This window comes from Sceloporus occidentalis, unplaced genomic scaffold (genome assembly GCF_023333645.1).
Source record: "Sceloporus occidentalis isolate IW3139 unplaced genomic scaffold, rSceOcc1.0.p SCAF_139, whole genome shotgun sequence".
Taxonomy (NCBI): domain Eukaryota; kingdom Metazoa; phylum Chordata; class Lepidosauria; order Squamata; family Phrynosomatidae; genus Sceloporus; species Sceloporus occidentalis.
The window spans coordinates 765397-837485 of record NW_028317119.1 but is presented as its reverse complement, the minus strand read 5'-3'; the positions used below and the strand labels follow the sequence as shown (position 1 = coordinate 837485).

Below are 72089 nucleotides of genomic sequence, written 5' to 3'. Positions count from 1 at the left end.
CGTTTTTTGGTTTTCTGGACATTATAGGACACAAGTTGGAAAATGCCAGTATATTGGGTTGTAGGGTGTTTTGCTTGGCCTTTTCTATATGTGATGCATTTTAGCAGTCTGGATGCGCCAGTACGCCCATAGGGGATTAAAGGGGTTAACATTACTGAGATAATAACAATTCACAAACATCCTTCTCAAGGAGTTTACAGCAATTTTCAATAGAGTTGTATTACAAATAGAGTGGTAAAGAATGAAAGCTAATTTTAACTATAGAACAATAGGAAGAAAGAAAGATGCACATTGTTACTTGAATACTTCATGAGTGATTTCCATTAACATCCTTCTAGACGAGATGCTGCAAGTCATACTCTAACAAAGAAGTTGTTATTTTAACCAATTTGGGATTATTTTTAAAGAGACAATAGAAGAAAGCGGGCTTACCAACATCTCTGTCATGTCGTAAAACATTGCTTTGCCAGGAGTGTCACAGAGAAAGAGTTCCTATAGGGGAAAATTGTAATATGATATACCTTACATATCAGCAGCACAGACCAATTTATTTTTATTGATAATACTGAATCCACAGGTTAAGGAAAAGAAGAGTTTAAGTTTCACTTGATACACCCCTGAACACTGTTTTAAAGGGAAAATTGGTAACAGAAAAAAAGGACTAGTATTAATTTCCCGGGATTTAAAAATAAGCAGGTATTGCAGCAAAGCATCCGAGAAGAGCAAGCAGGGTGTCGGGTTATATAGCTAGATGCATTAGATGCATTAATTGCAGGAAGACAGCCACGGTTCTGCCGCTTTACAGATCTCTGGTCAGACATCACCTATTGTGTACAGCTCTAGAGACTCCATTTCCAAAAGGATATTGACATAGGGTTCAGAGGGTGGCTACCAAAATAGTGAATGGTTTGCAGGATAAAAAATATCAGGAAAGATTAAGGGGTCTCATATGCACAGCCTGGAGGAGGAAAGAGAAATGGGATATGTGATAGAAACATTTAAATACTTACAGTGATTTAACAAAGTACAGGAGGGAAGTTTATTTCAAAAGGAGGGGAAATGTTAGAACAAGAAGTCATCAACTAGACGTTCAGAGGCTAGATGTAACATAAGGAAACTTTACTGAGAGGGTTATAGATAAATGGAACCCAGCAGAAGTGGTGGAGGCTAATAAAGTAATGGAAGTTAAACATGCATGTAATAGGCATAATGCTATCTTGAATCTATGGCAAGACCAAGGGCTGATTAAGGTCTTTACATCAGGAAAAATGGGCAGACTAAATGGGCTGAATTGCACAATTCTACATTTCAGGCATGTTCATTTTCAAGAAGCAAACTCCCTGTAATGCCAGGAGGGATATTTTCACAGAGAAATGCTGCATGGTTACTCGAGAGTCAGGATCGAGGTGGAAACAGTGCAGGTTATCTACACATGCATAGCCATTGGGAGTTCACACACATGCACACTGCCAGGTGAAACACAACGCAGCTTAATTTTTGTCAAGGAACAAAAGAAAACAGTTTCCAGTACTCAGAAGCATGCATGGGCTTCAGTATTTTGTAAGAAAAGAAAGACGGCAATTTTTACGCTATTACTCCTTTCCATAGTAAAAAAAAGTAATAATTTAGGGTTTAGTTGCATGGATATAAATAAAACCACTGGGACAAATACAAGGAAATAATTGGATGGTAGCTGGTTGGTTTATTCCCGCTTCCCTTTTCTAGAAGCACCAATCAATAACAAACTAATACCTGGCTAACTCACACATCAAAATACTTAGCCAGGACAGAAGCTGATGACTGTTTTATCAGAAGGCAACGAGAAAAAGTGAGATCAGAGCAGGGGAAAACTATTCATCCTGGCAATTTGTCCATTACATTTGTTTTTAATGCGTTTGTATAACTCGTACTGTGCTTATACTTGAATAAAATTACAAGTAGTTTGGTTTAAATAAATTACCCTTTTCTGATTGCACAATTTTGTAGTTTTTTTTTTTACTACCAGGCTGCTACAGCTTCCTTCTTGGAAAAGAAAGAGTGGGCATCCTCCGTAATCATTTTTAAGAAATCAATCACTTACCACACTGTCACCTGTATCTGGAATAAGGACAGTTTTCATCACAACATCCATGCTTGTGGTCTGCAGGAGACGGGTGATAAGGTCAGCTGCTGGCCAAGCCATAAGGATGTGGCAAAGGTATGCAAAATTGACATGGAAGCTTAACAGTAGAGGGGCCTTCATAAAGTCAATGACATCTGAAATTATTTTGAAGCAAGCGCTACACATCTAAAACATTACACAAACATCACAGTGAGAAATATCTGACTACTTTATGGGGAAAATTTTAGTTTAGTCTAAAAATCCATTATGAATGCCATTTACATTGTTTTCCTTTCGTATCATGTTTTACTTCCACTGTAATATGTTATGGACAAACGTCATAGGATTCTAGATAACAACATAGCCCTGGGCTCCTAGTCGGTATGCCTGGTACTTGCGTATCAGGCCCAGCCACCTCCCCTGCTTGGCTACAGGGGGATGCTAAGGCAAGTACCGCAGGCACACAGCACCCGGAAGGCATTGGCAGACAACTTGCACACAATGCAGACAGGTCTGAGGAAATAAGAGGGCGAGGGCGTATGTTTATGTGTCTGCTATAGTTTTAGAGTCGGTCTGTATGTATATGTAGAGCTGGAGTCAGAGTTTGTGTAATGGACTGTAGCATCAGTTTATATGTATGCATAGTGTCAGAGTCAGTCTTTTGTAAATATATATGAATAGTGTGTGTACAGTGCTAGAGTCAGTGTGTATTGGTGTATGTTGTTGGATAGTGTGTGCATGTGTATAAGAGTGTGGCGTTAATGTGCATGAGCGTATGGTGTGTGTGTTGCTCTGTGACTGTATGTCAGCATAGAGTATGTGTGTATTAGTGTATGGTGTTAGCATGCATGTGCATTAGTGTCTGTTACTGTATGGTGTATGCTAGTTACAATTTATTTAGCTATTAATATTTATCAATTTATTAGTAGCTTGATTTACTAATAGTTTAATGTATTGATTTATCAGTTTATTAAATAGATTGGTATCACTAATTTATAAATCCTTTATTAAAGGGAATATCATTAATATCTATTTGACACATATTACATGTATTGATCAATACTAGATATATATCAAGGGAAAATATGATGGTGGAGCATTGCCTTAGAAGACAGAAGGGAGAGGGGAGATATGACCAAAACTTTAAATATATTAAAATAAAAACTTAATTGGGGAGGGGTGGGGGGTTGACTAGCTCCTACATTTTTTGGCTGGCTCCTAAATCTAAACCAAAATTTGTCAACCCCTGACATAGCCCATGAACATGTCGTATTATATCACTGATACAGAAGAAGATGGGTCACATACCATGGTGTAACTTTTCAAGAAATGACTGCCATTGTTCCGGAACAGCTGTATCAGCGCGCTCTTTCCTACAGACGAGTCACCTATGAACATACAGAACAGGATTGAACACAATTTAATCATTCAGTATAATAAATGTGTCTTTCCTTCTACTCTGTAATGATATAGTTAATGATTAAAAAAGCAAACAGCCTTTTTGAGTACCCTAATCCCTTTCAAAAATTATTCAAATATATATTCTATAGTGGGTAAAATTCCTCTCGTTCCTCCCAATGCTCCTCTTTCTTTTACTGATGTTTCAATATATTCAAGTAAATCACAGTATTATAGCCCTAAAATTACAAGAATCTGTTCATTAACAGCAGAAGGTTCATAAATTGAATATGTTAAATACATTCTTCTTCTTCTAAATGTCTCTCTCGGTTACATAAATAGCTATTATCAGATATCTATCGGTCCAGCAATGCCGTACAGAATACACGTACATTTGGCATGCAAGTCACGTATGGTGACTTTGAACAGAAGCTGAAAATTCATTGGCTTCCTACAACTTCCTCAACTATCAACTTTATGTTCTCAAATGACCTAGTCTGAATACCTAAATTTACAAAATCTTAAACCTCCTCAGCTGTTACAACTGTTTTTTTTGTTCTCTAAGTGATTTTAGCCTGCATGGTAATTAATGTCTACCATATACATACAGTATGTATCTGTCATATATTAAATAGATATAAAGCCATTAAGGGGCACAGTAAAATAAAGTAAAAAAACAAACCAAATTCAATAGCAAAGGAAATCACATCAAAATTAAGCATTCACTTCCTGGATGACTACTAGATATTCAGTCTCCAGTGAAAAATAAGCCTCTTTCAGCTCTCTCTTTCTCAATGATGATTTGTTGTTCCTTAATACAGAGCAATACACTCTTTGGGGGTCTGCAATTATGGAGAGTCATTTGACTGCACTCTTGTCTGTTTAAAGGCACTCAGAGCTCACACACTCAAGACATGCAATTTCTTTACCAGCGTAATCACGTACCCTGTGGCGTGGCATTGTGCTCTTTATTCACAACATGATAATGTGTATAATCAGAGAGCTGCTACACAACGTGGCTTCATTCTCGGCCACTTTAGACCAATGAGTAGTTGTGATTTTGTGTCACCTAAAACAGAATGCCCTGACTATCACAGAGCTTCGAGCTCTGCCGTCATTCTCCTTAGGTGCACGGGATCATGTGGATTTAGAAAATTCCAGCTTTCAACTGCAAAATACATGTTTATGATGCAGGTTATGGAGTTAAGCGCGAAGGGGTGAGGGAGTAATAGAAATCATTCAAAGAAACTATAGAAACACCGCTATCCACCGCACTTCAAGTAATGTAATATTTTATTATGATTACAATGATAGCGCATTGAATATTCAGTTATGTGCTTAAGTATATATACATCTCCCAAAGCAAAAAGTAAATGAAACTAATGAAGAAATTTGATCTCTGTATTTTCTCATTTGTGGAAAATGTATTAGGCCTAAGTCTGGATGAAAGTTTAAGAGAGTTGGCATCTTCTACTGTCACTCAAAATGATTCTGTGTATTCATGTCTTGTAAGAGACATCCAGCCTCAGTATTTCTTTTTAAGACGTAGAAGATGCCATCTCTCTTATGTCTACAGCTCTGATATGGGATTGAGAAGTCCTTGAAGAGCACGCCTTTAGGACATTATTGTCCTTTTCTCTCACATATTGTGTATTTTATAGATTAGTTTAGATGAACATTTAACTCATAGGCTTGTGCATTATTGTACAGCGCTACGGAATTTGATGGCGCTATATAAAACAATAATAATAATTGGTGAACAAAACATAATAAGCTAGAAGTCACTTAATTTTTTGCATATAGTATAACATAATATTACACTATGGAAATATACTAACAATTTGGAATCTTTAATTCCAGGAGCCCTTCTGCTACTATTGGTCAAGTGCTGTCATTGTTAAACCCTTAAGGACAAAACAGTTTTTTGTACCCTTTATGACAATGACAAAGTTATATATATTTTCACGACAAAAAGGACTTTCTTTTGATACCATTATTTTAATCACATCATATAATTTACTATAAAAACCATATAAAATATGGTGAAATTGTTTTGTGATTTTTATGAGAAAAACTGCTAACTAGATTCTAATTTTTGTCCTGTGTTTAGAAATACCCCATGTTTCTATTTTTTTTGCAAGTTAAAGGGCAATAAGTATAAGCAGTATATTGCCATTTCAAAACCATTTTTTCAAAACTGGTCATTCTGCCCCCATGTGCTATTTGGGGCATCAGTTCAATTTACCTCCATCAAACCATATATGTTTGAAAACTTGACACTCCAGGGTAATTCAGATGTTAGTAGTTTAACTCTTTCAATGCATTAATTCTACTACCAGCCTTTGTTAAACTTTGTTGTAGTAATAGTGATACTCATGGGTATCAGGTTGTTTGGGGCTAAAAGGCCATGTTTTTTTTGGAATTTTGACATCTGGACAATCTTTGAAACCTGCCAATTCAATTTTCCTTATCTAATCACACATTTTTGAAAACAAGACACTACATAGATATTTCAAATGCCAGTGTTTTAACTCTGTGTGAGTATTTTTCTGAAGATATAGTGCTAATTTTAGGACTTGCTCATAAAAATAAACTAAACAAATTGTGAAGGTTAGACTACTGCACCTCTTGTTGGGTGTTCCCAGTCTGTAGTGGTCAGCGCCAGGTAAAAGTGGTCCAAGGAAGGAAAAGCGGAGAACTGGTGAAAGGGTCATGGGCGTCAAAGGCTCATTAAGGCACGTGGGGGGCGAAGGCTAGTCCATGTGGTCAAATCCAACATGCAAGCTACTGTAGCTCAATGCTGCAAAAGTTAATACTGGTTCTCATAAAAAGATGTCAGAACACATGGTGCATTGCAGTTTGTTGCGTATGGGCTGCGTAGCCGCAAACCAGCCAGTGTGCCCATGCTGACCCTTGTCCACTGCAAAAGCACCTACAAATGGCACGTGAGCAAAATAACCGGACCACGGAGCAATAGAAGAAGGTGGGTGGCCTGGTCTGATGAATCGTGTTTTCTTTTACATCATGTGGATGGCCGAGTGCGTGTCACTTACCTGGAGAGCACATGGCTCAAGGATGTATTCATGGAGGCCCCACCTCGCAACTTACAGGACCGAAAGGATCAGGTGCCAGATACCCCAGTACACCCTGATCAGTCTAGTGAAGTTGATCCCTAAACGGGTCAGGACTGTTTTGGTGGCAAAAGGGGGACCTAAACAATATTAGGTAGGTGGCTATAAAGTCATGGCAGATCGGTATATCTATATATATAAAAATATTATATATATTTGGCCATTTTTTAAATTTGTTGGAACTGGATGGATTCCCCTGATGGTGACATTAGTGGCCATATTTTTTATGCTTTGTAACAATTTTTTTTGCGTTGTTTTATTTATTTTACTAATAACATTGTGATTAGTAAGTTGGGCTCCATTGACTTTAACGGTTGAATGCAGTACCTGTATTTAACCTGCACGGTGAGCTCATAGATCTCTGGAGGGCCTGAATCTTAAGAGAGGCAAAATCCCTCATAATGGCACTTGTGACTTGCTCTCCTGAGGTTCTTTGATCTCCTCCTAACTTCTTTTAAACAGGTGGCCAGAGACATATTTAATATGGCGCACATTGATGCACATATTTAATATGGCGCACATTGGCAGGGCCTCTGCTGCAGATTATGGCATTGCTGAATGCCTTGACGTCAAGGCATTACAGCAACACCGTTTGGGAGAAGAAAGCGATCGTAGCCAGGCAATGGAATATTTTTTATGCCATTACAGGCACTTCCATTGTAGTCAAGGGGTTAAAGGAGCTATTAGAAGAAAAACAACAAAATTGTCTCAATCCCCATTACTGACGTCATTCCAGCCCATGTCATCCATTTTATACTTTCTGTTGGAATACCAAGAGAAGAACAAAGAAAAAATACACAGACTGGAGTACTAGGGATGTGAAAAGGGTGATTTTACTGGTGAATCAAATTTTTCATAGATTTTTTACTCATGGCTATAATAAAACTATCAACTGAAATAGTCACTGTGAGCCTTTCAAAGCGACAGTCAAATGTTCTGGACACCTCTACTATAGAAGAATCAAATTAAAGTACTTACCTGACTAAGTAAAGCACTTACCTGACACCAGACAGTAGGAGAAGCCCTGCTGCGAAACACCTTCTTCCTCAATGACCTGACATTTCTTGATAGACAGCTTCAAGCAGCCAATCAGTGGCAGGATGGTGCGCCCATTAAGATCAATGAGAAGATTTTACACATGTGCATTGAGGACTTAATCTCAATGCACATGGGTATTTAGCAGAGGCACCTATGGTGCTAACTAAAGGGGAGTACATCATTTGGCTAAATGCCCGAAGGGAGGATATGGGAGGATTCTTCAGAATCACTTTGTGGATTTGCAAAAGTACCACACAAAAATTTAAAGGGACCACACAACTATCTTATGCAGTAAATTGCATTTGATGGCTGGAGTGTCCATTTAAGATTTGCATTTTTTGCTTCCAGTAGCTCTGCAAGACCTGGCCCATGGATGGCTGATAAAAATGTTGAAATATATAGGCACTAAATTGTTCCATAATAACAGAAATTCTGAAATGGAGAAAATATACTGCAAGACATATTTGTACATGCTAAGATTCACAAAACCCAATCCAATGAACAAAGACAAACTTCCTTCATAGCCAGGGAAACCTGTCTCATTTAAACCTAATTGAAAAGCCTGTTGGCTACCATGAAGGCTAAACCTAGAAAAATGAACTGGTCAAAGTAATTCTTAACCCTTTATGACCAATGACTTTCCAGGAAGGTCACAAAAGAGATCATTTGTAAATGGTATGCAGCCAGGCAAACTTGTACTAACGTCCCGCTATCCAGCAGTGTCTAAACTGTAGCACATAATTGTTGGCTGCATCCCAGTGAGTTTACGCATGACAACCATTATTGTGCAGATCTGATGCATGTTCAGGAAGACTATTTAAACCTGCCTATGACTCAGAGTAGGTAAATTGCCATTTTAGCTGGTTCCTATTACTTGCCCTTTATATTCCCATTAATGACATAATACTGATTGTTCATGATAGCGTGATATACGACTTTGATTATTTGAGAACACGACCTTGGCCTGATTTATAATTTATGCAAGAACCCTGTATTCATTTACTACTTTACCAAGGCTTTTGCTCGCTGATCTGGATGTACTAGTGTTGAATTTTGAAATTGTTCTGTATTACAGGTATTCAATGCTCTAGAGATAAGTGATTGTCTAATCAAAACTGCACTAGTCAGCCACCTCATGGCTGTATATCTGCATAAAATCTTGTTAATCCCTCAAAAAGACCCAAATACCATCCAGAATGTCATCACCCCGCATAACATTAATTTCTCCTTTGTAGATTGCCAGTTTTTTTCTGCTCACTATCTCATACCCAAATATCATACCTTCAAACAAATGCTTTTAAGTCATTACCATTTGCAAACAAAATCTTTACCATTTCTTGCCCCATGTACAGCATATCATACGGCTACCCACACTATATTCCATTCTCGCTCTCACAGCCTTTTCACTTTTCCCTAAGCTTATCAAATTTTAGCAACTACCTGACCACGTACGTTTGATAGTAAGAGTAGAAGTTGTTGATTAGAGATGTGCAATCACCATCTTCCTTCATGAAACACCTGGCTAACACAAATAATTTCTAAATCGTCATAGGTCTTTTCTACGGTGATCTCTGCCCTTCACATTTTGAGGGTAAGGCCTTCCAACTTTAATATAGGGCTGGATTGGCATTGACAGTTTAAGGTCAGGGGCCGGCTGATGACGTAGGTGCTATCAACGTCTGCAAATACTGTGCTGTGAGTGCGTCCCACTGAATCCATACAATAACAATAAGTGTATATACATATCATAGAGTCTTTATACTTCTACAACAGAAGGCGCATTGAAAACCCCACCCCCAAAAAAGTTTATTTTAACTTTACTGGCACTTTAAACCCCACCAAATGTATATACCACTTCCTGTTCCCTATATGATTATTGTGCCCTGTTAACATTTCTCTAACCGTCCTTAGATTGCGGATTGGGTCACAGGGCATTTGCAAGTATTGAATGAGGAGATTGGAAGGAACTTTCCGGTCCTGCCCCAGGCCTCTGAGCTGAACTAATCACCCTAGTCCAGGAGCGTCCAACATGCGGCCCGCAAGCCAAATGCGGCCCGCCGGACTTCGAGGTGTGGCCCGCTTGAGCAGGGCCGGACTGGCCCCCGGAAGATTTTCCAGTGAGCTGGCCTGTCCGTGGGCCGGCACACAGAGATGCCATTGCGGCTGCGAGTTGTAAATCGGCCGCGTGGCCGCCTCCTCTGGTCGCTTAATGATTTTGAAACAGCCGGTGTGCAGACACCGTGCCGCCCAGTGCCTTAGTGAGGCTCTTCACCCTGCCCCTTTGAAGATGCGATGTGACGCTCAAAGGGGCGGGCTTACGTGGAAGAGTTCCTCGTGACGGGGAGAAGAGCATGTCGGAGGAGAGCAGTCTACAGGGGAAGGAAGCCAGCAAAAAAGTATATAAAAAAAAAAAAAAAAAGGTGGATTGGTGGAAGAGGACCCATATACAAAGGGGGTCTGCCTTGGGTCAACATTTAAATAATATCAAAAGGGGGTGGCTGAGGGATATAAACACACACCAGGGTGGTTGGGGCATCACATAAATCAATACAAAAAGGGGGGTGGTGGGTGGCTGTTTACAATACACATGGGTATGGGGGGCATTACATTAACCAGTACAAATGGGGTGGTGGCATTACATAAACATCAATACACAAGGATGTGGGGGCGTAAATGCACAAAGGGAGCTGGCTGGGGACACAAATACACATGGAGCAATACACAAGGGTGTGGGGGGACTACAGTAATACCAAAGGGGAGCCTGGCTGGGGCATTAATACATAAGGGGCAAACAAACAACAAAGCAGTGTGGAAAGCATTTTTTATGCTTTGTGTAGCTTAACCCATCCTGATGCAGGTGTGTGTGTTTGGTTGTCTGTGTGGCAGAGCCTGTCCTGGTGTGCGTGTCTGGGTGTCGGTGTGGCAGAGCCTGTCCTGCTGTGTGTGTTTGGGTGTCGGGGTGGCACAGCCTTTCCTGGTGTGTGTTTTTTGGTGTCGGTGTGGCAGAACCTGTCCTGGTATGTGTGTGTGTTCAGGTGTCAGTGTGGCAGAGCCCGTCCTGGTGTGTATTTGGTCATCTGTTTCCTGGCACTTTACATTCTGTAGGAATAAATTGAACTATTTAATTATACTTAAACACCCTCCTGAATTTGTAGTCACTTCAGAGGACAAAACTTTCTAGGCCCAGAAATCAGTGAGAGGAAAAGTAAAGGTTTCGTGTTATTTACTCTATTTCAATCTGCGTATTTTATCAAAAAGAATCAGTGGTACTAAATTGTGGCTTCAGGCATCCCGTGTTTTATTACTTTTTTTTTAGTGTACTGATGGACTCCCAATCCCATCACATACGATTCCCATCACTATCTTATACTATCTGCCTCGCACTGATGTAATCTTTATCCAGTACGCATCAATGCCGAGGAGTAAAGATTCCATCTATTTTATTTCCATAAAAAGACCACCAAAATTCTCAGCACCAGGCCCATGATGTTCTAAATCACAGCCTGCTCGAGCCTTGTGCAGTTTTATTTGGCTAAACTTGTTTTAAATGGTTTGTGGACTGATTTTGTTTTGCTGTTTAAGTAATTTAGTATTGATAGAATGACATATAAAAGTTGATCAAAAAAACTTTGTCCACTGCTTTTTTCTTTATTGCTAAATTAACCCTGTATTAAAATGCTTTATAAACCTAAAAGGTCATATTTTCTCTCTGTAAAAAATAAGTGCGGCCCACGCACACATACTTTTCTGATGAAGTGGCCCACTGCAGAAAAAACTTGGATTAGTCCATTAGTAAAAAGCACAAACCATAGGTAGGTTTAATTAATGCACTTGGTTATAATAAAAGTTGTGACAGCAAGTTTGATACTGCAGTAGGATACTATACTGTATCTTACTACATGTAAGCTACAGTAGCATTTCACCACATACTGTGGAATTTGTTTCTGCTACATGATTAAAGAAAATAACTAGGATAAAATAGGATTTTTGCTAAACCCCTTCAGGACATAGACTGTACATGTACAGGCTCACAATGCATTGTCATCAATGGGTTTAAGGACAACCCTTTGTACTTCTTAAGGGGGTTAAGTTGTAAAACAGCATTTCAGCTTCCAAAATTATGTTCCATGTTAGTGTGTAAGTCTGGTAAACTGCAATAAGTACTTTTGTATAACTGACTGATAGGCAGAAATGCAATTTTATCAACAATTAAGGGGAATGCTGGGCCAAAAGCAGGAGCCATGTAGCCATGACAACTAAAGTTTTACTGTTGGAAATGAACTAATTCTATTAATTTATATGGATCTGTATGAATTCATACATCCTTAAAAGGCACAAAATAACAGCTCACGAGTATTTATAAATATTACACAATTAGCATCATTACAAATAAGTTTCTTGCATTATTATTGTCTGCATAGGTGGCTCTGTCAAAAGGACAACAGTATAAACCACATTTACAATGTTGGAAAAGGAGAATAATTAGGGATGCACCGATATATCAGTGGACGAAAAGTGCATTATCAGCAAAATGGTGAAATAAAAAAAAAAAAGGCAGAAAATAACGGTCCGCAAGGGCCAGGCAGCTTTCCTGTGCGTTGGTCGCACAGTGTGCGAGCAGTGTCTCTTGTACAGTCCAGGAGAAGCAGGAACTCAGCGGAATGCACGTCACATGACTCTGCTCCGTTCTTTCTTCCCCTGGGGGCGGAACAAGAGAAGCGAGCAACACAGAGGGAAGCAGCAGTCTGCGAGTGAGAGATCTGCAGTTCAGGTAAGGGGGTGGGGGAGGGTGTATGATCAACTATGCGTGATAAAGGGAATGAATATGAGTATATAAATGAGCGAATGAATGTTTGTGAATGAATGTGTGCGTGTGATAGCATGGGTGTGTAAGTGTGTGTGTGGAGGGGGTAGCATGGCATCGGGAGGCTCTAATCACACTCCTATCATGCCCAGGTTCTAGCATGTACTGGCTATCTGGGCATGATGGGAGTGTGATCACTGTTAGCAATCATATATAATATTGTTATTGATTTTATATATTTGTCCAATTTTGGTACCTTTATTAAAAGTAGGTAACACACCAAAATTGGACAGAAAAAATCAATAACAATATTAATTATATGATCATTAACAGCAATCACACTTCTGTCATGCCCAGGCAACCAGTACATGCTAGAACCTAGGCATGATAGGAGTGTGACAGCATGATAGGAGTGTGATTGCTAACAGCAAAGTCAGCCAGAACATGCTGGCATTTGGGTATGCCAGGGCATGATATGAGTGTAATTGCTGTTAACAATTATATATATATATATATATTAATATTATCGATTTTTTTTTGTCCAATTTTGGTGTGTTACCTACTTTTAATAAAAGTGTTATAATTTTTGTTTTTTTAATGGAAGGGGGGTCATTTTCAGCCAAGAGAATTCTGAATTTTTGGTTTTGGTCCAGAATTTTCATTTCGGTGCATCCCAGAATAATCATTTTGAATTACGGGTAGATCAGACAAGCCAGGGCCTATCTTAGTGCCAGCAAAGTAAGGGAACAATAACCTCAGAAAACACCTTGAATGCATTGGAGAAATGCACAAGAGAGCTATACCCACACCAGCATCCTAAATGCCAATGAAGAAGACATGGTTGGTACATGGTTGTGACAATGGGGCTTTCTGCCTGCGGTGCTATTTGGCCAACCACTGGCCCTGACCACCATTAATATGGTTTGTTTTATTTTTTTAAGACATTTTATTTTCATAATACTGTAAAAGCAGTACATGGCATAATAGTAGTGTCCCAATTCACAATTTAGTCTCCCACTTCCCCGACAATCAGCTTTAGGGTGTCTCTCCATGGGGACACAGGGGAGAAACCTGGCTTTCCCCAGTGTCCTACTGGGGGAAGAATTAACATAAAAATACATATAAACCATAAATAATAAATTTACCGTCTCTATATAGCATGTAACCAGCATCACTTTGACACTTCCTTCCCAAAGTAGCTAAACAGTACTGTAAGACTAGTCTACAGGGAGGGTCTTTTGGCCACTCACCTGCCACTATGCACTTGGCAGACAGCTTCACCATGACGTCCCAAGCTCCTCTCAAAGAATACAGGCACAAGTAAACTTCTAGCCAACTGATAGTGTGTCCTGATACAGCCAAAGCTTATGAAGTCAACAGTGCTTGTACAGTTCCCACGCAGATGTTCACAACGAATGGTTCCTACATGCCCTCCTTAGCAGATACTACCCACTAAGCCATACACGACATATACTGCCTATGGGGTACACGCTTCAGTGCATATTACTCCTAATTTCAGTTTGCTCGGTAACGGTGTACGCAAGCGTTGCTAAGGACCCTTATCTTCGGTTGATAACGGCTTCCGGATAACGCACAATTCCCCTAGAAACGATTCTCTTTGTTTCCATGACAACCAGAGAATGTTACCAGCGGATTCCACGGCTACCACTATTCATTGGTCAAGCCGTCTGTCAGTTAACAAAATCAAGGCTATAATTGGTTCATTGCTAAACTCTACTTATTTTACATCCGGAACGTTTACCTAACGGGCTATGTAGAGTTTTGATTGGCTAATTAAGACGTATCCTTCTATCAACACCAACTTCATTGGCTGTGAATTTATATACCGGTTTGCTGAGAATAAATTTCACTGTACGTTGGTTGACGCGTTTCAGTCAGTGGAGTTCAAAACACAAGAGCTGTAATCAATTTATTTTTTAATGTACGAATCATGAGATATGGCACATGTCTCATAAACTGAATAAAGCTGGGTAAGAGTTCTCAGATACATGGGCGTAAGGAACCTAGGTTTCGCAAATGTCGCAGTTGACTTATTATATTTTATACCTTACAACTGGTTTGAGGGGAACTCTGCCCAGGTACCTCTTTTCAGGGACATACCACTCTAGCCCAAATCCTATCATTTTTACTTGCTCCCCAATATCGCTATTTTCAAGAAGCTCATAAATATTTGCTATATGTATATCCAAAGTTTTGAATCCTGAGCGATCGCTTTAATATGCACCTAAACAGCTTATATATATATATATATATATATATATATATATATATTTATATATATACCTGGGAACTCTCCGGGTTTGCCCAGAGATTGCCGGGTGAAGCACCGCTTCTCCGGGTGAAGACGCGAATCCTTCGGGTGTCTGGGTCTTGACACGCCCCGCTCCCCGTCCATTTTCCATTTATATGGGGATGTTTCCCGCTGACATCGGTGGGAATGCCCCTGACGTCGGTGGGAATGCCCCTGACGTCAGCGGAAATCCTGCTGTCAACTGGACTGCCCACTGATGTCAGGGGAACCCCCACCGATGTGGGGAGTTCTGGTCGCGTCCCGCAAGGGAAGGCTCTGGGTAGCCCAGAAGTTCCCAGGTATGTATGTATGTATGTATGTATATATATATATATATATATATATATATATATATAAAGTGTATTATTCCTCTAAATGCATCATTCCAGTCGGGAAACACCTTTCAATGAGTAAAACATTCCCATAAAAAGAAAAGGCCCGCTCCCTAGCCACACCCTTTAAAACATCTGCACTCCTCTGGCTTTTTCAAATGTATAGAGGTATGGTAGGAGTTATATCATAGTGTGCTGCTGACATAAAAAATCACAACACTCATTTTTTAACCACTGTAGAAACTACAGGGCCCTAGTGTGAATATTGCCCCTTAGCCCCCCAACTTCACCAGGCAACATGTCCCACAGTGCAATCTTGCTCCCAAACAGCTTGTGAGTACATCCTTTGCACTCAAAGATATTGTGAGTGCCACCTTTTCCTTAAGCAGCTTATCAGGGCCCCCAAATAGCCTGCCTGTGCCATCTTTGCTCCACCTTATCAGTGCCCCCAAACAGCTTATGTATGCCATTTTTTGCCCCAAACAGCATGTCTGTGCCATCATTGCCCTTTGCCCCATCTCCAACATACACTATGGCACACATATGTAAACATACACAAATTTACACATGCTAACACACAGACTTATACATAGGCATGCATGCTCACATCCACTTATACATAGACATGCATGCTCACAAGCACTTATACATAGACATGCATGCTCACATGCACCTTCTAATACAGTCTATCGTGGCTGTGCTAAGTCAATACAGCCTTCATAGTAAAAAAATCAGCCAGTTGGGGAGATAAAAGATCTTCCTCAAAGTCTCAGATGAGGACAGCGTGGAAGGTAAATACATCTCTGGCCCCCCGGGTACCTTCCCGCAGTACTTCCCAGTAGAGGACTGTATTGGGATGTGGGTCCTGGGCAACGCCAAGGCAGCCTTGCAGGAGTGCAAGGGAGAGCCTAAATGCATTAAGTTGTGGCCATGTGATTGGCTGATTAGCTACTTGTATTAAGCAATTGAACAGGTGTACCTAATAAAGTGACCAGTGAGTGTATATGTTACATATATTTCTTCTATTAAAAGGGTTGGCTATGGAGATTCATAGTGTGGTTTTTAGTATTTTTTATAACCGTTTGAGTGTCATTATGTCAATTATGGCAATGTAGCCCTGATTATACACTCGGTGCATTTAGCCACATGCACATTTGTTTATTCATTATTGTTTCATTTCATTCATTTATTTTTAGCTTTATGAATTAAAACATATATATTATTTAATTTATATCTTGGTAACAGTGTTCTGTGTGTGCACACGTGGAGTCTCATTAGGACCCCCTGCAACATTTGCTGAGCCAGCAGTGGAACTGACCGGTGGTAAGTATTTCACATGGCAGATGTTTTTCGCTGTGGAGAAAGGGGCAAATGAATTTGCTGAGATTCTGCAAATAATTTAAACGGAGAACTCACCAATCATATGCATTAAACTGCATATGATGGCTGAAGTGTCCCGTTCATTTTACATCAGATCACCTCTTCCGTAGAATATAAAAGGAACCTGAAAGGGATCCAGGGCTGTATGTGTGTAAAAGAGCTTGTGTTGTTACAGGAAACCTTTCTATCCTAGAAGGAGCCTGTCTCAAGGCTTTCAGGGGGCTTGTGGTGTTATACGAAAGCTAGAAGAGGGAGGATGTTACAATAATCTGTATAGAAATAGCAGAAGATGTATAGATAAATGCAATTGTGTAAACATTCATTCTCCTTGTAAATGCCTTACCCAGCTCCAGGAATAACTGGATAATAACCTAGAGGTCATTTAAAAGTCTTGTAAAGCCCTGCACCTAGCCACACACTGCTAACAAAATCCCCTACTCTTTGGCATTTTAAATGTTGGACGGTATGGTCGCGCAACATAGTTCTGTTACAGGAAAGACAGTTTAACTAATCAAACCTAAGAACATCACCTAATAATATGATGAATTGCTAATGTGTTTTTTTTACAGCAAAATTCATTGTTTTTGGCCCTTTGGGTAAGGATGTTGTCAGGAGGATAATGTGCAGCATCAAGGACTGGTCACAATTCTGCAATGCTTACCATGCTAAACAAGTCTAAAGAATAATGCATGCTGCACAGGCTTAAACCACCTCAGAGCTGGATGACCTCTGCACTGGCAATCAGTGTCAAGGACAATATCTTCCAATCCAAACCAATATGAACTAATTAAAGTAATTCCCCTGCCTCCCTACCATGGAGTGACGCATACTGGGCAGGGGAGCCACAGTGACATGGTTCCACGCACCCCCTATAATCAGCTGTTCCCTAAGCTGCAAAAAAGGGAAATAGCGTGAAACTCAGCAAATGTAATGAAAGGTGCTACACTATAGTCTGGCACACAGATGGTTAAGAAAAAATATACCCTTATGGTATATGAAAGCTACAAATGTGGTGGGACCCAGAATGACAGCTATTCAAAGTGCACCTTGATGGTAATGCTTCTTGACAGCTGAACCAGATTTGTTCCACAGTAAGGTCTGGTTACCATTCTTTAGAGTCAATGTTTAGAATTAACCAAAATCCAATAAGGGCGCGCAGTTGAGAAAATGTGAGTGATTATTCAAGTGCAAAATATCTTCTTATGTCATAAACAGTAATCACTGCTTATCTATCACTTTTATGTATAAAGACACTCCAGACAGCCATCATTATACATGGGTGAGACAATGTCAACTTGTCCTAATTGATGGTTCATTGCTAACATACATGATTCTGGTGGAATTAGCTGATTGACTTAGCTCACACGGCTTGAACCAAGCTGCACTGAGACGAGTAGATGAGAGTAGTGCACGAACAGCAAATCTTGAAATGACAACGCAGACTGGCTTGCTGCCTAGGATATAATCTTGTTTGTATGCACAGGATAATGTGCAGACATACACCCTTAGGTAACAATGAGAGAGACGGAGAGCTTTATATTACCAATATTTGAACATATTGCTCCATCATCTACGAAAACGAACCAACAATTCCAACAAGCACAAAGCTTAAAAAATAAAATAAATATTCCAGTGTATATTTTAAGGTTTGCAGATTCCCCCTGTCAGCTGTGAATGTATATTGACAATATATACTGTTTAACTGGTTAAATGCATCATGCATTTTTAAAGCTATCCCCAGATAAAAAGCCCCCAGAGCTCAAGGCATCCCAGCGTATTAAAGATACTTGAAAATTCTCTCCCTATGTTTAAGGCAATGGATTAAATGTGACATTAATACCTTTCTACATACACTACCTCTTCAGTGTTCATGATTATGAATGCAAATGGTGAAAATGCCAAGTGAGCTTCATTGTCTTAAAAGAAATATGGAAAGATTAATGCAAATTAAGATGATTTATAAGGAATGCGAACATTGACAAAGCATCGATTATGCATGGCAGCAATGTTTTTTAACGCACCCGTGCAACCCGGATTTTGTGTAATCATTGTCATGTAATAAAGATTCCTCTCTAAATATTCTTGCTGCAGTATCCCCCTTGCCAGTACAATACCCATGTTATGTGTGCTCATCTCTTGGCTTTGGTCTTGTTTGGCCCTGTCCTGTATGTTTGACTCACACGCCTTTATATCTAATGTATCTCTAATGGGCAACTGTATTTATTGTATCCTCTTCTTGTTTCTTACTCCCAATCCAGCTCTGTAACCTATGTACCGCACTTTCACCTTACTCATTTTCACCAGAATCTTATACCTCATCCATTTCTCCTTCCGGATACCTAGCAACCGTAATTCACAGTAAATTCCCATTAACACCCCTTCTTTTTTTATAGCACCTTTATTTCTCATAATACCCTTCCTCCTACTCCTCCTCCTTTCTGGTTCCTCATCACTTCACTAATGAGTATTACTGGCCAGAGCCAGAACTGAAACATCAGCAAAATAGCATTGGTGTGTTGAGGCAAGCTGATGGGGGAAGAGAGCATTTGATACTGGTGGGTTAGGATCGGTAGGGAAGGTTCCTGATTGTGTATATAGGCCGGACAGAAAACATGGAGAAGGTTTGAGAAAGCATGGCCCTTGTCCACCATATGTTAAGAAAGCTTTGTGACCCTATTGTTTTTGCTTTCTCCATTTCCTCAGTAGTTAACTACATATCTGCAAAGCAGATGTCATTACACAGTGCGATCACAAGAGGGCAGTGCTGTATCAAGTTACATCTACTTAATTTCAATGTATGGCGCTGACACTATTGGATTTGCAATATAATTTATTACATGCTGTATGCCTACTGCATTTTAACTCATGTGAGGCATAATTAGAAATTCTACCCCTTACCAAAGACTCACCATTCAATGGAATAAACACCCGTATCGAATTAAATGGGTCGCGTGCAGAGAAATTCATAGGATAAAGGAAATGTCAGTTTCGCTGAATATAAATGTATTACCTAGGAAATTACAAAATATGCACCACTTACATACTATACTTACATAATTGTGATGTGATCGCATTGGTGGGTACATATAATGTATGTGGTGATTACATTCTGAATATATTCCGTAGTGCATTTATATCTTTGCACCATATTTCATCTGCAGTTCAGTTGCTCCTGAGTGTTTTTTTCAGTTTTATCTCAGTGTTTCATTAGATGTTGGCAGGTAGAAGGGCTTGTCAGATGGTCATAAAATGGCGAAGAATATGAAGAAGGCGTGTTTGGGTACAGAGTCATATCTGCGTGCTGCCATAGCCACCCTCTACTACCTCCACAGTCACGGCCCTTAATGCTAAAAACTGATGTCATATCAAGCATGCCCCCTAACTGTCCCGATTTACTGCTCCCTAATAACTATGCGCAGTGCATGTGTATATGTGTGTGTGTTAGGGCAGTGTATGTGTATATGTGTGTTCATGAGCAGGTGTGTGTGTTTATGGGCAGGTCTGTGTAAAGGCAGTGTGTATGGGCAGTGTATGTGTATATGTGTGTTTATGGGCAGGTCTGTTTAAAGGCAGTGTGTACGGGCAGTCGTGTGTAAGGCCAGTGTATGTGTATATGTGTGTGTTTATGTACAGTGTTTGTGTAAAAGCAGTGTGTAAGGGTCCTGGGATTCCTGGGAGTGAACATTAGGACAATCATACATATTGCAGCCCCTTTGGGTAAATTGAATGGTAATAAGAATTGATATGATATGAATCCTAAACTGGTACAGTGACCATGGCTTCAGTGACATGGTACAGTTTAATTATTGGTTCAGTACAAACATACATTACATTCTTACAATCTGGGGCAAGAAGTGCCAGTAAGTCTTTCTGGCTGGTACTGGTTAGGTCCCTTAAGAAGAGAAAGAATGCTTTTATTGGATAGATAAGCTTGATTTCTTAATGTATTGGTTGGTGAAATGCATTGTGTGTCAACTATGGAGGAGCATAAACTGTTAATCAATAGACAATGTTTGAGTTTGGTAAGGTATAGAGCGAGATTTCTACCAATAACACCAGTGACTGGTCCAGGACTGAGCCCAGAGTGTTTCAGTAAACCTCTGGACTCTTCAGATATGCATAAAGCATAGCTTTACAACAGGAGTACTCAATAGCAAAGAGGTAAGTAGAAGCATAGTAAGGAGGGTTCACATGGATTAGAGATAGCAACCCCCCCCCCACAGTAATCTTACATTGAGAGCTTCCCAGTATAGCAGGGGTGTCCAAGTTTTTTCTGCAGTGGGCCACTTCATCAGAATTGAATACGTGCGCGGGCCGCACTCATTTTTCACTGTGAGAAAATATGGCCTTAATAATAAAATATGCAGATTAAAATAAAGTAAATGACACAAAACCTTTACTTTTCCTCTCACTGACTTCTGGGCCTAGAAAGTTTTGTGACTACAAATTCAGGATTCAGGATAATTAAAAATGAAATAGTTCTATTTATTCTAGGGATGCACCAAAATGATACAATAATACATAAGGGAGGCAGCTAGCCAGGTTTCAGCATGTACTGGCTGACTTGGCATGATAGGAGTGTGATTGCTAACAGCAATCATAGTCCCATCATGCCTAGGTTCCAGCACTTACACATCCATGCTATCACACACACACTCATTCATTCATATACTCATTCATTCACAGATTAATTCCCTCAATCATGCATACTCATTCAAACATCCTCCCCCACCCCCTTTACTTGCACTGCAGCTCTCTCGATGCCGCTCACAGACTTCAGCAGGGTGCGCGGCCTCACTCTGTGTTCTCTTGTACTGCACAGAGGAAGCAGGACTGGAGCAGGGTCCTGCTTCCTCTGTGCAGTACAAAAGACCCTCCCACAGCAGGGCTCTTGTGATCCCGGTTGCCCTGGCTGCCGATCTCACGCGGGCCGCACATCGAGGCCGCATGTTGGACGCCCCTGCAGTATAGCATAATATACAGTAGTGTAGGTTAGCATTGACCAAAAAATAGATTCCTCTAATTTTCTTACAAAAACTTTTATTTGAAACCTGGAGGCTGTTGTCAGTCACTTGAGTAACTTTCTATGTGCTTATTCTTTAAACCGATAGATTCTCATTAGTCACATTATCCGTCTGGGTGATTAAGACTGAGCCATTGTATTGTGTAATACTGATAAGGGTATTTTTCTAGTAGGTAGCGCTAACACATTAAAGTAGCTAATAAGCAACTACCTGAACATTATGCAAAGACTGGAACTGTTTAAAAAAAAAACCACACATTTCATTGAAAACATATTTTTTTATTACATTTTTATAATACATGTTTCATCTAAAAATAAAAAATAAATGTTCCCCTTTAACATCTGATAGCAAGCCAAATGAACATTGTCTGGACTTGTACTATTGCAAGAAGGCTTGGCTATACAAGTACCAAAGTACCTTCATAGTAATTCTCAAACAGTTTTAAGATTTGTGTAGACGCGTATTTCTGTCTTTAGAGACATTTCTGTAGGTTATGGTGGCATCCCCATATTACAGAGAAACAGCTTGTGAGCAGAAGTCAGAGAAGACTTTATTAGGGGCACAGGGTGTTGGATAATGTTTTATTTTCTTATAACCTTATTTCTACTATTAATATATTGCCAGACTGCAGGCATTTGATGATTGATATCAAGAAATGTGATTGCAGAGGGTGTCGTGTTACCTGGCACAAGACCACTATTAGATGCTCTATGTCTGCCAAAAGACTCTGCAGAGTGAGTCTGGTTAAGTCAGAACAAGGATATCTAGCAGACTAGATTCTGCTTTATCAATAAATTTAAACTATCGTCAAAACTGAAGAGATCAGATTCTGTACGCAATAAAATACATTGTTTCTAAGATGGATGATTTGGTTCATGTAATCCATCTCTCAGAGACAAATAAGTCAATTTATAATGTCAGATTGACTATGGAGGGGCTAACCATGTGATCTATCAGTGATATGAATTTCTATAACTTGGTATTTTGTGACAGAAAAATAAGTTAACAGTGAAAAATGCTGGAAGTGCACTACAGTTATTCTTTCTCTTCGCTTCAATATGCTATTCAAAATTGTAATAAAATTGGCAAGGGAGTTAAATTAAGTTTCATATGTCTGTTATTAAGTACCATTCCAAACAACTTACAAAAAAATGTTGTATCATAGGATGCTGGTCCTTTGACTATTTACTACAATGTGTGTTGGTGTAAGGGAAGTTGAAGTACCTTAATGCATAGGCACCCCACGGGAACCTAGGATCAAACTAACTGTTTGCACCCTGCATATTGTAATAAGTGCTGACAATGAGTACTGTGAAATGTGTCAAATGAGCCTTATCTCAGGAACAATGTTATTCACAATGTGATTACACAGTGCATCACAGTTTGTTGCAGATGTGGGGTCCATTCAGGGTACCATGCTGACCCCTGTCCACTGCCAAAAGCACCTACAATGGGCATGTGAGCATACAAACTGGACCATGGAGCAATAGAAGAAGGTGGCTTGGTCTGATGAATCATGTTTTCATTAACATCACGTGGATATCTGGGTGCGTGTGCGCAGGGCCGGCCTTAGAGGTGTGCGACCAGTGCGACCGCAACAATAATAATGTATGGAAACGTAGCATTGCAGGTATAGAACAACAGAACACACAAACCCAGCATTGCAGGTATAGATCAACTGGAAATAGCACGTAAAGTCAGCACTGAAGGTATAGATTAAATAAACAACACATGGAAACAGCACCACAGGTATTGATCAACTGAATAAGACATACAAACCCTGTATTTGCAGGTATACATAAATAATGTATGGATCAACAGAATGACACACAAACCCGGCTTTTCAGGTATAGCTCTATTGGAATTCACATAAAAACTCAGCATTAAGGGTATAGATAAAACCCCCTAAATTACAGGCATAGATCACAGGTTGCACACCCCAAAGCCAGCCCTGGCATCCCCACTGCCCACATAGAACCTGACCAGCAGCCAGATTATACCTATAGGGATTGCCATCTTTGTCCCTAAACAGCCCAGCATGAGTCAACTTTGTCCCTAAACAGCCCTGCCTGTGCCATCTTTGTCCAATAAACACCCTGCCTGTGCCAGCTTTGCCTTTCCACAAATCAATTATACATCTATGATACACATAAACACTTTTACAGTCACTCACCAATTCACACTTTCATTCACATAATCACTTATTCTCTTACTCATTCACACAAATCATTTACACATATTCATTAATGCATTCTCACAAATTCATTCAGTGTCTCACTCATGCACATAATTCATCCACATTAATTGTTTCATTCTCTCACCCATTCACACAATGCATCCACACATTAATTCATTCTCTCACTCATTCTCACTCTTTATTTGAATATTTTTACTACCCCCTTTCTCACTCTATACCCCCTCTCCCCTTCTCACTATCTACCCCCCCCCTTTGTAGTTCACTTACCTTGTAGAGGTCCTGCGGTGGGAGCGCAGGACCTAGAGGCCTTGCGGAGGAGACTGAGGGGCACTGAGCAGTTGCTGAAAACTTATTCCTGAGCGACCTCTTGGCGCCCCTCTTTCTGCCCTGCGTTAAAAAAAAAGGACGGCGTTTCAATTGTCCCAGATTGAGGCTGCTCAGGACCCAGGACTGCCCAGGGTAAACAGTCCAGCTGTCTGCCTGGTGCCTTTCCCCTTGCGTCCTGCTATAAAATGTCCGGATGTACAGAAAACAGGGTTCCCCATGTCTCTAATGGGGCAACCCCAAATCCCGTATAGTCCTGGAAGCCTTTTATAATTGCCTCCCTCGTACCAAAATATCATATTGATTGGAGGCCTTTTTGATGGAGCAAAAGCCACTCAAAGTTTTAGTGGACTGCAGCCGATTTGCGGTCTGTCCGATAGCTGGACTGGTGCTAGGGTCCCACAAGGGCCTTCTTTACGCCAGTGTCTAAGAGCAGGGCATTCCTTACTGGTACACAAGTATACCCCCCTAATGGCAGCCCTGGCTGCAGCTGCTCAACTCGTCTTCACGCACCTAATCAGTGGAAGAAAAGCTCTCTTATTGAAATAAATCAGATCACTTTACGTGCTTGGGGGGGTCTCGTTAGACACCCTCATGCAGTTACTTGAACCTGGAGCTGACTGACATTAAGTATATCATGTGTCAGGTTTAAGCTGCATGGAAAATTGCTGGAGGTGAGGAAAGGGGCAAATGTGTACAGGGGAATTCTACAGAATCCACCTATGCATTTCAAAGATCGACATCACAAGAAAATGTGAACCTTTGGTTACCATATGGATTAAAGTGCATAAAGTAACTCGCATAGGTGTGATTTATAGACCCCCAGGACAAGTAGAAGAACTAGATAATCTACTAGTGGAGGAAATAGCTAGAATGACAGTGAAAGGGGATGTTATAATCATGGGTGACTTTAATCTCCCTGATGTAAACTGGAAAACGAAAGTAGCTGGTTGTACCAGGAGTGCGGATATTCTAAACTCCTTACTGGGATTATTTTTAAAACAGGTAGTTGAGGAACCAACTCGTAAGGAGGCCATATTGGATTTAGTGTTCACAAGAGATTTGTTAACAGATATTTCTGTAGGTGAAAGTTTGGGATCTAGTGATCATCAGTCTGTGTGGTTTAATATACGAACAGTGACACCACACAAAAACAAAAGTTTTAGATTTTAGAAAAGCTGACTGGCACAATTTAAATGGCGTTCAGGAGAAATGGGATTTTGTAAAAGCTGTTTTATTGAAGATAACAGAAAATTGTATTAGGCTGGTCAGTAAGAGTAAAAAATTTAAGAAACCGCTGTGGTACTCTGCAGAAGTGGCCAAAATCGTGAAAGACAAGAAGTTAGCCTTTAGTAGATACAAAAATACCCAAAGTGAGGAAGATAGACAGATCTATAAAATTAGGCAGAAAGAGGCAAAGAAAGTTATAAGATCTGCAAAATCAAATGCAGAAGAACAAATTGCCCTCTCAGTAAAAAATGGAGATAAAACATTTTTTAGATATATAAATGAGAAAAGGAAAGTTAAACAAGCATTAGTTAGACTAAAAACAAAGGGAATATATGTAGAAGAGGATAAAGGTTTAGCTGACTGCCTCAATGAATATTTCTGTTCAGTTTTTACAAATGAAAATGATGGAATGGGACCTCAGCTGGGAAAAAAGACTGAATCATTTGAAATATGTGAGTTTATCGAGGCGGAGGTTCTACTTCAGTTGTCTAAGGTAAAGACAAATAAGTCGATGGGGCCTGATGGGATACACCCCAAGTTATTAAAAGAGCCTGGGGGTGTACTAGCAAAACCGTTAACTGATATATTTAACGAATCATTGGTAACGGGAGTTGTCCCTGGGGATTGGAAAGTAGCGAATGTTGTGCCCATTCACAAAAAAGGCAGTAGGGAGGAGTCGGGCAACTACAGGCCATTTAGTCTTACATCTGTAGTAGGGAAATTAATGGAAATGTTAAAGGAAAGGATTGTTGAACATCTGAAGTCACATGGGTTTCAAGATCAAAAACAACATGGGTTTTCCTCAGGAAGATCTTGCCAATCTTATTGATCTTTTGGATTGGGTGACTAAAGTAATTGATCAAGTTGGTGCAGTAGACATTGCGTATCTGGATTTCAGTAAGGCCTTTGACACTGTCCCACATAGAAGACTTATATATAAACTGCAATCTCTGGGTTTAGATCCCAATGTTGTTGAATGGATTAGGGAGGAGCTGAGTGACAGACAACAGAGGGTTGTAGTGAATGGCATATATTCAGAACAAGGTCTTGTTACCAGTGGGATACCTCAGGGATCTGTACTTGGACCCATTCTCTTTAATATTTTTATTAGTGATATTGCAGATGGACTTGATGGAAAGGTATATTTATTTGCTGACGACACAAAAATTTGCAACAGGGTTGATGTTCCTGGAGGAAGAAGCAAAATGGCAAATGATCTAGGAAAACTGGAAAAATGGTCAGAGCTGTGGCAATTGGCATTTAATGTAGATAAATGCAAAGTAATGCACCTGGGGCATAAAAACCCAAGGGCAGAGTATAGAATATTTGATACTGTCCTAACCTCAACGGGTGAGAAAAGGGATTTAGGGGTAATTATTTCTGAGGATTTAAAGGTAGGCAGACAATGCAGTAGAGCAGCAGGTAATGCTAGCAGAATGCTTGGTTGTATAGGGAGAGGTATTAGCTGTAGATAGAGGGAAGAGCTCATGCTGTTGTACAGATCACTGGTGAGACCTCACTTGGAGCATTGTGTACAGTACTGGAGACCGTATCTCCACAAGGATATAGAAATGTTGGAGAAAGTGCAGAGAAGGGCTACTAAAATGGTTTATGGATTACAAGATAAACCTTACCAGGACAGGTTAAAGGATCTTAACCTATATAGCCTGGAAAAAAGATGGGACAGGGGGGATATGATAGAAACATTTAAATACTAAAAGGGAATCAACAAGGTAAAGGAAGAGAGTTTATTTAAAAGGAGAAATACTACCACAACAAGAGGACACAAGCATAAACTAGAGGGGCAAAGGTTTAATGGTAACATCAGAAAATATTACTTTACGGAAAGGGTAGTGGACGCATGGAATAGCCTCCCAGCAGAAGTGGTAGATGTTAATACAGTAAAGTCATTTAAGCAAGCATGGGATAGGCATAAGGCCAAGCTAGATATAGGATAAGGGCAAGTACTAAAGGAAAGTACTCAGAGGTTGGGCAGACTGGATGGGCCTACTGGTTCTTATCTGCCGTCACTTTCTATGTTTCTGTGATGACTGGAGTGTCCTTTTTTAATATAGTCATAGAATATTTGAATGATTACATTAAAAGTGTCTGATGATAGTGTCACTTACTGAGTTTTTAGAAATGGTTATGCGGATACAGTATGTAAGGATTTATTCTGCACTTCTTGTGTTTCTGCACTCCTTACATTCATTTAGAGCATTCATGCAATTCAGAAAAATTACATATGGCAATTGAGTATTAAAGGTTTATGCAGAACACACAATGTAATTATTATAGTCTACTGACTACAAGCAAGAAAAAATACGAAACAAGGCAATTTTCCAGGATCAGCTTCTATTAAAATAGTGTGACACATCCATTAATTTTGTTCTTGAGAACTGTGCCGCACTGGAGAGTTGCTCATTGAATCTGATGTAAGTATGCGTGCGACGTAGAATCATCACAGCACAGAGTAAAATATAAATATTACAGTAAAACAAACTAAATATGGAATTGTCAATAGCAGCTACACCAGGTTCTAATATTCTAAGGCCATTCATTCTGCTCTCAAATGGTATTAGTAGTTTATATATTAAAGATCATTTGTATGCCACGAATAAAGCTTTAAAAAATGGGAAAATGTACCTAATAAATTGCATGTCTGTTTTTCATTAAGCTGTGGCAAACATAGGTAATTCTCAACCTCAGAAAGTAATGGATGCAAAACAAGGCACCATTAATATTAAAGTGACAGCTGTATTTGAATGAAAGAACTTTTCTTTTATTTCAGTGAAAACTATGCTTAAGGACTGCACCTGGGGTGGGTACAATGGTCAGCTACCATAGACCCATACAAAGTGGGTACTGGGCAGATTATTCTGTGTCGTTGCACACAATGGAAGTAAGTTATATCTTGCCCTCAGAGTCAAAAAATCTTCAGACACCTGTATAGGGATTTTTGAACTGGTACAGTGAAAACCATTCTAACTACAATTTAGTAAGCTTTGGAATTTATATTAGGTTTTACTGGTCTTCCACAGTGCTCGGATCAACAATGGTAAGTAAACTTTGTAGTTTATGTCCGAAAATGATTTAGATTCTGCTTCATCATTGAAAATACATTGTCTCCACATAGTTTCTTTGTTTCCTTTATCCTCTTGTAGCTTTCCTGAAACACCACAAGCTCTCTGCAAGCCACCATCTTGAGCCAAGCTAATGCTATACACCAATACACACTCACACTAATGCACAAAAACTAAATACACAGACTGACTCTGAAACTTTGACTCTAATACTACAGTACATACACATATATACACAAGTATGCACACACACTGCTCCCACACCTTATCTTTCTGGGCCCTGTCTCTCTTGCAGCTTGTACTCTCTGTATGAGCTGCCCCACAGCTTCATTTCTATGATGCAACTTATGTGACGTCATGGGCATTTCAGTACGTTTAACCCAGGGTACCGTGCACTGTGGCGCCGGTCTCAATGCACCCTTGTGGCCCTACCTCTATGGCCTCAGGTGAGAGCAGGGAGGTCGGGTCTTCCTGCCTGGTCATGCCTGGTACACCAGCACTGGGCGTGCCCACCTGATGGCGGCCCAGGCAGCATGCATCATATATGTGCATTTAGCATTACTAATGACGGGTGAACAACTATATGTTAATTGGGACAGTCTGACCACCCACAGACCCCTGAGATATAGCTTAGTGGTACCATATTTCAGGAAGAATTAGTGTAAACCAGTTGTGTGTCTAATGGAGAATTGTGAAAAGGAACATACGTGGAGTATAAATTCCAAATAAGGGGATTAAGCCTTCAAATCAATAAAATCACGATTAATTCCTATAATATTTGAAAAAAGAGAGACCAGCCATGAAGAAAACAACATCATATCTTTGTTTCCCAGGTGTATTTGCCATTTATTGAGCTGTAATATGATTATTTCCAGCATGGAGATCTAGGAGGCAGGGACCAGAGGTGTAGTATAAAATGGGAGCAATAAATAGATTGGTGTCCAAGGAGGGAGGTGATATGCACAGTCGGGACCCAAAGCTCGATTGACTTAGCATTCAGCCACCAGGGTTGTGAACTCTGCGAAAACAAATTGAGATATCAGTCAGAGAAAATATTCATAATTTATAAACATTATACTATGTCTACCCAGATCAAAATGCAGTTTCATTACTTCCATTGTCTTGTCTATCACAGAGTTACTGGTTGATGTAGTAATACCAAATGTCCAGAAAATTACACATTTAGCAAACAAAAAATTAAATCTCATTAAGAAATGACTGTGCACATTACGAATTTATGGTGGCTCAAGCAGGTTTGACAAAATCAATTTGTAATGGTCATGATTTATCAAGAGTGCCTGTTAATATTATGTAGATTTGTCACAAGGTGGTAACTGAGTTTGCACATATTTCTCTTAAAGCATCCACTGTATGTCCATATTCAATGCCTGTGTAGAATATGCGTGTCCATATAAAGTAGCTAGTGCCCTCCAAAAATAATTTATCTTTTCCATATTCAAGAGATCTGTGTCCTTGTGGATGATAGGAAAGAGATGGTCCATGTTTTCCTTTTTTGTTGAGCTAACCTTGTGGTTCTAATATGCTGACACTCTTATAAATCTACCTACCATCCACACCGATTTTGCCATCTCCATCTTTGTCACCGGCAGCAAGGAGGATCTTGGTTTCATTGTCAGACAGAGCTCGGCCTTCTGAGGTGAAGCCTTTCAATACGAGCCTGTGGGAGACATTAATCATTTTCCATAGTGGTTCCTTGTACATTCGGTTTATTATAAATAATATTAAATTCTACAAAAACAGTACCATCATAATATGCTTCATGTACTCTCAAGTGGGCGATCATGAGTGCTCTATAACATAAGGCTATTTTCTATGGTTCAACCTTTGACCTCAAGCTACCACATACACAGTGTATTGTGTTCCCAACATTTTATCTGCATTTTAAAAAAAAATCTTTCTGTAAGGCCGCTGTACTTTAGCGCTTTTATACCACAATGTTGCTATTATTGTAATGTAATTTGAGCACCTCCAGTTCCCTTTTATTGCACATTCTGCCATAATGCGAAATATGTTTGGCTTGTATCATGATTCAATTGATGCCCGCATTAAATGTGTGCTGACGTCTCCCAAATTATGCTACCTTATGTAGCATGGTAGGGTCATTATATGTTCATAAATGAATTACTATAATTTTGTTTATGGCTGTTGTATTGTGAGTCTCTTAGGATTGGGTAAATTCATAAACTCACTTTAGTTCATCCTCCTCTATGAATCCACTCCGATCTTGGTCCAGAATGTGGAAAACCTTTTTCACTTCTTCTGTACTTTTGCCCTTCAGACCCACTAACTCAAAGAATTTCTTGTGGTTAAATGAGTCAACAGCTAAACGAGGACACACAGAAACATTAAGACAAAGGTTAAGATATGTTAGCAGGTGATTGTTACCATTGTGAAAGAAGATAATGTTCTAAGAATGGAGATTTTAATACAAAATTCCAAGTATATGGAATCAGACTATAAAGGATCAAATTAATCATGGGGAAAACTTTCCTGATGATTGGTGGTTAAGAAAACATCATTAGTAACTTGTATTTCTCACTAAATCTTTCTTGTGATATCTACAAAACCTGATTATTTAAAATGTCTTCAACAAAAAAATGTTTCACAGACTTTTGTCTTTTAAAATAATTGCGTGGCTGCAATATATTTCCTTGTCTGGTATTTGTCTATTTTTTTACAGATCAGAAGATCTTTTCTGATTAAAAGAATTGATGCCTAAGAATGCATTGGAAGGCTGTTAGTAAAATGGGACAGCTTGTAGAACATTGGAGTCTGTCTATGAAATGAATTGCTTTCAAGAAATAAAAAAGATTACTGTCCTTTAGGCTACGATTCTATATAAAATGACTATGCTAATCAGTCATTGCAATGAACAAGAGTTTAACAAATCATTATTAGCAGCTTTCCTAGGACACTGCCAGCTGTGAAGGACAGACAGAGAAATCCTAACCAAGAAAGTGAGAATGTATGAGCGGATAAGTCGGCTAAAAGAATAGCTCAGTAGAACAGATAGGTAACAGAAGATAGACGCTTAAGAAAGGAGGGGACAGGAAACCAAGAAAGTAAATTTAGCATGAACACCAGAGAGATCAGAGTATTCAGACAAAGATGAGCCCTGGGTAAATCCCCTTTTACTGAACCTGGCAAGGCAGTTTAGGTTTAAAGAGATTGTGTTGGAATGGGATGCTATAAACTGGCTGTTCAGATCATTATATTACAGATTGTATGCCAGAGTTGTTATTACAATGAGCTGTATAATGCAGTCACACTATTGGTAATCCCATAAGGATCATACTGATGAGACTGCATTCAACATTTGAGAAGAGAACATATTGCCAAGTAAACAATTAAGCAGGGTTACCTTCCTTTCACACGTAGTAATTCAATTACCAAATGACACTGATAACGTTGTGAACTCATATTCTTTTAATTTTAAAATAAAAAAAAATATTCCCATTTCAAAATATAACTATGTTCCCCCCATGCCCTAGCTTAAAATTTCTTACCTGCAAAGGCCCCAACAGCCTTTGAGATGTCAGCAGCAGAGAGCAAATCAGTCATAGACATTGCGGCGTTGAATCTGCAGGAGAATGGGACAAACTGAGAGGCAGGGAATGTTCTGCTGGACTCATCACTTCTAAGGGCCAGTCGACCTGATTGCAGATGCAGGCATGCAACCTCCCGTGACAGTGTGTAAAACTGTTGGCAGAAAGCCATGGGGCACCGTGCCAGTCACCTGAGCATTTACCGGTGTCATATTCTCGCATTCAGGGAATAATACATTGGGCTACTAACTAACAGAGAAGCCATTTGGTTATTAACATTTCCAGTATAAGTCATTGTAACCTCCTCTCTGCTACAGCAAAAAATAGTGAGCTGATTGCAGTTGATTATATTTCTGCAACATCAACATAATTTCTTTCCTTCCCTTGTTAAAAGAAAATCCGTTGAAGGGTTCGGTTTTCATTGTTTATTCTAATAGATTGTAAATTCTCTAGAGAAGAATCCTCGTCTCCTTCTGAACCAATACGTCTTAACATGTCAATTTTATCATAACTGTTAAATATTTTCACTGTCACCTGTAATAGCGCTATGGAATCTGCTTGCGCTATATACCGTATTGGCCCGAATATAGGCGCACCCCCCCCACACACACTTTATGTCTCTAAAGTGGGGGTGCGGCCTATATTCGGGGTATAGTGCAGGAATGCGCAGTTCGTATCGCCCAAAACATTCGGGTGCGGCCTATATTCGAGCAAATAAGGTAAATAACATGTAGTGTTTATCAATAACTAAGTGAGGCCATGTTTTATCCCAGACTTGATAGCATACACGATCATATGTCATCTGTTCTCTTCGTCTTATGTTTCTTTCTCCTTTAAGTCACTTTTTATACGGACAATGTGCAATGCTTAAAATGGGCTGCCCCAATCTTTCTTATGTTAAATATTTATTGATGTGTGCTGCTTAATTAAATATTGGTTACAAATAATAATAATAATAATGTTAGTTATTAATGTGACACCTTAAGCAGCTGCCCATGTATCTGACACATTCGTTAAAGTGGGAGACCTTGGGGTGGGAAAAAATCCTTTGGGTGGATTAAGTGGTCTTTTTTGTGGATTACAATCATAATGAAGATACTGTACAATTTGCTAAATTTGGGAAAGGATGCCATGTCTGTCTGAAAAAAAGGGCAATCAGGTTTCTGGGTCAAAGGCTCACTGTTTCTAAATTATACTGAAAGCTCTCTTAAAGCTAATTAATGCGCCAGTTAATGGAATCTCAAAAGATCATGAATTCTACAACTTTAATGACCTTGTTACAAACAACCTCCTTTTCTTGAATCTACAGTAATGACATTTTGTCCCCTTTACAGCTCAAACTATGAGAAATTCTCAAGAGGTCATTGTATTGACCTTTAATATATCTGGTTAAAGTAATGTTATCCTTGCATAGGCATCTTTTCTATAAATAAGCAAACCCAACCTGTCATTTTAATTTTTGTAAATGTGGCATATAAAATGCCGAATGCATTTGTTGACAAACCCAAATGTCCTTTAATTATTTATAGCAAAAAATTGAAGGGTGGGCAACTGTACACATCCCAATCAATAAACACAAGAAAATGTTAAAATATTATGTTTAGTGACAAATTTGCTAGTATATTAGCTATCACAATGTTTAGATGCCATTTTATATTTCCAAATGAAGCAAATATTGTCTTCTACTTAACAATGGATGACAGATCCACTGAAACACTCTTGACATGCCTGAGATGCAAGATGTTGATTGTTACTCATTATGGAATGATGTTTAAACTGTTGAATTTGAATAATGAATTTGCCTTAACAGCTTTTTTTTTACCACAATGACAAGAACACAGTAGATCAATAAGTGAATGAGTGATCGTAATACTGACAGGGCTATCCATACTGATTAATTTCCATGTACTCAAGTGAAGAGATCCTGGAAATACGAAGAGCTTGGGGAACTCTCCGACCATGCTATATTTATTATTAAAGTGCAATCATCACTGAAGAACTGGTAATGCTCCAGAAGTGATAATTGTATGCAACGGTTCACACTGGTGTCTATACTTCTATACACTAATTTTAGGTATAGTGTAGTAAAGTGTAAAAATTACAGAACAGTCATAGAACTAAGAATTGATACAAGGGCTGCATGACATTCATGATTAAATATATGTAACCTGTTATTATTTTTAGGGCAGAAGGTCATACAGTATAGCTTATTAGCTTATAACTATGTAGGCTTCAATAAAACTGTCTCAGTGCTTAGTAGGAAAGACATTGTAGGGAGCAGGTTAGGTAGGCATGGCTAGTGAGGCCAGTAAATAAGAAAGGGCTACCTTACTGCATCTAAATAATGTCCAGGTAAAACTCATCAGGGGGTGCCATAGTGGCACAGACCTCCAGCCAGGGGTGTAACAATCATGGTCACCAGTTGTTTGCCCCTTTCAGGCTGCTAGTTGCACGTAACACCCTTAGCTAGTGGCATGGGGAGTGCAGAGATCATCCAATCCCTGCATGCTGTGTCTGACTGATACATCGGGCAGAAAATTACATCATATCAGTCTGAATCAGTCTGCACACAGCATGGAGGAAGACAGACACTCCACTCCTGCAGTTGAGTGGTGTAAGCAGGGGCACAGGCAGGATGTTTGGGGCAAAGATGGCACCGGCAGGATGTTTGGAGGCACTGACAAGCTTTTTGGTGGCAAAGACGGCACAGACAAGCTGTTTGGGGGCACTGACAATAAGTTTGGGGACAATAATGGAACACACAAGCTGTTTTGGGACAAAGATAGCACAGACAAAAGTGTTTGGGTGCAATGACAAGCTGTTTGTGGACAAAGATGACACAGACAAGCTGTTTGGAGCAAAGATCGCACAGACACGCTGTTTAGGGACAAAGATGGCACTGATAAGCTGTTTGTGGCACAATGAGAATGTTGCTTAGTGAAAACGGGGGCATCCCCGGGCAATTCACACACCAGGGCCCTGTCTTTTCTAGTGATGTCCCTGCCTCCAGCCTCGGGGCGGCGACCTCTGTGTGTGTCTGCTGAGGAGCACGGGGCTCTGTCTGTATGTTTGTGCTGACGCTGTGGAGCAGCCAGCGTTGAGCACCCTACTAGCTAGCTGCGCTTTGGAGAGTGTGTGTGTGAAAACACCCCACTAGATTACCAGGGAACAAGTAAGGAAGTCTTGGGGGTGCAGAAAGGGAGGAGAAATGCAGTTTACTAATTTGCTCAGGAAATATTCTTGCAAACATTACATTCCTTGTTTTTACATTTTACATTGCCAGAGATCCTTGGTGAACGACAAGCGCTGTGTCTACCATACAGGGGATGTTATGCTGGTAGCTATGCCTATCTCAGTAGTCTCAGGGACCCCACCCAGTTGTAAAGATTACATCAATTAGCAAATTTAAGATGAGATGTTTGATCAGTTGCTTCATATATTATATTACAGTTTGTTTGCCATATAATAACACCTAAACCTCCTAACATATATATATATATATATATATATATATATATATATATATATATATATATATACACACACTATATTGACAAATGTATTGGGACACTTAACAATTACACCAACGTGGATTTTGATGACATTGCACTCTAAATACATAGACAATAATATGAAATTGGTCCCTCCTTTGCAGCCATAACAGCTTCCTCTCTTTGGAGTTTTTTCTGTGGACATTTCTGCCCATACATCCAGAGGAGCATTTGTGAGGTGAGGCACTGATGTTGGATGAGAAGGCCTGTCCCCCTAGTTCCATTCCAGTTCATCCCATAGGTGTTCAATGGGGTTGAGGTCAGGGCTCTGTGCAAGCCAGTCAAGTTCTTCCACACAAAACCAACCATGTCTTTATGGACCTTGCTTTGTGAACTGGGGCACAGTCATGGTGGAATAGAAAAGGGTCTTCCCCAAACTATTCCCACAAAGTCGGACTCATGACATTGTCCAAAATGTCTTGTTATGCTGTAGCATTAGGATTTCCCTTCATTGGCACTAAGAGGCCAAGCCCAAACCCTGATTTCAATAATTAAGAGGTGTGTCCCAATACTTTTGTCCATATATGGATAAACTAAACTCCACAAAACTTTTAAAATAACAGAATAAAGGTAAATTAAATTTCATGTATTTCAAATAAGTAGCTGAAGTCTGCAAAATAACGTTTGGATTAAATAACAGTTATGTATAACAATAAAATTGGCATCAAACCAATTTCCTTGGTGCTTAAATTAAAATAAAGCAGAACAAAGGTTAATCAGTAGCTAACAGGGTTATTGCTACTTCTCAATATGTATTGTTGATGGCTCAGATGCCAAATTCCTTTGCAGGAAGATGTGTCAGGATCATTGAGGAACACAAGGAGGATGGAGGCCTAGGTTACCTTGAACTGTTTGGTGTATGTGCTATATATGGTCTCATTAACATTCAGGAAGGGAATTAATGAAGGGGGAAGGCATGACCAAACAGAAAAGCATTATCAAACTCTCCTGAAGTTTTCTATTGGAAAATCTATATTCAGTGATCAATATTCAAATATATTCAATGAATTCTGTTTGGTCAGCTGCATATACAAATTGTGTAAAAGTACATTTTAAGAGCGCAAAGCTTTACAATTATAAATCGTTGGGTGTAACTTACCCACCTGTTAGGCCAACCATCTCTTATTCTATCTCATAAAATGTCTCACATACTTTGCCAAGTTAATTGCAGCTGGGCATCATCCACCAGTAAATAGCTCCTATAATCTGTTGCAGAGTGCCAGCTGCCAATGTTAAACTGGAACAGTATCCAAGCCCTCCCCCCTTTCCATTCCGTGTCCTCATCTTTATCCCCTCTAGATTTTGGACGCCAAACTTATTGAATTTCAAAACCTCTACAGCTGAGTACTGTCCTGCCATATTACTTGTTGCCCATATTTAGTACCGTTTATCTAAGTCATTCCTTTCTAGATTTGTTGCTGCTTGCTGACACTATTTCTTTGTTTTTTCACTATTTTCTTTCACTATTTCATGGAATTACCTTTAGCTCATCAATTTTTCGTCCTCATCTATTTTTTATAGGGCTTTCTCTGTCCTACTCACTCTATCACTAAAACTGGTGCAGACATAATCTGATTATGACTAATTTTTCAGAGGTTATTAGAGCTGTCAGCTATTAATTAAATACATTTATTCAGCATCCATTTTCCAGCCTATAGGGAGCTATTATACCAATAGCATTGCAGACTGGATGAAACTGAAATTGGTTGCAATTACATTACATTTATTTATGACATTTCATTTTAGAACTATTCAAAAGTAAATTAATACTGACCGCAAATCTCTGTATACCTTTAATTATATCCTCTCTCTCTCTCTCTATATATATAATTATAATATATTCTTCTTTTTATTCTTCAATTTATCTGAATTCTCCATTCACCATAATAAAATTATAAATAGATTCACATGCAATAGTGTAGTACGATATAGCTGTTAATTCAAGTCATTCAATAATTTACACTAATAATTAACTAATTAACTAATTTTTCAAAGTTGTATCTCCTAAAGAGCATCATGCACAGATTTGTCTTGATGTTCTTGATGTACCTGCATACCTACTTAAAATAGAATTGATGCCTTTATGGGAACAGATGGAGCGTTTAAAGCAAAAACAAAACATGAAACAAGTTCCTATATAGTGATGTATAAAGAAAAGGCAGATATATCCTCAACTTTTTGTCATGCAATGCATTCCAAGTACCAATACTTTGCAGACATAATAAGTTAGGATAAGAGGATTTATGTCATCAGTAGTCTGCATGAAAAGATTAGTGGTCCTAATGATATTATTTTATATAACTGTACATGTAATTGTATGTGTACATGTGTATATATACATATGGCTTCTACACATATCTGTTTGCTGGTCATTGTTCTTTAGTGTATATACTATTATTATTATTATTATTATTATTACGATTTCATCTTCATATATTCTGTACCTGCATATCATTGCTGAACAATATCTAAATTATCGTATTACACTATATTGTTTTGGAAGACCAGCACAGCTATCTCGAGCAATCATGCATGATCCATATTCAGCCATCCATGACTTGTCCTTTACCTTGTTTCCCCTAACTTTTCTTCCCTGAGTTTCCACCTTTACCCAACAAACCGCCACTTAAATAGTCACATAATTATTTTCTCATTCACTACAATCATCCCAATAAGTTTTCCATGATTCCCTTTCCTTAGTACTCACTGATGGATGGATCAAAATCCGTGGGAAGGGCTGACACAAGAAGATGGTCAAAAGGCAATGGTTAGGTGTCCCATAGGAGGGACACCCTCTTAAATACTTTTTTCCAACTGTTCTATTTTGGGAAGATTCATCCTCCCCTCCTCTTTATCCTGGTTTCTTGGTATCAGATACCCTGAGGCAGCAGGAGAGATATCATGTTTATTGACAAGTAACTTATCAAGGAACTCTATTAATACGCCTGGCAGATGCTCAGCTCCTGGACTTGGGCATCAGAGGCCATAGGAGGAAGAAGGACTGATTAAACAACAATCTTTTCCAAAATTATTAGGTGGGGGCAGGGGGATTCATAGGATGTTTGCTTGGACCCACAAAGCAAAGCCAGGAGTTCAAACTCTGTTGGTGCATGGACAACATGGATTGATTCGTCAAGGTGTTGCAATATTCCAAAAGTTAAGGGCTTCAATCCAAGGAATATGTAGCAAATGTGCCAGGAAAAAGGTCATAAGCCCAAAGAGCTAAATCACTTGGGGGGAAAACTTTGGGCCTTGATATCTTAGAAGAAAGGAATTGTGGATTGTGCAGTCAAGAAATAATGGATGAAACAATTGGATTAATAGTTCACTACCTGATGGAAGGCTTTCATCTACATGAAGTTATCTACTAGAATTAATTGGACAGATGGAGCGCAGTCTGACATAATGGAAGTGAATGCTAAATGATGTGGATTTCTTTTTTTATCTAAAATAAATGCAATAACACCATATTTTTGACTGGACCAGAAATAAATCATTAGATTTCTTTGCCTCCTGAGTGCAGCTATAACTGCTGTAAAGCCACATATACTGGAGAAGAAATCTCATGGATTGTATAATTTTATCTCTTATTTCCTGGAACACCGTCAACACAAGCAAGTGCCTAATGTATCCCTAGCTCTCCAGCAGTGGCTTTATTTTATTATGTTCCAGAAATAAGCTCTAGGATGTGGGCAGAGCCACACATTACAGCACTGTCTAGTATGTTTGCGTTTTATAAATAAACAAATGATTATCTCAACGGCCAACTGGAACCATGCAATTGTAGCATCCTAGTGTGATGGGAAACACTGCCCAGGATTGCCATTACCTCTTGGAATGAAAATGGAGTTGATTAACTACAAATCATTCTGTCCCCGCCTGTTCTTTACCATCTGCCAGGACTCCTGAATGAGTAAACTTGGACACACACATAACTTGTTGTAGTTGCAGGTATGAAATACACAGCCAAGCTTCATCAGCATGTTGTGGGCTCTTTTGTATGCATGGACTCAGAGATTACTTATCACTGACATACAAATAGCAACTGGTCACTCATTAATAACTACAGAGATGTATGATCTCATACCCCCCCCCCCAATAAAATTCACTACAATAGAACTGTGCTATACTTTAAATATATGCTTTATATTTCTAATTTCATAATGCCTTGCTTTATTCCTTCAGATATGCATTATGAAGAAGGTACGCCATTTTCTTGCTTTTAAAATATACTGTATTCCTATATACCAATGCCTGGGAAGCCACTCTGGCACCCAAAGGATTGATGATTATAGTGTGGTTTTAAAACTCAGAGTCTCCGTTAACCCTGAGAGAGCCATATTTGCAAAGTGCAAAATATTTTTTTCTACTATAAACTAAATAATTGGAAATAACACTAACAATGCAAATGATTAAATATCATGTAGTGTAGAACAGTCTCTATTTACTTAATTCCCTAATGTCCACTGTGAAAATAACTATGCAACATTGGAAATGGAACAACACTAACTTAACTTTGGAAACAAAAATAATTGCTTAGAATGTTTCATGTTCAATCTGAAACTTGTTTTCCACCTGGTGACTGATCACTCATTAAAATCACTGCGGTTGTTCTAAAACGTTTGGCTTCTGTTTTTAAATTCTGTTTTAATCTGTAGAAATGGTAACAACTGGCTCACTGCATTGCAGAATGGCTTAGATAATTATAAAATGCGTTTCCTCACTGCAAAACTCATGTGAAATCAACACAACAGATTTATCAAGAAAACACATGTAGCAATAAACCAACCTTTATTGGACAGGGAAATTTGCATGTAAAGCTTATTTACTTTATTTTCGGAGGTTATAGCTGAGAATATAATTTTTCCATAGATATACTGTAGAAAAAAATATAACTATATACTTCCCAGGATAGTCTACCATTAGCTCTCCCTTTTCTGGTGGTGGGTTCATGTAGGGCTGCTCCCCTGGCAGGCTTTGGTGAGCTGGACTGGAAGCAACCTGGGATTAGGCAGACTATGGGTGGCTATAGGTGTGGTATAAACAGGAGTGTTACCAGGTCTGACTATAACCCAATTTTCTTCTGGTGAATTTATATATAACCACACTTGGAGGATGAACATTCATTCTTTAATAAAGACATATTTGAAAAAGTTCTCAAATGAAGATCAATATCACTAGAAGACATCAAGAGGATTTGGGGGGACATTTCTCCTGCACGAGCCTTTTTGCCGATGCCCTTATTTGGCCACTTTGCCTGCTATTAATTACCAAATTTCACCCAAATAAACACTTTTACAGCCAAGTTCCATGGATTTTGTGATCATTTAGATCTTATTTATATGTGTATATATGCTTTTTTTACCTTAAATAATACATCATTTTTATATACAATACAGTACATAATTCTATTATACTATAAATTATAATCTTAATAAAGACATATATATGGATTTATATTTATATATAATTCAAAATATATTTGTATTTGCTTCATTTGCCTCAATGTATTATTTATTTGAATTTCATATAGTGCCAGAAGGGCTAGTAATACACTGTGAAATGAGATGGTGCATGGTCTATTATATACCGATTTAGCTTTGCCGTGTGTAATATATGTCCTCATTGCAACTTTTGCTTTAAGTCAGTCTTGATAAAGTAATCAAAAGCTTCCCGCATAGCGGTAGATATATACCAGTATAATTCTAGTATTTTACCTGTGTGCAACTTAAATTAACACTCTAAATTGCAAAATCCAAAAACAAATGTAGCTTGTGGAACACTAAAACTTCATATAAAAATATTCTTAAAAAGAAAAACTAAAGTTTAGTGGATAGTGAGGCAATGTTTAGTATAAATAGAAAAAATGTGAATAGCCAATAATGTGTTACATTGTAAAATATGCATAACTTGCCAAATTCTTAGGTACATGAACACTAAGTTCCCTAAGTTCATCTTAAATTGGTATGAATAGAGAGATCATGCAATCAAATGTCTTCTATGGGCACCCTTGATAGCTTTAGCCCAGTGAGTTTCCTCTGTGGATAGATTGCAAAAAGCTTCAGGTCTGGGAGATTAATTGTATGGGGAACGAGAAAAAACTTAGTGGTGTTTCTGGTTTGTATAGAGTTACCAATGATAAACGCTCTGTGGCCTTAGTATGGGCTGAAGGTGTAGTAGAGGCTAATAAGGAGAGGGAATTTAAACATGCATTTCATAGGCATAACTCTATCCTGAATCTAAGATGAGGCCAAGGACTGATTAAGATCTGGGTCTCTAAATCAGAAGAAAATGGGCAGACTAGATGGGCAGAATGGTTATTTGTCATCTTTAAAAATTAAGTTTCTATGTTTACGGAGTAGAGGGATTAAAGTCTCAGAGAGACTGTTTACCCTAAAGAGGGGCACATGGAAACAGAATTTGACAGGGCTTCTGATGCTGGATTCTCCTGATACGTGATATCAGGATACATTTATGCCTATCCCATGGATAAACTCACAGAGCACTTGCAATATACATTCTTCGATGGTGGGGCATAATTGGATAGAGGAGGTCATATAATATTCAAATAATAATACATTCTCTTCCAGTGTGCACGCTTTGAACTTGCCGAAAGGATAAAATGTGAAGAAGGTATTGTGTCTATAACAGTGATGTTCCCCTTGTCTGTTGTAATGACCCATGTAGGTGTTACTCCCTTCATGAAAGAAGATACCCTTTGGTACAGTGAACACCAAGACTTAGCTGCTTCCAAACCTAGTCTCTGTCAAAAGACAAAACAAAGGGTGGGGGCAAACCGAGTACATACAACACCAAAGAACTTGCTGAGGTCAATTACCACAGAGCCAATATCATAATTAATCCACCCAAAATTTTACAGATGCCAAGACATGAAATGCCATACATAACTATAGAACACTGCAGTATGAAATCTGGTACCAGCAACATACAAGAAAGACACCAGATGTGACGGCCTGCAAATGGGAATAAGACGTGCAGACGTTGAATGTCCTCAACTGGAACCCATGGAAAGCTCCTCAGGTCCAGACAACATAATAGTCATCAGGGGTAAGTGCCTGGGTGCAGTATTTTTTCGCCCACCCGTAACTAACACACATACAAACATACAAGAACGCAAATCCACTCTAACACCATACACGTATAGTACATACTCTTATACTACTTTATCACCATGTATATATATACACAAAAATCATTTTTTTTGTCTTCCCTCTCACATGGGTCACTACCCTAGCCTTACCCCTGAAACTCTAACACCAAATGTTCACACATACACACTCTAACACTATACGCTAACCACACACACTAACGCCCTGCGCTAACACACACTTTAACACCATACACTTACACATATGCACATGCGCATTCTCTCTTTCTCTTCCCCTCTCCCATCTCTCTCATAGCTCCCCCCACCTTCTTTTCAGTGCAGCTTGCACCTTTTGTGCAACCTGTGGCTCTACTACTGCAGGGTAACATAATGCAATGTATGCAACCCCTCTTTTGTATGTGCAACAACTTCAGCTTGCTTCTGCTCTTCATAACCCTGATTGTGAAAAAGTAAAAAAGTAAAAACCTGCAGCAGAGGAACCCTTTAGACCTTTAGAAAATACATGTAGTAGGCTCTGATAAACCCTATGTGCTACAGTTTTAGGATCCACCATGGGTATTTTCACTGGTGTATGAAATATAAGACTGGAAACAATTATTCAAGAGGCCAATTCACCCGAAGCCCAATCAATCCTAGGATTTTGTGGCTGAAGCAATGGCAGGCACAAAATGAACACTAAATTGGGTAATTTAGGGAATTAAAAAATATTAGGATTCCTGGTGGAGGGCCAGACTGAGGCCACTAGTCGAACTATGTCACGAGAGAGGTTTTGCCATCAATGTCCGCTATCTTCACACAGAGGTTTTTTTTTTGTAGTAAAGGGACAATTTATCCTCAGAGCCAAAGAGGAATTAAATTAAAGGAAACTTGCATGGTAATGGGAATGAATATTTGGAGGAGAATTTTTCTCCTCTAAAATGGAGGTTTCCCTTCTTATTCTTCTTGGGCCCAACTCTAGCCATATGCCTATTTTGGCCACAATATAAGAGACCAAGATCCTGTCTGTATTTCTATTTGATTTCTGATAACTGCTAAAGCCTACTCGTTTGCACAGATTCCACTGGATGTGAATCATCAGGAGACAAAAGAAAAGCTGGAGAGGGGCAGAAAAAAACGAAAAGGAGCTGAATCTCCTACTTGTGTCGCATTCATATTGTCTTTCGGAGAATAATACATCAAGCCTAATAGACAGGGGAAAAAGGACTAGAGTGAAAAAGCAATACTTCTTTGACCTGATCCGAGGTTCCAAATTCAATGGCATACTGAGCAACTGAACTATTTTCCTGTCTAATATTGGTTGGAGCTGATTCAGTCACATCAATGTGACCTGCAATATCAAAAACAACTATAAAAGCAGAAATAAATTAGTTTGTGTTTAATAATAATGATACGTTTTGAACTGAACTCAAGGATCATCAGTAAGCATGGTTATGATGAAAAAGACTCTGGAAGCATGGGTCATAAAAAGCATAGGCTGATTTCCCAAAATGCAACATATGCTGGTTCAGGAAACCACAGCAGCTCTTAGGATTTCCCCATATTCTTCAGGTAAGGGAAGCATGGGGGCTAAAGGATCACCTATGATTAAGTCCACAGCGTGGACAAAACACATCAGGAGTCTTCCAGGACTTATTTGCAAGCATTTTGGCAGCTTGTTATGGACTTTTAAACCTTTGGAATAAAAGTTATATTTTATTGTACGACCTTGTGGAAAGTAATTTACTACCAGGTAATCCCTACTATGTCTGGGAACAGAAGCTGCCTGAGTCCAGGGCCAAACTGGGAATTAAAACTAACCCCGGGAATAATTGAATACCAGCCCCATATTTCAGGGTATCACTTTTGGGGCATACTGCACATGCAGGGGTTCTGGCCCCAATATTTTTTGTTTAGAATAAGGACAAGCTATATATTTGAAAAACACAGAGAAAATACTTTTACAGTAGGTAATAAACATTGCAAATAAACTTGTCGCTCACCTAAAAAAAATGGAGCTATGACTGTAAGATGAATGCTGACTTCACAAGCAACATGTCTCACAGTGCCACCTTTGTCCCCAAACAGTTATAAGGGTCACCCCAAACAGCTTGTCTGTGCTATATTTGTCCCCAAACAGTTTGTCTGAGCCATATTTGCCCCAAACATCTTGTCTGTGCCTCCAAACTGCTTGCCAGTGCTGTGATGAAATGCCCTGTACCCCGACTGGGTACTCCAGCTGAAGTACCTGCTGGATATCAGACCCTGGTGCAAAATATGGCCTTTAATAAAATATGCAGATTAAAATAAAGTAAATGACACAAAACCTTTACTTTTCCTCTCACTGATTTCTGGGCCTAGAAAGTTTTGTGACTACAAATTCAGAATTCTGGATAAGTTAAAATAAAATAGTTCTATTTATCCTAGGGATGCACCTAAATGAAAATTCTGGACCAAAACCGAAAATTCAGGGTTCACTTAGCCAAAACTGAAAATGACCCCCCCGCATACTTTTAATAACCAAATTTTTTAACCAAAATTGTACAAAAAAATTATATATTATGATTGTTAACAGCAATCTCAGGCATACCCAGATTCCAGTATGTACTGGTTGGCTGGACATTGTACCAGTAATTTTTGTCCAATTTTAGTGTGTAACCACACTTTTATTAAAAGTAACACACCACAATTGGACAAAAAAAATCAACAATATGACTAACAGCAAACACACTCTTCTCATACCCAGGCAACTAGTAAATGCTGGAACCTAGGCATGATGGGACTGTGATTGCTGTTAGCAGATTGCTGTTAGCAATCACACTCCTATCATGCCAAGTCAGCCAGCCAGTCAACTCATTCATTCATATACTCATTCATTCACACATTCATTCCCTCACAGGCATACTCATTCAAACAACCTCCCCCACCCCCTTACCTACTACAGCTCTCGATGCCGCTCACAGACTTCAGCAGGGGGCGCGGCCTCCCTCGTTCTCCCCACAGAGGAAGCAGGACTGGAGCAGAGAATAGACCCTCCCACAAGTAAGCGGCAGGGTTTGTGATTATGTGATCCTGGCTGCCGATCTCACGCGGGCCGCACCTCGAGGTCACGCGGGCGGGCCGCATGTTGGACGCCCCTGCCCTAGGAAATACTTTCAGACCTGGCGGGATATGCTGGATCTTAAAGGGATGTAATATTACACTGTAACAGTGATAGATAGCAGTGGAGTTTCCATAGGTTTAACCCTTGCAACCCTGGTTCCCATAACTAGCTGTTTTTTCATCTTAATGCAGGGTTTATTTTTTTTTATGTCACTTGAGCATGTAAGGTGAAATTTGCAAGTTGGAAATAAGGTCCAACTCACATTCGCAACTTTTATTATTTTTTTTAAATTGCCTTTTAAAATAATAAAGTTAATGTAGGAACATTACATAAAAAGATCTGCGATACAGCTACTATTATCACTGAAGGCACTTTGCCAACCTTCTATTAAAATCTGATCCAATGCTTAAAATAGAAATATGTTTTGACTGTGCATTATCATGGAGAAAAAGGGAAAGTCAAAATGATGTCTAATCTATTGTAGATGGTGGTGAAAATATACTTTGGTGCACAAGATTTAATAACAGGTCCTTAATTGTGACATGCTAAACACCCTGACAACAGTGAATACTTGGCAAATAATTTACCATTCATCTAATTACAGTTATCATCAAACATGGGCCCAAGTCCCTAGGTAGAAAGCACATCTCCAGTCCAAAATACCATATATTCTCTATCATTGAGGGCAACAGGGAACATGTCCAATGGTAGTGTTTGCCGCAGTTCTTTCACGTTTAATTATTTTATTCTTTTTTTCCCCTCTGTCTAATCTTTTTAACCATCTCAGATTTATACAGAAGGTCCAAAATACCATCCTGTACAAAGTTCAGTAGGTTTGCAGATTTAGGATAAGCATCTCATTTTTTGACAGGGACTAGCCACCACGGTAGTTGCCCCTCTATATAATTCTTTGTTTAGGAGTTTACATGCACACAGGAGCTTCTGTATCTTAGAGAGTCATTTGTATCAATTTATACACATTATGCTTTTGATGGTATAGTAAACCATGGTTAGGGTATTATGTGTTATGTAATATAGGAGACAGTGAGCTCTGTATGTGTTTGTGTGGACTAATTATGCTATGTCTCGGTGTACACTTCATGTGTATTCATATGTGTAGGTCTACATTATCAGGTGTACATTATTATATATAGTGAGATTGAATCACTGTTCTCTCCTTTTCGTCGGGCCTTTTAAACCTTCAGTTCCAAAATGTCTGTCAATACTAATATATAAGGGAGGCTGAGAGTAAGTTGGCAGATCTGTGGCAGGAGGCCTTGCTTGCTTCACTCCTACGCTCGGTCAGGGCAGCTCTCTGGCCACTAGACATACAGTTACACCTGATCCTAGCTGCCAATGGCTCCAAGTTTTAATTTAGCCTTGTTCTTGGCTATGTAACGAACGCTGATAAATTTAGTGGGGGATTAAGGAGCCCAAAAGACAGGAGAGGCCCTTAAAAGGAGTCTTAGGGCGGGAGAGAAACTGGCAAGCAAAGTATCCTAACTTGCCCTGAAAGGTGATGCTGAGTGGCAGCACACAGTGAAGAAGCAGTTAGTGCAGTGATAATTCTTAGGGGTGATGAACAGATTTTGCTGCAATATTATACCTGGTGAAGTGTCTAGCTTTTCACATTTGTTAAGTAATGTGGTACTTACGTGCCGCTATACATTCCAACTTCACATTCTGTAGTTATGTTTAGTGAAAATCTACATTGCTAAGGTATTCAGGAAACTGCTTGTAACTTTTCCTTTTCAAATTTGTGTAGAATTTAGGAAGAAAAAAAGTATAGAAGTGTGTGTGTGTATTAACAAAAAATCCTTGGGGAATGTATCCATACTATATGAAGCACAATTATGAATAAATATATTTAGTTGGCAACAGAGACATCACTTAAATAATTTATATCATATTGAATATCACTCAGATTATTTTTAGGTGATGTTCAATAGAATAAAAAGGATGGTTAAAGGCAATAGAATTTAAAATACTGTATGGTAAATGCCTTGTTAGATACATCTTAAGCAAAAGATATATTGCTTTTGAACTATAGTTTAGCTTTAGATTTAACATGGCTTCATATGATTCATTGGACAAAAATGAACACAGAACAGAAATCTAAAAACATTTTGTCAGAATATGTTAAAATGCTTATCAGGCAAATCACTGTGCAGTTGGGACCCTTCTGAAGTTATGGCACGTTTCATCGGGATACCCTGAATACAGATGAAAATAGTACGGATCTCTACACGTTTCTGAGCCAATCCAAGTCCCACCAAAGGACACTGTGGACCCTCTTAGCTAAACCTCTTAGCTTTGAGGTACTTTGTGAATACATTTTTAGTATCCTATTTAAAATGTAAGCTGTGTGGCATTTACCCAGTGTAAAAACGTAAAAATGTAGCTTTTAACATGAGTGTCCTTTGATCATTTTTCTGTTATTTTGTAGATATGGTCTAATGTTTTTAATGAGATTAAGAATGTATAAGGAAAGTATAAGCCAAATCTCCAATAGTCACACACCCACACATCGATCACACTTTGGTCTCCATTGTTGTTGTTGTTTTTTTTACAAATCTGCAATCGTTTTGCTTTTTTTTTTCGCCAACTGTTAGTAAGCCAGAAGGTTTGTGGCAGGCTGGTAGTTGGTTGCAGTTTCAAAGAGTAATGATGTTTTCAACATGGTGCTGTGGAACACTTATAATTGAAAACAAGAATATCCTACATAATTCAAAGAATGCTTCTTATAGGCACTCAAAAACGTTCAACGAAGCAGGATTTGAAACCAAAGCTGCAGAAAACAGGATGACCTTGTGGTTATACATCATCCCAAGATGCTATCATAACACCAGGATAATGAAATGTATTCAACAAAAATCATTATGAGAGCACAGTATATATGTAGTGTATGAGTGTGTGTGTATATACATGCACAGCGTAATGAAGAGATGTATGGATAATCACTGAAAATGCAAAACACTGTTTCATACTCTTTCTATCCCTCGGTCCTACTGCTTCCCTATTTTTATGTCCTTCCATGCTTGCCTACTTTTTGACAAGGAAAGGTGACAAGCAGTTCTTCATCTTACAAGTACTGTTTGTTCACTGTACAAGCAACTACCATCTAGCTCCTGGCAGACAGCAGTACGATGTAGTAATATGCACGTGCCCAAAGCTTTCAAGACTAATAACACTGCGCGTAACTGTCCGTGCCTTTGTGTCTAAAAGGGTAGAGGTAAGCAGCTCTGGAGACTACTAGAATTTTGATGTGACCTAGGAAGGTATTTTTTTTACTAAATTACTTTTATAGCATTTAATACATAGGAGGCAATGGTGGTATAAGCTCCATTTTAACCTTTTATTAATAGACAGACACTGTGTTCATGTGTATTACTGTTCAGCATATTTAACCTCAACGGGGAGGAACAAGAACATCCAGCAAGCTGTAGTGGCAGAGACCCAGTACCTATCTGATGTCTACCTCCTTAGCAGATATTGCTGTTTTAGGGGCAATTGCTTAACTGAACCGTCTGTCCCATTAAAAAAAAGTGTTTTTGTTTTGTACATGGGAACAGTAGACACATGTGAACCTGATTTGTCATGAGTCATTGCTGTCTGTGTGCATGTTGTGTATATATATATATATATATATATATATATATATATATATATATATATATATATATATATATTAATGACATCACGTCTATAGCTGGCTATGTTAGGAATACTGTAGGCTGGATCAGCCTGTGATGGGGTTTTGTGAGGTCTGATCCAATTTCTCCATTTCAGCAGTTTTAACACGGCTAGCACAAAAAGCATCTGACTGCTACCACCTGCTGTACAGACATAGAACTGCGACACCTGCAGGGAAGTTGGCGTAAAACCTTGCCTCAGTAGGGTGATGGAGCCAAGTAGAGGAAAAAAAATAAAAGCATGACAGATGACAGAAAGAGAAACTGGAAACGAATCATAAAAATACTTAGCGTTACTTAGCCTACTCAATTTCAGTATGCTTTAAACAAAGTGCTGCCAGGACAGCATTACTGCAGAGACATATGATTGACCTGAAATATTCCCGTAGCCTTATCTAAGCTCATTTTTGAGATGGATATTTAAGTTTTACATTTTTAGTCCCCATAAACAAAGAGTGTCCCCTGGAACATGGAACAGGCTGAAGAAGACCACGACCTTGTCAGAAGGAGGTAAAAAGCAAATAAATAGTAAATTGATGGGTGTCAAAATTAGGCCACCAACTGCCCAACTGCCAAGGCATGTTCTTTCGGGTGAGATTCATGGAGATAGAAAAGAGGCATTTCTGTGCGAATGAGACAGTGTGTGTGAGAGTGTGAGGAAGCATGAGTGAGAGTGTGAGAGACCATTAGAGAATTTAGGTTAGAGTAGAGGGTTTTAAGGAGGGAAAACAAAATACAATTTAAAAAATATATATTTTTTGTCTTTTCCTCTGTGTTTAGTATAGTTTGGTGGAAATGGGGGCAGTGTATCTTAGAGAGGGAGGAAAATAAAAATAAGAAGTCTCACCTGACAAAGCCACTCTTGAGCAAATATCTTACATGTCATATTAGATGACACAGATGCCCAGGCTCCATGTCATAAAATGAGTATGGAACCCGCATTTGTGCCTAACCTTTTAGGGAGCCTTGAATATGTTGGTCCCTGAAATACCCCTGTAAAGGGAACCAGGAGACACAATTAACCTCTGGCCATTGTTGCCGGGTTTCTCTCTCTGTTAGCCGGCTACAGGGGGTTCTTGTGTGAGTCCAAGTCAGCAGTATTGCAGAGGATAGGAGTCAAAGAGGACTCTTTAAACTCCAAGTAGTAAAACACGCCAGGCAGATTCGCAGGAACACGCACACCTTGTTAGATATTTGTTTGTCTTAAATATCGAAACTTTTCCACGATCAAAGACCACAGCTTCTAATTCATCTTGAATAGGTTTATTTGTGAGAACAAAGTAGTATACATACAGCACTAATTAAAGACAGATGTTGGTTGTAGGTACTGTAGGCTTCTAAGCATGAGCTTTTATACCCCTTTACATTAACAGTTAGGGTATGCGTTCTTACTATATATGTGCAATATGTTTTTTTTAATTTTAGGAATCCTATTTGACCATTCATATAATACACTGGCATTCCAAAGAAGACCCTCTAACAATTACATCACGTGATGACACATGTTCTTGGCAGTCAGGTTGCATTCAAGCCTAAAGTGTGTATATGTATAGGGAAGAATACAAGCATGAAAGTTATTTCTTACACACCTTTATTTAGGAATAAAACCATGTCTTTTATACAAACCAGAACAATAGGGAGATGACTAAACAATGAGTAACAATTTAAATTAGGCTTTGGAACACATCACCTAATAAATAGGGGAACTTACACAAACCAAAATCAATAAGATTATGGCACACCCTTGGGGTTATCCTATACACCCTTGGGGTTATCATGTTATTCAATGGGAATCAGCACAGGCAGCCCAGTTCAACATTGCTGGGTGTTTCAATATAGAAGCTCCACATGTACAAAGGTACAAACTCAGGGAAGTACACTTCATTAACTTTTTATTAATAGAACTATAACATGGCGGTTAACTGCAGAATTTTCCAGCCGGAATGTTCTCTGCTTCCTGGATAAGATCTGTTTCTTGTAGCATTTAACTTCCTTGTAGCTCCAGTGTAACACCAGTGTAGCATAGTGCTCCTTGTCGAAACTAGAGATTATACTTATTGCTCCCATATATATTGCTATACTAGCCAGTACTCTCAGTTCTATCGTGCCTCACCTATCCTTCATATTACCTTTGTTATTGCTTGATCATTTCAAAACAACAGTTTTGTAGCTGTGATGTACACCTTATAACATGTGCCCTATAACTGCTGGAAATGTATGCAAATTCTATATAACTCAAGTACTATATTTCAGGACACCTGAATTGTTAAATTTAGGGAGTATTTTCTGTCCATTTAGCTAATTTAGTGAGGATTTACCTAAGAAAATATATGGAAAATGTGTTTGTTTTCTTTTTTTTTTAAACATTAATCATACTAAATGTTGTAAATGATGACTAAGCTTGTATATTGCATCAAAAGAAGGCTTTATATCCTTGAAAAAACAAAACAAACAATGGGTACACTATTCAAAGAAAAGGGGAATAATGTCAAATGGCAAAATAGCTCCCGTATTTAGGGTATGGATAAAAACCCAGTACTAAAGGGGTGTGAACTTCATGCTTAAAAAGTAAACATGTCACAGTGTTTGGTTCAAAACACTGCAGCCTTAAAAATCCAACTTGGTCTCAATACCTTATTTGTCTTCTCAATTGTTCATTTACTGATAGGCTGGCACTTCTAGGAAGCAGAGTGGGATATCAGGGGGGCAGAGTGGCACTTTTAGGTGGCATAAAGCATATCTAGGGGGGCAGGTGGCCATTTCTAGTGGGCATAAAGCATATCTGGAGGGCAGGTGGGCATTTCTAGGGGGGGCATAAAGCCTATCTGGGGATCAGAGTGGCATATCTGGGGGCATAAAGCAAATCAGGGGCAGAGTGGCATATCTGAGGCAGGTATATCAGGGGAGCAGAGGGGCATATCTATAAGTAAGGTGCATTATGAATTAAGGGGGACCTTAAAATGGCTATTGGTTTTCTGTCTGTATATAACATATGCTGACAAACCATATACCATGATAGATACTGTCAAAGCTGAGTTGGGATCGGAGCGCAGCGCAGAGAGACACCGGGTGCAAGGGAGTGAAGTAAAGGGTAATCCAACACACAAAGTCCAGTATATAGCCAAGGGTCAAAAGTCCATGTAATCGAATCAGAAGGTTCGCAGTACAACAAGGGTAATCCAAAAACAAAGTCCAGAAATCCAGCCGAGGGTCAAAAGTCCGTATAATCCAAATAGAGCAGAAACAGCAACAGGGTATAGGAATCCGGTAGGGAACTTGAACAACCAAGTACTGAAGGTACAGGGTTGCAGGTTTAAATAGCCCGCCTAATTGTTACTCCTCCTCTAACCCCTCCTCTCTCTGTGGCTGTCAATTAGTCCCTAATCCCTCCCCTCTGCGGTTAGACCGCAGGACACGCCTCTCCTGGCTGTCAGTAGAGGTTTGGGACTGCAGGACACGCCCCCCCTGGCTGCCAGCAGCGGTCTGGGACCGCAGGACCCGCCCCCCCGCCATACTGCTAGTCCTGGCGTCTGTCGCGTGCGGCTGCCGCCGCAACGGAGACCAGGGACGCGGCCCGCGGCGGGGACTCCTCCGGGTGAGGACCTCCGTCGCCGACGGGTTGGGACCCGACGGACACATGGCCGACGACCGGTAGGGTCCTGACAGATACCAAAAATGTTAAAATACATGTATTCCTGTTCATTAGACAAAATACTGTTTTACCATTCCACTGTGTATTTTTTCTTTAAAAATATTTTTTTCTTTAAAATAGCACCAGACTTTAAGGGTGCAGCCTATTTTTGGGTGCGGCCTATATTCGAGCCAACACAGTATTTGGGCAAAGTACCGTATTTGCTCGATTATAAGATGATTTTTTTTCCCCAGAGAAAATGGTCCGAAAAATAACCATCGTCTTATATTTGAGGTCGTCTTCTAATCAGACCTCAAATAGAGGTCTGACTACAAGACCAAGATCCAGATGCCCCGCAGCGCTGCAGGGGACCTGGATCCTCCTCTCCAGCAGCCGTGGAGTTCTGTGCGATGTGCGCAGACAACCTCCGCTGCTGCCAGCACTTCTGAAGCCCTGGCGAAATTGCCGGCAGCAGCAGGGGAGTGGCATATAGGGGTTAAAGGGAATATCAGGGAGGGAGAGTGGCATATAGGGGGGTATAAGGCATTTCGGGGGGGCAGGTTGGCAAATAAAAGGAAATAAAAACAAAAAAAAAAATTTTCTCAATCATAGTTTTTATTAAATATTAAAAAAGAGGTTTTATATGAATTCATATTTACTAGTAAAACTTTTTTCTTATAGGGTAGTCATCTTATAATCAGGGTCGTCTTATAATCGAGCAAATACGGTATGTTGTCTGTTGTCACACTATCACTCAGTCCTGTGATCACAGGGAGCATCTTCCTTCTAGAAGGGATTTCTGAGGTTAAAAGCCATTATGACAAGTTATTAGTTAAATGTATTTGTTTTACAACAGGATTGGTTAAAATTTGTTTTATAAATATGAACCTAAGTAATATCCCCATACTCAGCAGCTTTGATTTCTCGGTAGCTATTTATATACATGAGTCATTCAGAAGAGAATTTTCGTGGTGGGAAAGCCCTTCCTATTAAATTGCTCCATCAACGCTAGGCATGTAATGGAGTAAAATGACTCCACTAAAAACAGCAGCATATGTTTTCCTGACAAGTTACAGAGGCAGATTATCATCTGTTTGCCCTGCAGCTACAAATATTATAGAATGTAATAGTCAATGTGTTATGCCAAGGATGCAGAAGAATCCTGTTGGCCATCTGTGTTGTTACCAGATATTGCACAGGACAAGGATTGTTGCTAGGTTCCAAAAAGTTCAGGGGTAAAGCTCAATTGGAGCTGTGATATGCAAATACTCTCTGTTCATACCTGCTAGAGATGTTCATAACATAGGGGTACATTGCTACACATATAGTTGGAGTACCCAGCTACTCCAGCATTCACTTACTCCATCACATTACCCACTAAGTATCAGCACATAAACGATCATTAGTGACTCAGTTGGCCAAGTCCCTGATCTCCTCCCATATACAAAAAAAGCCCCCCTCTCCAGTAGGGATTGAGTTGGGCGTGTAGAAAACATTGAAAAGAAAAAATGTCGGTGCGCTAAGCTAGTCTCAGGCTCAAATAATACAAATGTATAATATGAGGCCTACCAAACAGTGTGAGCATGCTGCAAATACTGTGTGTTGGCTGTACAATGTATACAAAAAACAAAAGTTTATACTGCTTTGTGTGCCCACTATGTAGGAGGTGAGAGTAGGTTCTCACCCTATTGAGAGTGTGCCTTGACGTGGCGGGTGAGCTTAATGATGCTTTGGCCAATTCATATAACCAAAACCTCTCATTTATATTATGTTTATATATTTGTTGCCAACTTTATTAGGGTGAGAAGCGCAGACAGTATTTTGTTTTTTGTATACATTGTACAGCCAACACACTGTATTTGCAGCATGCTCACACTGTTTGGTAGGCCTCATATTATACATTTGTATTATTTGAGCCTGAGACTAGCTTAGCGCACCGACATTTTTTCTTTTCCCTGTTTGCACATATTTGAGGTTGTTGGCTCCTCATTAGTCTGGTTGCAGCTTGCTGTCCAGGGGTTAAATGGGAGGAGGTTTAATTGCACCTCCCCCAACACATTAATTTGGTTTTGGCAGCAGTATAAACTGCTTTGTGTGCCCACTATGTAGGAGGTGAGAGTAGGTTCTCACCCTATTGAGAGTGTGCCTTGACGTGGCGGGTGAGCTTAATTATGCTTTGGCCAATTCATATAACCAAAACCTCTCATTTATATTATGTTTATATATTTGTTGCCAACTTTATTAGGGTGAGAAGCGCAGACAGTATTTTGTTTTTTGTATACATTGTACAGCCAACACACTGTATTTGCAGCATGCTCACACTGTTTGGTAGGCCTCATATTATACATTTGTATTATTTGAGCCTGAGACTAGCTTAGCGCACCGACATTTTTTCTTTTCCCTGTTTGCACATATTTGAGGTTGTTGGCTCCTCATTAGTCTGGTTGCAGCTTGCTGTCCAGGGGTTAAATGGGAGGAGGTTTAATTGCACCTCCCCCAACACATTAATTTGGTTTTGGTAGCAGTATAAACTGCTTTGTGTGCCCACTATGTAGGAGGTGAGAGTAGGTTCTCACCCTATTGAGAGTGTGCCTTGACGTGGCGGGTGAGCTTAATTATGCTTTGGCCAATTCATATAACCAAAACCTCTCATTTATATTATGTTTATATATTTGTTGCCAACTTTATTAGGGTGAGAAGCGCAGACAGTATTTTGTTTTTTGTGTAGAAAACATTTGCAAGATTGAATAACATATCTCTTCTTCTTCCGATTGCTTTGAGATCTACATGGCAACCAGGTTCTACTGGTTCAATTGTATGAGCTCCAATGACTTTACTTGTGCACTGAACCTCTCGGATGCTGACAAATGTTATACCAATTCTATATCTTTCCTGTAACTATATTGTGGTACCTGAGAAAGGCTGCCAATACTGCTTTACATTTTGATATCTTACACTTGGCATCCATCACAGGTCGTTCTGGTGTTGTATTAACTACAACCAGGGGGTAACACATAAACTGTTAGTTATAATACCTCCTAGCACCATAAACCTATTTATCGCCCTTTTGGACCCTAAAGCCAAAGACCAACAATGACCATTTCCCTTTATTATGAAAGTGCCTTTCTTTTCATGTTGCTTGGCACGTCATAGGCTGTAACAACACACAGCTGTATATTTGTTGTCATACACGAATAAAAAAAAAAAACAGTCTTCCACTTTATATTTCATATTTTATATTTCATATAAACGTTATGCAAGAAGCACTTGAGTGGAAAGTGTCTTCCTTGTAGTTGCACGGGGCACATCTGAAAGAGCAAGGGTTCTGCAATGCCTGCAGTTTGGGAAGCAAGGTTAAAAATCGGGTAACCGTTGGCAAATGTCAGAAACAAGTTGAGAAACACTATACTAGGAGGAACCGTTGTAATATCCTGCATGTTGATTCCAGAAACAATCTTACTCCTTAAAATACATTAGCTTAACCAGTAAATGAAAAAATATAATCAACTTGCTTCTTTTTATGCTGTAGGTTCATTTGTTCTTCCTTTTTACCATGCTAATACCTGTATTGCATTGGAGTTTATTGCATTATACAAATGAGTCCTGGAATGATGTAAGACGCTCAGAGCCAGGGCACACTCCTGCTGCCGGAATCTTTAGCGATCCAAAATATAGTAAGGCCAGAATAGCTGATACAGCTTCTATCCTGCTTTATTGTAGGTATTGGAAACCAGTACTGTAACATAAAATGTGTTTTTTACTAAGGATGGCTGTTGCCCACAACATGCTCTGTGCCACAGACACATGTAGTTATGTAACATACATATGCATATCCCCCAACATGTCAAGTAGGGACACATGTGTTAGACTTAGAGAGTGTGACAAGAGGCAGGGAGAGGCAAGGCTAGTTCTGGAGGAGAGTGGTACTGGAGGCATGTCTTCCCGCTCAATTTTCCTCATGGTGCTTAGCTGCAAGATGGATGCCTTCTGTGAAATGTATGAGTGTCCTGGAAAAAAATCATGGTCACTGTGGTTCATGTAATAGGATTGTGTAATAATCCGACACATATGTAGTAGCAACACAATAAACTTCACTCAGGCTGTAATACCCCAGCTTGAAATCTTTACCACAATAAGGCACAAACAGAACATTACCTGTCAGAAACCTGAAACCTGAGTGGGAGGAGGGTTAAATCTCACAATGTCGCCACTTCCTGCTTCTCTCCTTCTGCATTTTAGAAACATTATATTGTTCACACTTCCCCTTTCTGCTAAAACTGAACAATATTGTGACCAGGAGAACGACAAGAGTTGGAGAGGTGAGAAATCAAAAAAGCAGCAGTCATTGATTACAGGGTCGTGGATATCCAATATGCCTGGCAGGATAGAAGACTAGGGAGAGAAGTCTGGAGAGAATGAGGATAGACTACAGAGGGCAAAATAGACTTTACTGGAACCGATTACAGTGTTGATAGTAGCAGAGTTTATGACAAATTGGCGTCCCAGTGGTATAAAATTACATAGGTTAGTGTTGGTGATGATAAAGTACTACAGGGTGAATGTGTGGTTGTCTCTGAGACAGTCTGGATTGATTGCTCACCGCCAGACTGTGAAAAGTTTGTTGATTGCTAGATGGCCCTGGTACGTGTTAGACTGTGATGACAGACTGTCTCCCTCTGTCACAGGTTAGATATCTAGCACACAGGCAGTCTGTTTCAGTGACAAGTTAAAGGGCTACAAAAGAATGCCAAATGGTTAATGGCAAATATGATTTGTGACAGATCAAATGTTACTAGTGAATGTGAATGCCAAATTGTTTCTGCAATTCAAAATTTCACATAGTTATGTGTGGGTATATAAAATCATGCTAGGAAAAGTTAGGTTACAGGAATTAATTCCTAAATTACTCATATAGCGTAAAAAATTCCTCAAACTCCGTTCTTAGGACCCCCAAGATTGCATTATAAATGCCATAAATGATATGTGATAAATGACGTATGCTGATTTACCGGTAGTTCACATGAGAAGATTGTGAAAATGTTGTTCATAAAAACGTATGCGTCTAAGAAGACCTGTCATCTACAAAAATGAGGATGCAAGGCTGTCCTAATGCAGTTGTCCCTTGGAGTTCCTCAATAACCACATTGCATTTTTTTAATTTGTGCAAGCACAATGTCAGCACATTGCACAAAGCAGGAATCGCTGTAGGTCACGACTTTTGGCAGCATGCAGGATTTGGCTATAGGGGCGAGGAAAGCCACAAGAAAGTTTCTGTTTTTATTATTGACTACCCTGTGTGGATGGCAGGGTCCACTTTAAATACACCATTTTTCTTTAGGCATTTATCTAACTTTGTTCAGTACATGCATTTTACAAATACAGAGATAAACATTTCCATTGATTTGTTTTCTGTTATTGTTGCCCTGGCACTACATGAAGTGCTGGATATTTGAAGCTCGTTAGCAGCCATAATTGTAGTTTTCATCTCCTATGTTCATAACACAAATATAATAGCTGAAACCTCATATTTTAAACCGGCGATGTTGTCTACAGCATACTTGTCTTAATGCAGCATGTCAGTACTACAGGAGAAGTGTGAGGCAGACCCAAAGTAGAAGCAACTAAGGTACTTCTTTAACTTTCATATTGGGTCCTCACTTCCACTTGGATGGAAATGGGTCTGGTGGGTGGATTATCTTGGTTTATGATGGGGCAGAAAGTTGGATTTGTGTTCTGGCATAGACCTGGCTTGGCTCTTTCAATTTAAACAACCAGCTAGCCCATTATTGCTGCACAATTTCATTACCCAATAGTCATTCACTTCTTAGGTATTCCAGCCATCTCCCGCACCTTCAAAATGATTTTGGTGGTGCAGAGCAGTAAGCACTAATGATTGATAGTTCTTTAGGGTTTAATAGATCTTTTGTTACTGGCTATGAAAATGAGAGAAGTACCAATTATTTTCATTTTCAAGTATTCATATTCCGTCAGAATACTACGAGTTTGATTGCCAATAAAAACCACAATCCAGTTTTACAGGACAGATACCTTGATTAGTAATAAATCAATATGTTTCCCCCCTGTTCGGTCATTCCCTAGTCATGTTGTCTTCACAGAAAAAGCAATATAATATAAAGTAATAAAATGTACAACATTTTCCATTTGATCTTCAATCGTCTTTGTGACAGGTGTAGCTAGAACTGATAATAACAAGATGTCTTTTTGGCAGGTTGGAGTGCTTGTGATAACAGGAGCTTTCTGACACCAATTACAAGAATTCCGATCTTGATTTTTCTTGAGCCAAAAATGTCCCTCCCACGCCAGCTGAGAGACGAAAGGTAAATGATCCATGTCACTAGCCCGTGCATAATGACCTGAGCTAGGCATCAATATACTCAAGATGATTATCCATGTGTTGTTAGCTGTAACATGATCAGTAATGCTGTGTTATAGCTGCATAATCACAAATTTGTTTATTTAATACTAGCCACACGTCCTTGATTAGTTAGAGAGACACTCCAGTCCTGCCAACTAAGAGTGTGTATTAAAAGCACTGGTTATGCTTTGTCCAACCTATAAACAAAAATATAATCAAATCAATCACTGAAGCTGCAGCTCTAGTGTAATTTTCACGCATTTCCAGAGGGACCAAAGTTTAAAGGTGCATATGATTGCCAGCCCCCCTTTAAGATTATGCATGCCAAACACTGACACAAAATTCAAAACCCAAGGTTTTCTATCTTAAACAATTAGTCATGTTGTTACAATTGGAGCCACATAATAATTCCAATCTCTCCCAAGCTACAATTGAGCTACTCACTTATTGCATTTCCTCTTAGTGATTTTGAACAGCTGCCGGAGGATGTTCCTGTGTCTGCTCACATAGCAGATGTGGAGGAAAGAAGAGGATTTAATGTCTATTATGTGAGCCCTCAAATTGCTTTTATTCATCATTTCGATGTTTTCATGGGTTGGGGTGAGTTGTTGATCATATTCACCACTTTAGGTTCAGATGACTCATAGTAAAACATTCAGAAAATCCATTCATCGTTCGGGGCTTCTTTAAGGACAAGATAGGAATTTATTTGGCTTTGTGTTTTTTTCAAGGAAGGGACGTTGTTACCCACTACTACCTCAGATAAGATGCACTCTAACCATATTTTCATGTTAAATGCATATTGGAATCCGTTTCACATGGACTCCAGTGTATTTTACCCCATGTAGATCAATACAGGTATTCTTTCTCATTTAACTCAAGCAGTCTGAAAATCCTTGTTTATAACCTTTGCAATTGCTCCAAATGGCCTTTTGTTTTTGCAGTCATTTGTTATTGAGGTGAAAAGTAAGGGAGGGAGTAAGTATTTTATATACCGACGATACAGTCAGTTCTTCACATTGCATGCCAAGCTGGAAGTTAATTATGGTCCTGAGACTGGTACTCTACCTTACATCTGTACTCTTCCCACCATACCACGTAAGTTCACATCTCAAATCCTCTCAATGTTTGTCTACGGGAAGCATTGACTATTTTGTTATGTTAAGTTCCCTGCACAATTTGCTATCGCATTATGGTCAGTATGTTTTTGTTAAGCCTTTCCTTATCCTGGGAGCCTCACTGATTACTGTGTATAATTATTAGATTATACACAGTAATTATAAGATTATTTTTATAGTCTAAACAAATATGTTTTATTTTGCTCTGTCGCATAGGAAATGTGTAATATATATTATATGCCTAACCATGGTTTTTCTTTTACAGCAAAGGTTTTTGTTGGGAACAAGAAAGAAATTGCAGAGACCCGCATCCCCCTTCTCAATGCATATATGAAGGTATATATGCAATTATGAACTTACTTAGCATCTCTGAAAAGATGATGCCAAGGTGTGCTACCGTAAACTTGCACATCTTACGCACAATGCTGTTGTTATGTGAAAACAAAACTGATCCTGGTACGAAGTTTCAAAAGTTGCTATATGTGCTTTCCAAGAGGTGGAGATTGTCAGACAAGTTTTTCAACTAAAATGTACTTAGGCAGATAAATACACAAAACTCCCAGAAAACAGTGTATATCAGAAAATGGAAGACCTTGCCTTACGGCACCAAATGGAGCTTTTAGGAAGCAAGTTGTCTTTCATTCAGGGTAACATAACATATAAAGTACAATATGCAAAGAAAGTCAAAAGTCTTTCCTAAGCACATCTCTTTTTCAACCTTTGCCTGTGCTGCTTTTTCAAAGTTTCTAATGAGGCACCTTTTTTTTATTAATCCGCCCAGACTAACAAACCGAGATTAATTTAGTGACGTGTTCTGGCCTAGGTCGACTAGGCCTATGGCGGCACGTCCAGGGGGGACATCAGCCCCCACACCACAAAACATGGAGGGAATCAGGCCTCCTGGTGTGCCACTGCTCAGTTACAAGGATCTCAGACCTCCTCAACCTGCCCATTTACACAATGGAGGCACAGCCTCCATATGCTGCTTTAAAAGAACAGCAGACCCAGGGCAGCACCCAAGCTAAATATGGTTGGATTAACCTTTTTACTAGCTAGTACCCATTTAATCCACCAAATTCTCAATTTACCTGTTTACTAGCTAATGTTTAATCAATCCATCAAACTCCCAAATTATAATTAATCTGTACACTACACTGGTCTTTGTATTGCTATGGTGATAAGACCACTTTTTAAACTTTGCATGATCCAGGAGCATACTTAGGGCAGAGCCTATATTTTACTCATGCTCTCTCTCACTCATTCACTCTTACTGTCAACACTTTCCGCTCTCTCTCAATGTCTCCCTACCTTCTCCATCATCTACTTCCATGTTCCTGACTCATTTCCCACAGCGCTGCTTTTTCTCTTGCATCTTCTTGTTCTTCTGTCTTCCGTCTGTTTTTTTACGCTTCTCCCCATGTCTTGTTTCTTTGTCCACTTCTCCGTGAACCAACCCTCACAGCGTACTTTTGCAAAAGCCAAGGGAGAGCCATGCTATCCTTGTAACTCCACTCTTTTGCGGAAGTACTCACAGGGGCCAGAACCATTAAGACTGATTCACAAGCATTTCTGCACCTCTTTTTATCCGCAAATCTGTCTGCATTATTCTGGCGTCTCGTAGTACTTCTGCAAAAGGGCTCTAATAGGGAAAAGGGTGTGCCCAGGGGCTCTGCTCCTTCGCAGAAGTGCTCCGGGATATGAAACCATATTTATTAAAGACCAAATTCAAAATTATTTGCCATTATCTTGATTCTATTCCATGTTTTCTTGGTACTTACCTTTCTTTCTCTTTATCTCTGCCTCTCAGGTCCTACTGAACTCTCCTGTTTGGCTCCTTTTGGATGAAGATCTTAGGATATTTTTTTACCAAACCACACTTGACAGCGAAAGGATTCCTCGTGCCTTACGCAGACTGCGTCCCCAAACAAGGAAGATGTAAGATTTCTTGTTTCTTCTATTGCTTGATCCCATCTCACTCTTTCTGAAAAAAAGAAATCTCAGTCACACAACATAGTAATATCACCATAAATTGAATCATTATGTATTGTTATTCCACAGCCCCTCCATATATATAACACAATTATTATTAATGCAGTTCTACACAACCAACTCTATGGCTGTTCACATCTAGTGCTACTGCTGTTAAGGTGAAATCCTCACCTCATTAGATTTTTGTAATATATTGCCTTTATTTTCTGTCAGTAAGAAGAATTCCCAGCATGTTTCAGATGTGGATAAACCAAGGGCAGAGGTAAGTGTCTATTTACTATATTGTGGAGGTGACAGATATGATGTAGGTATATTTCCATATGTCTGGCTCTGGAGCAGGTGTGTAAGTACCCAGACCTTTGGATGATTTAGTGTCTCTTCTTTTTTTACTTCCTCTACCACTTTGCTCAAATATCCTCGTTTCCTAATCTCTCTGTTTTAGGCTATGTTTGATTTCAAAGGAACAACTGCAATGGAGTTGTCTTTTAAGAGTGGTGATGTGATTTATCTTCTAAGTCGGGTTAACAGAGACTGGTTGGAGGTAAGTCACAGCAGATCTTGAAACTAAATACTCAATTTCATAGGACTCCCCTTAATTTATAGACATTAATCACAAGCCGTCTTAACATACTGCCTAGAGACCTTCAATTACGTGCAGCCCTGCCATTTCTTACTGGCCCAAATATGGCTCCCCAACACAGTGCAATTTAGGTAAGAGTATATGGTATAGGGTTAAATTATGATACATTTAGAGTTTGCCCTATCAACATGACTGTTCTATAGCTCAGAAATCACATATCTATAGACTTCTTCTGTCATTCCCTACCTGTCACCTGTTGGGGAATGGTACACATTGGACAGATAATATATTAACCTTTTTGCTCAATACTCATCATTCTACAATGGAATGGATAGGTTGTACTATGGGGAATGGTATCGGTATTCCAAAGGCAAATGCAGGTCGGGGGCTATTACAGGTTTGTTTATTGGTTGTTACAACTCTCCTGAATTCTTATCTGGTTGCTAGGGAACAGTTGGTGATCGGACAGGTATTTTTCCACATTCATTTGTGAGGATAATCAAGGATCTCCCAGAGGAGCAGTATCCAGTTAGCTTGCTGCGCTGTTATTTTCATGACGATGGCATGTGCCAGATCAGGTAATGGCATGATAGAATGTACGCTCCACAAATCTCCCAGTGTGCCTCTGTCTATTAAGGAGAAAATATATTAAGAAATAAATTAGACATAATTGCTTTTATAGGTAGGGTTATGTTAACCATTTGAATGAATAAGGTTACAATATGGTTGTATATTACATACACTTCTAAACCCAAATGTTTGCTGTTAACCGTTAGTCAAAAATCCTCTGTGCCAGGACTTCTGAAGTAGAGGGCCAATTAAATAACACACGAAAATAGTTTTCTGAGATCAATAATTAACCCCATGAGTGCTGAAATAAGTAAACATAAGGCTCAGTCTATATCAGTTAAATATCAGGACTGTTATAGGCAGCAACTTATGTTACTAGACCTAACAATGCTCTAGATTAGTTACAAATGGTACAATGTTTTGCATTAATACACGTAAGTCAGTTGTATACAAAATAGTCATGTGTATAAATATGCAACATTATACTTAACATTGTGTAAAACTTCTCTAAAATCAAGAAAGGTGTCAGCAATAATGGACTCTCCTCGATATCAGTTAGAGGTATATATAAATAAAAACAAAATGAACAAACACAACTAATATCTGTATTGCCAAAAAAAACTGCAGAATGTTTGTCTTTTACAGGGATATCTCTATAGAAGAAGATGTTAAAAGAATTCCATTTTATAATGAGCTTCTAGATTTAATAAGGTGAGGTTGAGATACCAGCAGAAGAGATGAATATCTCTATTAATGTAGTAATTCTAGAGAACAAATTGGATAAAGATGATACCTGTATTGGCCAACTGGAGTATAATGGATTGCAAGCTTTTCAAGACTATCTAGGTCTCTTCTTCAGGCATATTTTACATTTTAAGCAGAAATTGCTCATACATTTCATACTGTAACACGCAACAAGCACAGCAAGATACAAAGATTGTGAATAGAGATTACATTTGAGTGGTGACATTGAAAGGAAATGTAAATGTATTGTTAGTGTGAAATGTAGAAGTTGGCACAAGTAGTTTCTTTTGCTGTTGTAGACTGCCACAGACTATGAGTCAGATTGATTGCGTGACATAAATTCTTTATCATGATTTAGGCCTGAATTAAGCATGAGCTTGTATTTCCATACCTCCCTTCTCTCTGTGTCCCAAAATTGGTCTCCTAGAAGTGTGGCTGTCCTTTTTCTGTTCACATTATGTCTATGTGATGTATTAGCCTTCTTAGAGTCTGGCCTGTTTCACCTACGTATAGTCTAGAACTAGGCCGTTTGCTCTCTCTCTCTCTTTCTAACATGGTACAACTCTATACATAAATATAGGAACCTTAAATGTGAGTGGTAGAAAAGAAAAGGTTGAGAGAAGTGCAGTTTTGGCTGCCTGGTTTTTGGTCAGCTGACATTAACTCTTACTTGTTATATAGGAACCAATTCCCTGGGGTGGATGTAGTTCTAAACATGCAGGACGCTGAGGGGGAACTAATTCGCTTACTGGATGACAGTGATATGCCGCTTCTCGCCAAACAGGACAAGCGAAAATCACATGCAAACAACTTCTTTCCCTGGGAGCTACATGTAACACGCAATGGTGACCTGGACGTTTACAGCACTGGGGCTTAAGTATTCATGTAAAGTCTACCACATCTGATCAGATAAAATATTTCTGTGGATGTAACAGACAACTGAGATAACACACTTAAGAAGGCAATGAATAACAAAGAGCAAGCAAAAAACACAAACTGTGATTTTCACAGCAGATAGTATTCTTTAGTTTTCAAGCTCTGTGACGGTCCATGGTTAATAAGTGCCATCCATAACAGCAATTATGACTATCCGGGGTTAAATAATGCCGTACCTGATCAAGTACCGTTGAATGATGTATTCCCTTCTATATATGTGTGCTGTGTATTATCTATACTCTGTTCCCCTTCCTGTCCTACCCCATCCGTGCATGCCCTGCCCACGAACTTCGGCTCTCGTAGCCCAGGCACCCCGCAGAGACTAGAGATTCCTGGTCGCTGGAGCTATCGGACCCACGCCAGCTGTCCCACCGCCCGTCCCGGGGGGCACTCGGGTAACCTAAGCGTGGCGCCGGACTGTCTGAGCAGGGCGGGAAGATGTGTTCCTGATTTATAACCTTTTTATCACCTAACCTGTATATAAGCCTGTGTGTTTTCCCAATAACAGCACTGTACTCAGCTACACCTCAGCGGGCTGCGGTGCCAGGAAGCTAGAGCCACCGTACCAGCTTGTGAGCCCTGTTCCGCTAGTATCGGCTAGCTCTCAAGGCGGTTAACCATTACGATCCCGGCAGGAAGCATCGCAGAACCGACGGGCGTGGCCAGTCGGGGTACAAGGTGTGCCCGTGACAAGCTCCTTAAAATTTTACTATCATCTCAACTCATTGACCAACATACTTAACAGTCTCATGAACAATCCTTTTCATTACTCTGACTGAAAATCCCTAGCATCTAGGAGACTGACATATAAACCATCATTAAATGTATGCCCTACAAATTGACTGATACGTTTTTTTTGGTGGAAAGTGCTGAAATTTGAAGGCAGCTCTAAAAGTCTGTGTAGCGTTTAAGCACTGCAACCAACTGAAAATCTTCAACGTCAAGAAGCATAAAGTAATTCATAAGTGAGATGCCTCCCATCTGCAGTACTGGAGCAAGATACATAATTCAATTTATTACTTAATAAAGAACAGAATCTGGTTTAATATTTTATTGTAAGGTAATAATTTTGTATATAAATCTATAATAAAATTGGCTTTTGCCTCTTGTGGTCTTCAACAGTCAGTAGCCAAGTGAAACATTCTCTTTTTACATACGGCATCTACTTAACTGGAGATGATACCTTAGCCATGTGTTTCAAGCTACTATTATTGGATCAGGTTATGGGACCCACTACTTGGGTTTTTTACCCATTGTACAATGTTGTGGTATATGGTGGTGCTATAAAAAAAAAAGTGGAGGCCAAAAGAAGTACCGACAGCTAATACAATGCCCTAGAGGTCTCTTCATGATCAGAGATTAACGCTGAGAATTAAGTACAACGCAAGACTTTCAACAAAAAAAGGGTACATAAATCATAGGAAGACAAAATAATCTTTAGGGTGTTTTTTTTTAACAAAACACAGCAGAATCAGTGCCAGTAGTGAAACACACTAATATACTTATATACACCAATGCCTGTGGCATCATTTTAGAAAGAGCTGCACCTGCTCTTCTATTGCCTGCAATTGAATTTGTCTGTTTCATCTCTGGGCTATGGGCTAGGAAATGAACCTCTTTTGTGATCATTTCCCATAGCACATCGTATACATCTAGTACCGTATATCATAGAGATAGAGGATGTTGATACAGGGCACAGCCAACATAATGTATTGGTTAAAATTAGAACCAATTCTAACCTATGTTACTTTTTGATATTTAAATACACTCTTTAAATAAATATTATTTGTAAACCTGTTTAGAACAACAGCACAACTAACCAATAAGATTATGATGGATTGATCTTGAGTTTGTGAAGTCCTTTTATTATACGTTATAAAATTGCAGTGGGAGGGGAGCACACACAAAATTAAAGTAAAATTGTAAAATATGTGAGACCATTTTGAATAATAAAAGGATGATGACGAGATTTGAGGCATATCATGCATCATTGCATGCTTTTATTCTTGCTACTAGGGATGACAAAACACTATGTTTATCCTACTATCTTTTCTACCTTACTTTAAAGTTATATTTATTAGGTAACACTAGGTGGAGCTGAGGTACTTTTTTACTTTATGTTTGTACGCTGCTGAGCTAAAGACTTGGGTTCCCAGGTAGTGGCTTATTATGCCCTTTCATATAGTCAAAAACTACCCATAAAGCAAAATAGTAATTTAGGAGCAATACATTTTATTCATGTTTGATAATTAGAATCTTGGCCTATTACCTATAGCATGGCTTCCAAGGAAGGGGGCAGTCCTCGCACTCAGTCCCCTGCTGTTCCTCTTCGCAAATGCTATAGCAAGCAGGAACAGCATGGGACTGAGCACAAGGACAGTGAGCGCACACCTAACTACCTAAACCTCGTTGAACAAAGGTGCACGTTCTCACAGAGCTGGGTGCGTCGTCGTGATGGATGTCCATTATCCCAGTTACAGGGCCTTTAAGTAATATTTACCCAGCCTCCTGATTTCATCAGTGGGAATTGCTAGACCATGGAGGCATATTTAAGCCTTTTAGTTTGTGTTTAATGGAAATTTAACAAGTAGAGAACTGCAGCCCAATATGCCATTCAATTTAGTACCATGGCATATGAGACACATTGGAATACCAGTGTTTTAAGGGCTGCATTTCGCAGGGGACTACATGATACGCTTAACCCCGCTTAAGTCCCCTATGGACGTACCGGTACGTCCAATAAACGCATCCCAAGATGGATTGTTTGACTACCCGCTCTGTTCCTGGACCCCGGCTTGTATGATTTCCTGATTCTGTGTACCGACCCGGCTATCCTGACTATTCTATTGGCATTTAACCCCTGCTCTGCTGAGTTCCTTTTCTGGATCCTGTTCTGCACTATTCCTGTGCCTTGTTTAGACAACTCCGTTCCTCCTTGGTGTTGGGATCATTAAAATCCTGGGGTACTGCTGCCGAAGGCTTCTCCTGGGTGGAAGAACTTCCGTGGTGAGTGCCAGTGTGGGGGTGGTCATGACAGGAAATATGGCCAAGGAGTTTCTTCACTAAGTGTTACCATTACCACACCTCCTAACTCTCAGAGACTGTTCCCATCAAGCTTCAGTGAACTGGCCACCAATTGGCCACTCAAGCCTATTGACTCTGGTGCTGTTAGGAACGTTATTGATGAATCATAGGCTATGGCTCAAGAAATTCCTATAGAATACAAAACTCAAAAGAGTTCTATTGCGGCCTTGGATGAAACAGCTTTGGGGACAGGAATTGTCTCCGTACAGACCAAGACAATATGGGTAGTGGTTGGAATACTCCCCTAAAAAGAAAAAATACAGTTTGGCATCTTGTCTACCACACACCTTACAGTTATTCTTGGTATCAAACGTTTGGCACAACATAATCCTATTATTGATTGGAAATTTTGGATGTATTTTCCAAACAAAAACTGAGAAGTTGCCTCCACATCAATATATGACTGTGCTATATTATAACTGGAACAACTCCTCCTACAGGCATACTTACACATTATCACAGCCGGATAATGAAGCCTTAGCATATTAGATCTACAAAAGTTTAAAGAAGACATTCATCTGACCTTCAGCCTCTCTGGCAGAAAAAAAGAAAGCTCAGTTCAACTTTGAATTAACTACACAGGGTTAACTAAAATCACAATAAAGTACAACTATCCCCTTCCACTTACTTCCTGAAAGTTTTCTGTGATATCTTGTTATCCCATCTGACTCTTGACGGCGTATTGATATACTATAAGAATCTGAAAGAACATTGCAAATATGTGAAACAAGTATTGCAAAGAACATTCTCTGTATGCCAAAGTAGAGAAATGTGAATTTGAATGCGATATAGTTAAGTTCTTGGGGTATGTCGTATCAGCAGGCAGATTGGAGATGGATGTTGACAAACTATCTTCAATCGAATGAGAAGAACCTTCTGATATTAAAGGAATACGTGTAATGGCAATGGGTGCCAGATCAGATTGGAGTCACAATGCAGGGCAGGATCAGGCCCAGAGCATGGCTAAAGGCAGACAGATGGTGATGTATCCGATTCAGGACTGCAGCCCGCTAAAGGCCTTATTTTTTCGATTAGGAACTGGAAAGAGTCGGGATACAAACTAGGGACACACGGCTTGAAAAGTCCTAGGGCAGCATGCTGTGGCTGAATAGCCAACAGACCGGGCACACGACTAGATAGCCTACAGATTGGGCACATGACTGGATAGCCCATGGACTGGGTGCCGAGGCCGGACTGGCAGGGGCCGGCTCCCTGTGACTGGACTGGCGGGGACCCCCTCTCTGTGACCAGGCTGGCAGGGGCTCACCCTTAGCAAACAAGCAAGTATCAGAGATCAAGCAGGGTCAAGCAAGGTGAATAAACCTCAGGCAGGGCGCTGAACACACGGCAGGATATCCTACAGGCTGGACTCACAGCAGGAAAGCCCTTAGGCAGGGACACCTAAGGGTTGTTTGCCTCCTCCAAGAAGACTGTTCATCCACCCCATTTCCGAAAAGCTGTGTTACCATGGGACGATGCATGCCCTTTAGCTGGTTATAGATGGAAACAAAATGTTACATTTCTGCTGCAACGATACTATTGTTGGCCTTCCATGGTTAGGGACATATATGACTTTGTACAAGCCTGTATCATGTGTCACTTATGGGACTTATTTTTCTATTTTTGTAGTAGTGGATTTATTCAGCCAACAGGCGCATTTTATTGCTCTCACCAAACTACCTTCTGCGTGTGCCCTAGCTGAAATAATTTGTATTCATGAGGTTCCTCCCACTATTGTATCTGACAGGGTGCCTCAGTTTGTATCTGTTTTGGAGGACCAAAAAATGTCTCCACTTAAAGCTGTCCATGGTTATGAACCTTCGTTATGGCTATAAGAGATTGCTGTAACTGGAGTTCTAGCTGCTGAAACTCAATTTTAGATGCAAGAAAACCACTTGACAACCATCTCTGAACAAGTTAAACAGGCTAAAAGGAAACAAAAGAAGGTGGCAGATAAATACATACAAGTCTAGGGAGTCTAATTTTAATGTATGGCTTTTGACCAAACATCTGCACATAGAACTAGAACCTAAGGGCCTAAATATGTAGGTCTTTCTAAAATCAAAGCACAGATCAATGATGTCACCTATTTCCTCCTACTCCCCAAGTCACTATGTATCAATACTCCTCTGCCATACAAGCTCCTGATACTAAAATGGCTCAAGATGAAGAAGAATATGATATACAAATTATTCTAGATTCAAGGAAGAGGAATGGTGTTTGCAATATTTTATTTGATGGAAAGGATATGGTCCTGAGGAAAGTTCATAGGTTCTCACTTCAGATGTGCATGTTCCTGCTAAGATCCCCTCCAACCATGAGCGATTTCCTCAGAAACCAAGTGACCAAGAGATACTGAGTGACTACAAGAGCTTCAGAGTTCAGTTAAAATTAGTAATGGCTTTTAGCAATAAGGCTTGTTGAGAGTGAAATCTTAAAACACTTTTAACCAGCCTTCTCCTATATAGGTAAAATAGGTTAATACCAATCAAAAGGCAGTGGAAAAACAGTAGACAAAATCAGTGATCTCTGTGCACTAGCGTAACTACAGGGGTTGCAAAGGTCGCAGCTGCCACAGGGCCTGTGCCTCTTCTAGGGGACCTCTACTATCAAGCCAAATAATTAATATAACTCATTCCAAGTTCATATTCTCTATTGTAATATATATATATGGTGCTATATAGATAGCCATGTCCCTTAATCACATTATTGTGAGTGCCATAATCAATTAAGATAATATCCAGACAACATCATTTGATTATGACCCCAGCAATAATAGCTAAAACCCCAGCAATAATAGCTAAAACCTTTATCCCGGGTCTGCACTCTTATGCTGATTGGCAGATTGAGCTTTTTTTGTATATGAGCTGTATTTATTGTTTGTGAAGGAAGATCCATACTGTACTCTTTTTCTGGCTTATACAGATGCAACTTTTTTTAGTCTTCGTAACGGAGATCTTCCAAACCCAATTACGTACACTCAGGCCCGGACTGGGACAAAAAATAGGCCCGGGCATTTAAGCCCGAGCAGCCTATATTTATTTATTTATTTATTGTTAAAGCTCACCCTTCATGTACCATCTTTGCATTTACTCATTCACACAAATCATTAACACATTCATTAATGCAGTCTCACAAATCATTCAAGCAATTCATCCACACATGAATTCATTAATTGTCATACGCATTCACACAATTCATCCACACATTTATTCATTCTCATATGCATTCACACTACCCCTCTCCCCATCTTATCTGCCCCTTCTCACTATATTCCCCCTTTTCACTATGTACCCCCTCTCACTATCTATCCCCTCTCCCCATTTCTTACTATCTAACCCCCCTCTGCCCCTTCTAACTGCACCCCCCTCCCTCACCCTACTTACCTTGTTGCCGGAGCAAGCAGCAACTGCGGCCGGGCCCGCGGCAGGACCGGACTGACTGGGCCTATGCAGCCTCTACGGCCGCATTAACGCAGGGCATAAGGGGCACCTGCCCCTTAAGCCCGCCGCAACTGCGACCGGGTCCGCCACTCTAAAACATCGGGGGGGGGGGTTAACTTTATTTAACATCCTCCATGTTAAATAAAGTTAACAAAAACTTTATTTAACATGGAGGATGTTAAATAAAGTAAAAAAAAACACCCCGATGTTTTAATTTAAACCCTGTGCGGCCGCACACCCGTAAGGCC

General features: G+C 39.5%; 3 protein-coding genes across 4 annotated transcripts in view; 1 reads left to right on the top strand and 2 right to left on the bottom strand.

Moving 5' to 3' along the window:
* LOC149281084 (intraflagellar transport protein 27 homolog) overlaps positions 1–3529 on the bottom strand; it is a 9352-nt gene extending 5823 nt beyond the window's left edge. The window contains exons 1-3 of one of the 2 annotated variants that reach the window (XM_089499794.1): positions 3410–3529; positions 2081–2140; positions 412–492 (exon numbers count right to left, since the gene is read on the bottom strand). In XM_089499794.1, coding sequence (XP_089355920.1) covers positions 412–492; positions 2081–2140; positions 3410–3529 — 261 coding nt within the window. The remainder of the gene's footprint in view (positions 1–411; positions 493–2080; positions 2141–3409) is intronic. The other variant, XM_089499795.1, reaches the window with a different exon arrangement.
* A 25707-nt stretch (positions 3530–29236) lies between these two features.
* Positions 29237–31683, bottom strand: LOC149281083 (parvalbumin, muscle-like). Its single transcript, XM_089499772.1, has 4 exons — positions 31644–31683; positions 30564–30696; positions 29922–30031; positions 29237–29371 (listed from the first exon to the last, which is right to left on the bottom strand). The coding sequence occupies exons 1-4, from the start codon at positions 31681–31683 to the stop codon at positions 29343–29345; spliced, it is 312 nt and encodes a 103-aa protein (XP_089355898.1). The 3' UTR covers positions 29237–29342.
* A 27624-nt stretch (positions 31684–59307) lies between these two features.
* On the top strand, positions 59308–65255 carry LOC149281082 (neutrophil cytosol factor 4-like). Its single transcript, XM_089499787.1, has 10 exons — positions 59308–59339; positions 59841–59925; positions 60322–60475; positions 60761–60831; positions 62303–62430; positions 62698–62746; positions 62927–63025; positions 63512–63642; positions 64280–64345; positions 65060–65255. The coding sequence occupies exons 1-10, from the start codon at positions 59308–59310 to the stop codon at positions 65253–65255; spliced, it is 1011 nt and encodes a 336-aa protein (XP_089355913.1).
* Positions 65256–72089: the final 6834 nt, after the last annotated feature.

Coding starts and splice junctions, on each gene's coding strand:
- LOC149281083 (XM_089499772.1), bottom strand. CDS start 31,683: ATGCAGTCTCATCAGTATGATCCTTATGGGATTACCAATA. Junction 30,697..31,643: donor TCCTTATGGGATTACCAATA/GTGTGACTGCAT, acceptor GTCCTCGTTTAG/CTGTTGACTCATTTAACCAC. Junction 30,032..30,563: donor ATAGAGGAGGATGAACTAAA/GTGAGTTTATGA, acceptor TGTCTCCCACAG/GCTCGTATTGAAAGGCTTCA.
- LOC149281082 (XM_089499787.1), top strand. CDS start 59,308: ATGTCCCTCCCACGCCAGCTGAGAGACGAAAG. Junction 59,926..60,321: donor GAGGATTTAATGTCTATTAT/GTGAGCCCTCAA, acceptor TTGTTTTTGCAG/TCATTTGTTATTGAGGTGAA. Junction 64,346..65,059: donor GAGCTTCTAGATTTAATAAG/GTGAGGTTGAGA, acceptor CTTGTTATATAG/GAACCAATTCCCTGGGGTGG.